The sequence below is a fragment of the Strongylocentrotus purpuratus genome, unplaced genomic scaffold, assembly GCF_000002235.5.
Source record: "Strongylocentrotus purpuratus isolate Spur 01 unplaced genomic scaffold, Spur_5.0 spur5_scaffold_1, whole genome shotgun sequence".
In the NCBI taxonomy this organism is placed as follows: Eukaryota; Metazoa; Echinodermata; class Echinoidea; order Camarodonta; family Strongylocentrotidae; genus Strongylocentrotus; species Strongylocentrotus purpuratus.
Genome location: NW_022145594.1, coordinates 50,602,072 through 50,661,540, shown reverse-complemented (window position 1 = coordinate 50,661,540; position 59,469 = coordinate 50,602,072). Strand labels below are relative to the sequence as shown.

The window sequence follows — 59,469 nt, the reverse complement described above, 5'->3', positions numbered from 1 at the left end:
ATAATAACAAATCGCAACTTTCCATTTTTACATCTCAAACTATAAGCCAGTTCACGGTTGCAGTCTGAGCATGAGCAGATAAAGGTCATTGCAGAACAAATTGTGAAATACACGTAGACGGAATACCGGATACGTGCTCATAAAAAGTTATGTAATCATTATTCATTTAGGCACAAGCAGAGCACTCCATGATACACAGGTGGAAGTTTTATTTGAATAGGGGAAACAAAGGCTAATTATGTAGCATCTCCATCGCTGTAGGAGTGATAATTTCAAAATGTACAAAGTGGGACCTCTCTATGTTTTGAATATCTGTGGATATTCGGGGTCATTGCAGCCATGTGCTAACCGTGAACTGGCCTATTACAAATGCATAACAGCATTATAAGCATTATACGTATACAGTGTATTTACTCATTATCAAAGAAACATAATATAATTATATACAGTTGTAAATTATTACTCATTTATAACAATATGATATGTTTTTCACAGAATCATTAATATTTCCAAAAAAAAGAAACACAAACACCAGAAACACACACGCGCGTGCGCACTCACATGGACTAGCATTAGCTCAGCGATCGCTACCTACAAGGTGCCTGCAATGTGTGTGTGGTGTGGGAGGGGGTGTTAACACAGAACACAGAAAGGGTAATACAAATGTTTGTAATTATGCAAGCCTTTTCTATGACCTATGTATTTAACAAAGGATCTTACTCATCAAATCTTTTGAATTGCAGCAATTCTTTTCAAGTAACAACTACAACAAACAAGAACACAATAACAAAATAGAGTAGTCCTCGTCATATATATTTTCCGTAGAATAAACATGTATGTTATTTATTTACAAAGTCATGGGAACTCGTCACTAAGTCACCATTATACATTTTCGGTAGACATTAATTATTCACCAAGTCACAAGATATATTCACCAAGTCAACATAATGTTATATTTTTCAGTAGGGAGTTCTTCATCAAGTGACCGTCATGTACCAAAGAGGCCTAATCATTTTTCATCAAATCACAACAACTTGACAATATTAAACATGTCTTGCCACCGTCATGCAAATTTTCTAGGGATAATTCTTAACCAAGTCACGGAAACACTTCACCAAGTCAGTGTAATGTCATCAGATGCGACACTCCCTGGGAAGGGGGGGGGGGCAGGGTAGCACAGTGTCCCTCCACTTGCTGATGTAGCCCCAAAGTGCCCCTTTTCACATGTATAGGACAAGTGCCCCTTGTAAGAACCGCCCCTCCCCCTTTTCCTTGCACCCCCATCTTTTCATAAGATCCCCTTCCATTTCTCAGGAATGCCCCTTTTCACCCCTGATAAATGCCCCTATTAAAATCTGATAAGTGCCCCTTTTCCTCCGACAAGTGTCCCTTTTCCATTGCAATACGTGTCCCCCTTTCCATTTTCATAAGTGACATTTTTTCATCTGTGGTAAATGCCCCCTTTTCAGGTACGAGAAGTACCCCTTACCACCTCTGATAAATGCCCCTTCACCGCTGATAATTGGCCCTATTTAAATCTGACAGGTATACGTTTTACCTTTACAAGTGACCCTTTTCGATTCAGTGTAATAATTGCCGCCTTCTCCTTCTGATAAGTATTCCTTTTCTTTTTTGATGAGTGCCCCTTTTCACCTTTGATAAACAACCCTTTTATTTTGACACGTGCCTCTTTTACCTCTGATAATTGCACCTTTTCCTTTTTATGAATGCCCACTTTTTACCCCCAATAATTGCCACTATCAAAAAATGGCAGGTACCCCTTTTCCTTTTTAATAAGCTCTTTTCCATTCTCATATTAAGTGCCCCTTTTCATCTCTGGTGAATGTCTCTTTTCAGGTGTGAAAAATTCCCCTTTTCACCTCTGACATTTGTGTCCTTTTTTTAAACTTTGACTTGTGCCCCTTTTCCTTTTTAATAACTGTCCTTTCCCCTTTTGCGGATAAGTGCCTACTTTTCCCTTTTCCATATTAAACATGCACCCTTCATTCAATGCGACTTAGAGCCCCTTTTTCTTTAATTTTCTCAAGATAAGAGCTCGGTCGCTACGCCCGCTAGCATTTATAGATATTATAATTATGTTACTAATACAGTGCGTTCCATTAAAAACAAAACCGAGAATTATCGATGTTATGTCATAATTTAGTCACATTTGTAATTATCAAATGACACATATTTCACGCATGAGTTATTAAAATGAATTTGAAGAGAGGAAACCAAAAAGTCATTTGGCGGATGATATCTGAATTTCTAAGAGAAAATCACATTTTTAGAAAGTTGAGTTCCTGCCATTTCATATGACACCTCAATCAGGAAAAATGAGCAGGAAATGACAAAGTTCTGTTTGTTTTAAGTAGAGTTTGCATTCCCATTATGTTATCAAACGAATTCGTTTTCACTGGCTGCCTGCCGTAGCAACAAGCAGAATTGCCATGCATGGAGTCTTTCGTCTACGGTTGATTGTCAACGAAACGGAGTTAAGTCTTTTGTTAATTCCGTTTGTTGCTACGGCAGGCAGCCAGTGAAAACAAATTCGTTTAACTAAAACTATGGAAATGCAAGCACTGCGATTCTGAGATTTTCACAATAAAACCTTTTAGAATTTACCTCGAATAAGTTTCAACACCCTTCGCCATGTTGAGTCAATGTAAAATTTGAAAGAATGCATCTATCCCGCTTTACAACTTACTACAAACAAATAATATTGAAATATGATTACATTGAAGAAAAAAACAACATTATTTTGGATAAAGATAAAGGATTTCAAACACAATGATATATTGGATAAAGAATATTGTTAATAAGGATTTCGATTCTTATCTTGGTATTGATTACAATAGTCCATGAAGTGAAGAAATTGTATCGTGTTTTTGTAGTAAGTTCGTTCGTTCGTGTCTCCTTAGATCAAGATTACTGTAATCTTGATCTTCGGAGTAGTTGCTACAACCGGCCGTGTCAGACACGTTGCCCCGGGGTGCGAGATAGGACTCTTGTAGCGTGCCCCCATTAAAAACAATTATACAGTTACAGTTAACAATACATTTAATTAATAATATGAAACTATTAAAATTACTCTCATGTTACGGGAAAAAATATTGCATATACATATATTATGAATCAATTGATTTGGTCGATCCAGTTAGATGGCACAAACACGGCACTCCTGGACAGAGATCCTAATAATTACAGAGCTTGGTCTTGTTGCTCTGTTCGCCAGCAGTTTAAGGATATGGAATCCCGCGGCACATTACTCACAAGAGTTCTAACAAGCCAAGCTTATACAGAGCCTATAATAAGTAATGTCGTACATGTACCACCCACCCGATCGATCAAAAACTCATAACTCATAACTGAAAAAAAGTAAAAAGAAGAAAAAACAAAAAACAAACACGAAATGGTAACCATCTAAAATTTCATAGTTGTGATAAATATCTATAAAGATTTATCAAGCACCAAAAATAAATAATATCGTGTTCAAGAAAAGGATATATACACTTTGTATTCTTCTTTCGTGTCCTCAAATGCTCTGCCAGGCCTTGGCACAATGGAGAGCCTTCTCATTTGCTGCCACCAGGTCTTCCAGGCAGCATTGGTCGATTAGGAGTGGACATCTTAATAGGTGTGACATGGATTGCACGGATGTTCCACACTCGCAGTTGGTGTCTGTGTCGTCAGTATATCCCCATTTATTCATGTTGTATTTACATCGCCCCACACCTGTGCGGAGCCTATTGAGGGACTTCCACGTCTTCCAATCACATCTATGGCCTGGGGGCAGCTGTTCCTTGGTCGGGATTGGTAGCTTTTCATGGTGGTGATTTTCAGAACGTTTCTCTTCCCACAAGATCACTCTGGTTGAATGAGGAGGTTGTGACAGTGGCTGGACTGTATGAAGGAAGCTTTTCCCTGACTTCAGGCGGGTAGGGGCCGGTTGATGCGAGTAAAGGGGATGGCGGGTGTCCTCAACTTGTCTGCTGCGTTCAGTCCTACTTGCAACTGTTCTGCGGACATCGGATGGAGCAATGCCGGCCAGGGAGTGCAAGCTGTCCATATTCGTGGGCTTGAGGCAGCCAGTGATGCATCTGCAGCTGTCGTTGAGTGCTGCATCAACTTTCTTTGTATGGGATGATCTTCCCCATACAGGGCAGGCATATTCTGCTGCAGAGTAACACAACGCAAGAGCAGTTGACCTCTGCGTGGAGGAATTGGCACCCCAAGATGAGTTTGCCAGTTTCCGTAGTAGGTTGTAGTAAGTTGTAAAGCGGGATAGATGTATTCTTTCAGATTTTCCATTGACTCAACATTGCGAAACGTGTTGAAACTTATTTGAGGTAAATTCTGAAAGGTATTATTGTGAAAATCTCAGAATCGCAGTCAGGGGGGGGGGGCGGAATTCAGACAAGGATTAAGAGTCGAGAACGGTACTTTGAGTCGTCTAGCTTTCTCTAATAATGTAATGAAATTTCAAAGTCTCCGCGCTTTAGGCGGGAGAGGAGGAAACTGAATTCAGATAAGGATTAAGAGTCGAGAATCGTCTTCTTTCTCTAATAAATTAATGAAACGTCAAAGCTTCCGCGCTTCGCGCGGAAGGGGGACTGAATACAGATAAGGATTAAGAGTCGGGAAAGGTACAACGAATCGTTTTCTTTGTCTAAAAATACGTCAAAGCTTCCGCGCTTCGCGCAATAGGGGCGGACTGAATTCAGACAAGGATTATGAGTCGAGAAAGGTACAACGAATCGTCTTCTTTCAAAGAAACTCCCCCCTCCCTGCACCCACCCCCCCCCCCCCTAGGGCGCGCGCTTTGCGCGCTCTTTAAGTGATTCGCACGCTTCGCGTGATCACTACCGCCCCCCTAAAATCAAATCCTGGCTACGCGCTTCATTCATCCCTTCATCTATCATATTATTTATTTATGTTTCTATCTGAGTTTGAGTTTGAGTTTGAAGCTTTATTATCCAAACATAATACACATTAATATAACAATCAATTGTGAACGTTTAACATTAAGGACTTTTAGATTCGCACGAAAAAAATGGGAATCGCTACGATCGACGTCCTTTTAATGCTCTGCCTTGAATGGACGTCACACGTATCAGTCCACGCAAATCTAAAAGTCCCTATTGAAAGGATAAATGGGACCAGAAAATAGCATTTAATGCTAATCGTGTCTGGTACCACTAACACACATTAGTATCACAGCAATGAATAAGAATGTAATGTATAAGTATGAATAACTATTGAAAACATACTAGGCTAAAATATGTCCTGTGATTAAATACAAAGCTTTGGTATTTTACACTAAATAAAAAGATAAAGAAATATACATGTAACATAATATTTACAAAAAGGCAAGAACCTCGGTTGAAAGTTCAAAACGATTATTCTATTAACATTTGTGATATTAGAGTTTTACGAAAGCAAGACACTGACATCTCCCAGTCATTCACCATCCGTAGTCTGTAGCCTGCAGGCACGCACAGAGTTTGATATCAAACTTTACTAAAATTCCTAAACACAAGCCTTTAGCAGAGCCTAATTAGGCTAATTATGTCAGTCTCTGACAGTGTCATATATTACAGACCCTATGTAGTATGATGTCAACCTAGCCTCAATAAGGAGCTTCAACCACACAGCTCCTTGGTCTCATCGTGCAGACACTGTTATGCACAGCTACTGAAAAGAGTTTGTCCTAGCAAACTAACACATCGATGTGGCCCATCAAAAAAATACTAGCATACACGGGGCAAATTGTACCGGTATCATCAATTAGGGAATCTTTATCGAAGAAATGGTTATCAAATTTTCCCAAATTAGTTGAAGGGATTTTTGTTTCGGGGAACATTTATTTTGTGACGCAAGGTAGGAGTTCAAATTTGTCGTGTATTAATAAAACTTTAATTCTGAGTTTAACAAGTAATCAAGAACGGCTAAAAAGAAAGCAAAATGTGTGTGTGTTTGTATTTAATTTGACTTTTATAAGAGCTTGCCCAAAGCTTAGGCACAATACCATTTCTGAAACTACACACTGATTATTTTCCAAAATGAGCATTGCTAGTGGAAATCTTCCACAATGTTCACAAAAATTAATACGCATACTAAGTACATAACCATTTTCGTAATGTAATAAAATTGCATGTATATGCGTAAATCGTTATTAAGACAGTGCCTCGTTATAAATTATGTCATTCATCGTTAACCTGCATACGTAAAGGTGGGACAAACATTTTGCACCCCGTACAAACTAGGGGTTCGGGGGGGGGGGGGGGGGTTCGCGCGACCCCCCCCCCCACACTTTTGTTTTCTTCTCAAGTGTTCACTCACTATGCTCGCTGATGATTTTCAGGCCTTTCAGTAAGCAAACGTACGCACATTATACACACAGATAATATTCAGAAGTCAGCATGACCTGGTGTAATCCTTGAGCACAATAATGAACATTATTTCAAAATACGTGATATCGCACATTTGCAATATGGAATGTTCATTGTTGTTGTTTTTTCTCTTAATTTTATATCATCAAAGGTTTGGAGTACATTAATCTCGGTAACCTTATTTATTCTCGGAGAGAGAAAAATCTCATCTTTACAAAAAAAACATCCTTTTAAACAGAGAGGGGGTCAACTGAGTCATCTATTTCTCGAGAGTGAGAGAACATGTTTGAGGGTAGACCAACATTCATAGATGTGATGCGACACTACTGGAACAACTGTTAAATATGAAGAGCGCCACCTGCAGGTTTGTTTTTCATTGACGACTCTTCAAATGTTCTGCAACCAACTTACCCCCACTTTGCCTCGTTTTAAAATTATTATTACTAATTTAAAATCGTAAAAATGCGGAATTTGAACCCGTTGACACCCCTCTCTCTCCCTCTCTCTATCTCTCTCTCTCTCCCTCTACTCTCTCTTTTATTTCATACTGATGCTTTCACAATCTTGCTAATTGCCAAAGCCTTAAATGTATAATTCGAAATGTGATATGTGAAGGATACCAATCATGGGAGCAACTGAATCAGATTTAATTGTGCAAAATCTTGTTTGCTTCTTTATTGATATATCGATCATTACCATGGCAACCTTTTGACCATGTTTTTTATGCGAAAATCATTTTTATGCACTACCCTACCTTTTACTAAATTGGTCCAAAGACAAAACAAAATCTGCATTTTACCTACAAAGTATAATTTGTTTAATTCATTGTAGAATCTATTTGATTATATTATTCCCATATTTTGGGTCGTGGTCGAGTGGTTACGTCGCCGAACTGTTGATCACAAGTTGGGGGTTCGAGTCCCGCCGCGGCACTAATGTCCTTTGGCAAGACATTGATCTACATTTGCCACACTCAAGCCAGGGGATGTAAATGGGTACCTGGCAGGAATTAATTCCTTGAAATGCTAGAGCGCTGTAATGGCAGCCCAGCCAAAACCGCGGTAATAATCTCCAAGTTTGGAAGCGCTTAGAGACTTAATTGTGATTCGCGCTATATAAAAACTGAGTATTATTTTTATTGGTTTCTGTTATTGTCTCTGTTTCTGTTATTAAAGAAAATACACTACCCATCTGGCTGTGCAATTTCTACCACAACATTTAATTCATTCGAATTTCAAACAAATATATTTATATTCATATATTTATATTCATAATGTATAAGCTCAACATATAATTTTAATGCAAATATGGTTATAATATTCAGATTTCTGTATATGTACCAAGTAATCTGCCACAATGTACAACGATGGCGACACGACACATGCTCCGGCGACGGTTGCTCCAGGCTTTATTTCATCAGGGATGTGGGGTTGGGGTTAGATTTGGTTTGGGGGCTGGGTCTGTGCTTGGTGTTGGTGCTATGTGCGGTGTAGGTAAATTCCTGACCGGGGTTGGGATCGGGAGTTTGATCAAGTACTTAATTGCCACACGGAGTAATTGAAGCCGGAGCAGGCGTCATAGAAGCACAATAATTATACGTTCTATGTACAAAACGAACTGAAATGTTACTACCATAATGTTATTACGCAAAATGTATTACGTGTAATTTTACTTTTTACTGATGTATACTTTGTTTTTTAAACTGCAATTCAGCTCTCGAGCCGCGAATATTTTTTTAATGAATTAAAGCATTTTAAATAGGCAATGAAAATTCAATTTATGACACTTATGTACAGCTTGTTGGGTATTATTATACGTTCAAAGTTTATATTTTGTACATCTGTTTGATCATTACTTTAATATTCATTATTCACTCATGTTTTTCGTTATTGTTCCATATATTCATTTACTTCTATCTACTCAAACTGGCGGTAGGTACACAAATAAAAACGAGCGTTGCAACTTGTTTAATTGAAAAAGTTCGATTCGTCTGCTTCGAATTTTTTTTTTAAGCAATAAAATGAAATGTGAAATTCGAACATTAAATGATTGACCATAATTAATATTTTTTGGAGAGATTAAAGTTTAAAAATATATAAACTTTGCTCCGGCTGTAATAAGTTTATATTGTTATAATTGCTACCAATAATTGAGGTTCTTTATCATGTAACTTTCCAAAAGAGAAATCAAAATCTAATCTTTGAAAAAATTCACGCCCTGCATGCCATTCTTGTCATATTAAAAAAAAACATAGTTGAAATTATGTATGCGGTGTTTGGATATAAGTTTTAGCATTGCAATAAACACAATATGGTTCGGATAATGATAATGAAGGTTATGTCTATTACTGTTCTCAACCATTCAGGTAATTGATTAATAATTCGATAATTCAAATGATTTGATTTCTCATACAGAACATAATACAAGAATAATTATATCACCAAAACTATGCAATGAAACGACAAATATAATGGAAAAAGCACGAGAAAAGAGGAAGTAATTTGAAGTAGAGCTTGTTGAAGTGTTAGTTCCTTAGATGCTGTTTTACAATATAATATGAACAAAGTATGCTTAGAAATACATGTAACATTAAATGTTATAAACAAATCAACTGGATTTTTTTCCTGCTTACAACGCCTTACGTCCACCGCGGGACGCTTCATCAGGCCGACTATACCGACGGGTCTTTGAAAGGTTATCAGAGAAGGGCAGTTCTTTCCTGACGTTCGTCGACCGGAGCACCATGTTCACGGGTCAAGAGTCACTCACGGGTCAAGAGTCATATAGCATCAGAGACCGGTCGGCCCGATGAAGCATCCAGGAGTGAACCTGGAACGTCGCAAGCTAGGTTTGTTGTAAACTTGGCTTGATGAAGGTTCTTTAGTGATTCCTTATAAACTGAGTGCTCTCTGGGGATTATCCATTATGATCTTTAGGAGGAAAAGGAGCATTATTTTCTCCGGGAATGGATCAATAAGAACGAGTTGAGAAATCAGATCTTCTTCTTCCAAGATGGTGGATTCCTCGTCGGGCTTTCCTCCAAAGATACCAGAGGGGCTATCTCAGACATATCTTCAGGTACGTCTTGCATTTCATGTATGGGCGATTGGTCAGCAGGTTGAATGCTACTTACATTGGTCATATCATCACCAGCATGAACTTTTTCAGATGACACGTCTTCAGAAGTCACTTCAGATGCATCCAAGTTCTTGGTACTCCTCTCCGGTGAGTTGTCAGGATGTTGACTCCTACTTCTATCTGTCAAGTCCTCCTGGGTTTTGGAATCCATCTCTCCTGTATGCCCATCTCGAGGAGTGTGGTCATTGCTTGCTGTAGCTTCCTGAAGTACCTGGGTGTCGGTCTGTCCTTTGATCTGGTCCTCTTCTAGAGAGGCCTCATCTCTAGCAGAGAGCTGCTCATCATTGACGTCTTCTTTATCATATTCACTATCGATCTGTCCTTCTACTACACCTAACCGGCAGTAAGAAAGAAAACAGACAATTGGTTTATTTATCAAAACACATCGAATTGAATTTTTATGATTGTGTAGAACTTATGGCGGTGAATTTTAAATTTCTTTTATTTTAATGTTCACCAGGTTGTAGATGAGAACTTGAAGTTAGTAGTAAGCATCTGTTTGGCTTTTTATTCGTGAGGAAAATGCTAACTGAAAGTTGTACCTAAGCTCTTTTTAAGTATCTCCTCTCTGCATTACGTCACCTTAGTATTTATATCAACAGTGTAAAAATGTGGAAATCGAATCTGCTTCAGAAATACCGTCAATCTGACTTCAAACACATGGGCCGTATTGTATACCGAATAGAACAGCATGTTGCTGAAGTGTTGAATGGGGTCCTCGATTACGAAACTACAATTGTTCTTAATGAAAATATACGTTACCTTCGCTGAGATACAGGTCTGCAAGGTTGACCAACTTGGCACCTTGCAGTGCCTTCCTGAGCTCAATCCGTTCATCTTCCCTGGACACACCTTCTCTCCATTGTTTCAGCATATGACGAGTTCCATCACTGGTAACACGGTTGAACCTCATATTGGTCATGAGTGCTCTCTGTATATCACCATGTAGGATTCCCAGCTGACCACCAAGGCTGTCGATCTTGGCTTCATCGTAAAGGTCGTCAGCTATCTGCTGTAATATGCCTGCAAACTCATCATCTGGGGGCTCCTCTCTAGAATGGTCCCGAGAATGGTAACAAAGACAAACATGGGGGCGGTCAAAGAACGTAGGTATGACGAATCAACTTTAAAATTAATACAAAATAATATTTACTTAGGTAAAGGAAAAAAATAAGTTCTTCCCGTAATGAGACTATAGAGGATTATGTTATATTATAACTCTAATCAAGAGTATCATCTTCTATTTGTTTCATTACAGAACGTTTTCATTGTTAAAGTCAACCTATAGCAGTTTAATGACACAGATATACAGCGATCCCATCAAGAGACCATGCTCGACATGCTCGACATGCTCGAATTAACAAATTTTATTTAAATTCATTAAACGATTTCACTTTCAACTCAAATCATTGTAGACTGGAATGCAGCTAAGATTGTCATTTCTTTGTTTAAAGGGAAAGTCCACCCCCAAAATAAGTTTGTTTCGATAGAGGCAGAATAATAAGAAAATCAGGTGAGTGAAAGTTTGAGCAAATTCTGAATGAAAAAAAGAAAGTTATGAATTATTGAAGTTGTGATCAATCAAATACAAATTGGCAACTCTGTGACTTATTATACGAGCTCTCCTTCATTTGCTTTGTGCATAATATTCCATAAAATCATGTTTTCTTCGTTATTGATGATGGAATATATATTTGTTCCTTGCAGGGGGAGTATAGAAACATATTTGCAATTATTATATTTAGGGTGCATGTACGGTTGAAATTTTTCTTGAGGGAAAATGAAAATTTTAGAATTTTTTAGTACTGAGCAAATGGAAGTTGAGCTCGCATGATACGTCATAGAGTTGCCAATTTGTGTTTGATTGATCACAACTTCAAAAATCCTAACTTCCTTATTTTTAATCGGAATTTGCTCAAACTTTCACTGACTTGTTTCTCTCATTTTTCTACTCCTATTGAAACTAACTTAATTTCAGGGTGGACTTTCCCTTTAATATCGAGTTTCAATCTTTTATTCACTTCTGCTTTAACATAATCACAGGTGGTCACGACATTTCTAAATATGATTTTGGATTTATAGAACGTAAGTGTTGCCGCACTTTTAGCACTGTTATTGACCGTCTAGCACCACTCATTTTACACACCAAAATACATTCCGTAGTAGAGTTGTCACTATAAGAGAAATAATGCGTTTATTGTCAATTTGCCATGTAAAGAGTAAAGATATTTCATCTCACCCTGCTTGTAATGTATCACTCCTTTCCAGTCCTCCGGTTGAATTATCCTCAGATGATGATGTGCCTGTCATGAAGGAATGAAGTCAGTGTGAATGAGGAGGAAGAAATTGAATTTAAGTTACAAATTTGGAATGTTCTCTATCGTTCACTGTATCGGTATTCTAAGTAATTTCAAACTTTAAAAAGATATCAAAAATGGGGTAGAGAGCTATAAAGACCATATTGGATTTGATAAGCTTCACATTAAAAATGTTTAAAAAAGAATCAACAAATTGGATTGGATTAATATATTGTATACATTTAAAAAAAAAAAAATTAAATGAAATTGAGATTGGAAAATAAAGTCTTACCACTCTGAGCTTGTTTTCCAGAACCCACCCAGCGAATGAAACTCCATTGATGTGTCTCTGCTTTCTTCTTCTGCTCTGCTGATCGTATCTCACTTTCTAGTTGAATTTTGGTTCTCAGCTTCCAGGTCTCACGCTTAAGTCGGTCAACCTGACGTCTTGCCTTCTCTTCTGTCCCCTGTAAATTTTCAGCCATTGTTTCGATACGCAGATCCTTTGATTGTAGTTTCTTTTCAAATTCCATCTCCCTCTGCTTATACGTCTCCATTATCTGTCTTGCTCTTTTCTCGTTTTCCATCATTGCCCTTTCACTATGTTCACGTCTTTCTTGTTCAACCTTCATGGTATCTTGTAGCCTTCCCTTTTCACTGACTATGCTTGCGCGACTTGCACGGGAATCGTTGAGTTCCTGCTCTAAGTCTGTAATTCTACCTCGGAGTAACTTCTTTGCTTCTTCTTCTTCTCTTATGTCTTCTCCGTGCCTCTTCTGTGCTTCTGTGACATCCTTTCTCCATTGGTTCCGTAACCGCTCAAAGCTGGGTAAAGAATACAGCTGTATTAAGTCAGCAGATATCCCTTCGTCACCTTTCTTCAGGCATTCATGGAGGAGATCAAGCCTCAGCAACCGTTTCTCATCTGAGAGATTGCCACCAATGGGAGGTAGGTCATAGATGTCAGTGATCCCGAGCTTTTTTAGTTTATCTTTTGCCTCCTCGATGTCTTCCCTTTGCCATGTAGGTACCATGGCACATATAGGGACGTGACCTATCCACACACACAAAAAACAGTTTAATCGAAAGTAGTCATTTAATCGTCTCATGACCTCTATGTACCACACATTAGTCACCTAATCCCTCTTTTTTTTAGAGGGGGGGGGGTATATTTTTTACACCAGAGTAAGGATCGAATCTGTTCATTTTTCATTCACATCTGTGCTTTCAAATATTGCCATTAAACGTGCTGTATGTGCATAAAGTATACCACCATTTTCTAGGGTTGTAGATAGAACTGGCAAGTGTGAGAAGGATATATGGAGAGCGAGAGGGGGGGGGGGGGGGGGGGGGGGGGGGGGGGGAGAAAAGTAATAAAGAAAAAAGACTGCAGTAGAACCTGAAAAGGGAGTAAACATAGCCGTAGTCAGGAGATAATTATACATTTACAACTATGAAAATGAAAATTTGTAATCACATGGACCTATTATATAATAATACAGACCTACACAATAAGAGGAAAGTATCAGCATGCATGCACAAGGAAAGAAAAGGTATTTAATTTACAAATTGAACTGACGAAGGGCGTGTTAGAGTTCACGATATCATCATGATCGAAATTGAATGCATAATGGATAATATAGAAAACTAAGATAAGTACTTGATTTTAGGGTCATATTGCATGAATTATGGTTGTTTCCTCGATTTTTTTGTCATCCTAGTCATAACTGTTTAAAAACAATTCTATAGCAGGTGTCATCATTGTTAGATACACGTACCTACCCATTTAATTTCTTTGCAATTAACATCAATCCTCAAATATGTAAACACAACTTACCAACCTGCATATTCAAAAGTTTCATGCGCGAAGGTAATCTGGCTTGTAATGTTATTCATTTATCCATCTCTTCATTTGTCCATTCTTTTAATCAATACGGTGGTTTGTATTAGGTGTATCAACAGTGCGGTTGTTTATTAATTCACAATTGTTTAAGAAACACCTTCATACGTCTTCAGTTTATCGTCCCACCTAGCGTAAAGGATGATGGGCAAACTCACCTGTCAACTTCTTTATTGCCTCGATCCATCGTTGGTAATAGTCGAAAAGAGACGGGCTGATAAAGATGAGAAAATGTTCAAATGCACAATCGTTATTATGCACACAATTTGATTCTCAACCCGTATCTACCGAAGGCCACGTCAAAGAAAAGAAATTGTTACCGATTTTCCTTGCCACATTGCCCCGAAAATGTGTTTATTTCGGTCTGCGGTATCAGAACGATGTCATGCGCCCTCAAGCGCCGTAATTTATGACCGTGAATCCTTCATAATGTCGATATTCAGGGGCGTAGACAACGGGGGGGGGGGGGGGGGGGGGGGGGGGGGGGGGGGGGGGGGATGGATGCATCCCCCCACCTCACAAGGTGGGGGGGGGGGGGATGGCATGTACAATCATCCCCCCAGGTTTTGGGGAATGATATTTGCTTACTTAATAAGTCATAATGATGATAATAATAGTAATAATAATAATGATAACAATTATAATATTAATAATAATAATAATTATGATGATGATAATAATAATCCTCATCATTATTGTAATTGTGTTTATTGTTAGCCGCATTCACACGGTGAAAGCCAATTCTAAAACAGAATAGAAAATGAATGTGATACAACAGTATACATAATAATTCGTGACAGACAAACATATATAATTATGTATAATCATGAATTGTTCAACTTCATGCTCCCACTATATGACTATTGTTACACTAATACTGATATCAGGACTGACTGGTATACATTAGTTTGTTGTTCAGCTTGCAGCAGCTACATCTTTTCTGTATTGTTAACTATTTATTTATTTTTGTTTTATTTAAGATGCACTTTGTTTTGTATTTATTTAAAGTATGTTGATTGATGCATGAAGACATAATTTTGAAATGTTTAAAGAAGTTTGTTTCATGTAAAGCGCAGTGTGAATTTACCCTGTCTTGAAATGCGAGATAAAAGGAACCTATTAGTATTAGCATTATTATTTGTATTAGTATTATTTTTTATTTGTATTACTATTATTATTATTATTATTATTATTATTATTATTATTATTATTATTATTATTATTATTATTATTATTATTATTATTATTATTATTATTACTATTACTATTATAAGACTGAGATCAAATAGAAGTAAATAATGCCCTAATTTGAAACGATGCAATGCCGTTATGGTTCCGATTTCTTCACAAACTTACAAAGCAGTATTGTTACTCCATGGATCATAGTGATACTGTTTATGTTTTTTGTATCTGTATGTTAATGAGCCGCCAGCCAATATCCATCTATGGATACTATGCCTGTTTCTTTGAGGTAAAAAAGCATAGTATGTACGTATTCATTATGCTTTATAAATGAACAGACATATTGTTCAAAGTTTAATCGTTATTTGTTTGTTGTTTATGTGTTCTATTCACAAATGGCCACAGAGGCTGTTTTCATTCATAACCACATACCCCTATCAAGACAACAAAGACCATACCTGCGTGTACACAGTTGACATTGGTTTTTTTTCTGAAGAGGTGTAACAGCAACATTCACAGAGATAAATAAATACGTAGTGTGGTTCAATATGCAATACTATGTGTCAGTCCATTCTGTATTCGTATGCCACGGTGTGTAGATCTTGTCGATGTATGTCTGTCCATTCAAGGCGTAGTATGTGTGTGTGTATGTGTGTGTGTGCGTGTGTGTGTGTGTGTGTGTGTGTGTGTGTGTGAGTATGTGTGTGTGTGCGTGCACGCTTGTGTGTGTTATTTTACCTCATTAAGTATGCATCAGATTGCACGATTTCAAGTTCAAAATTGCAAAAGCTCCCTACCGTGGGAGGGGGGACACCCCCCTCCCCCCGCTCGGTCGCTTCGCTCCCTCACTAGCGTTGGCAGCCCAGTCATCCCCCCCCCCCAGGTGTACGAACCTGTCTACGCCACTGTCGATATTAAAGATGTAAAGATATCGAACATATTCGGGCACCTTGCTGTCAAATTCGGGTAACAGAAGTAAGGAGAAACATTATAAAATCATGTTTGCATACACAAAAGTGATAAACAGTGGTGAATATCTAAGTATTATTCCGCTAGGGGCAAACCATGACATTTCCCCCCCCCCCCCCGCCCAAACGTATCCGCATTACTATACAAGCGAATGGGCTCAATCTCCAACAAAAAAAAATCTTTTACCCATATAAATATTCCAAAGACATCATCTAGCCATAAGCGTACCAGCATTACTATGCGATTACAAAAATGGTAGTCTATATCAGTCAAATATGTATTGCCCATGTGAATATGTAGAGCGAGAAGATTAATACTCACGTTAGTAACAGCACGATACGTCCGACCTTCCCGGCAAGGTCTCGTACAATTTCTTCGTTTAAAACTGGTAAGATGGTAAGAGAGAACGTATTTGATACATTGTGCATGATGAACCTTTTGGATATTATTAACATGATATTTAGCTTACATGCAGAAGTAGAGAAAGAGCAAAATAGAAAAGCTTGGGTAGTTCTATAAATTGCATGCATTATGCCAGAATAACACAAATGAATGAATTGTTTTTGCAATAACATTTAATGAAACCACACAAAAATATATTTTGTGAAAATATAAACGGTGAACTTAATGCGTTTCATAAAGAGAATCTTACATGGGTTCGAAAGAAGGGGTTGCCAAAATAATGATGAATCCATGCATCTATGTTGTCCTATGTAAGTATAATGTCATGTGGGAATTTTGTAAGAACTGCAGTGCGGATAATAATGGTACAATTCCAAAACCCTTAATAAAACACCCATAACAACATCAAATAGGATCATCGCGTAGTTTTTTTTCAAACCGCCATAATTGAATTAACTTGAATTTATTTCTTCTACAAAACATACAAATACAAATTGGGCAGTTGGTTTACATTGTCCCATTTTTGGCACATGGGAATTATTGTTTTTTAGAGACAATCAAAAACAAAATAAGAAATTACCCAACATATTTAGATTTTTTTGACATTCTTTACAATGCTAGTCTATTAAAGACGAGGGGTAATTTGTCAATGCAATTCATTATTTTACCAAAAACCTACCTTAGAGTTAATGAAATAGCTTTTATTCCAACGATACATGTTCATAGTGGAGGCGTAGTATCATTTCGGATTTACAACAAACACAAACAAAACAACAAAGCTCTTTTTTCAATATACAAACCTGGGAAGAGAGCTTCTCTTGTGATGACGTATATAGAATCGGTCAGATATTCCTGATCAGTAGATGTTTGATGTTCATCAGCAAGCTTGCGATGCTCTACGTCTCCATAAAGAGCACTTCTCATGACAGGGACTATGCTGTACGCATGCTCGGGTATACCTATCGTACCAATAACAAGCTTATCAGGAAACACCACTCGTTCATCATCACAAGGTACAGCCTTGCCTGGTTTGTACGACAAGATTTCATGTCGTAACTCATCAAGCTTCCCTTTCCTAATCTCCGAGCTGGAAGTAGCCATCTTTGTACAGATTTCGCCCTGAATACGCGCACAAACACGTTACACGCTCAATAGTATACAGATTTGTCGTATGGCTAGACATAGTTACATAGTAGGTCTAGTTATTACTGGGTGTAGGAAGTTCTTTATAAGGCAAGTATCATGTACAACAGGATGTACACACGGATGTACAAACGGATGAGGGATTTTAATGGATGATCAACCGACCTTTGGCTTGTGGTATGAAAATTATTATTTGAATCACATACACTAATCTGCCCACTGCCTTCATGCCCACGCGCAAATGTTACAATAGTTCTCTCCATGTTAATGGTGGAAGCACAATATTCCACGCTAGTTTCTATCCATCATTACAATGTTTGAGCCTATCATCATCATATTAAACCCTATGATATATATATGGCTATTTTTTAGGTTTCAATCATTCTTATGCATCATAGTCGACCAAATTAACCATCAACATCGAGGAGAGGGGACTATGATGTTTCATATATTACTGTATGGTGTCTTATGTACGGTTTGGTCTCTATACCTGAGACTATATTATTCTTGCCATATTGAGGAATTGAATCGAATTTACTAAATATTGATATTTAAAACAAAATATATATTACAATCTCTACCTTTCAAATAGAGTTAGGTTAAAGGTCATTAATGTTTTTCATTTCACTCTAAAGACATGCATGTTCCTAAGTTTTTGCTTTGAAAAGAAAACCCAACATAATACTAGGCACACTTCTTATATTAGCGAGTGGCTATACCTTTCATTGGCAGCATATTGTAATGTCAACTCAAAATGACTGTTTAAATTTATCGCTTTCAGACAAGCTTCCCGAATACGGTATCTATGTTGCAAAATTTGTCTGATGTTAAGCTTTTCGATTTTGTACATGTATATATTTCTTGTTAAATCTTGTTGTGTATAAAGAACTTGCGATTTGTTATTGTTGAAAGAAATGCATTGGTCCTCATGGACAGTAACAACAGCAACAAGACATGGATAGAGCACCCCTGTAGTACTAGCGGTTTACAATTTGCCAAGAAGTTCTAGTTTTACAGCCCTGTCGTTTTTTGTTGCAGGAACTTGCTGAAGTATATAGCGACCAACGCTTACATATTAGGATAAATGTCAATTTTTTGCAGTGAATCATCATTTGCCTTTTTATGTGGAGGCGGAAACCATTTTAAGCAATGACAAACAAAGACAAACCATTGTCACGTTACATGAAATTGGGAAAACCCAGAGCAAAAGCGAGGGTAGAAAAAAGATTGAACCAACTCGCGCGTGCAGAAGGTCATTAGCCCGTTCAAAGTGCACTAACGGTGTGGATTTGCCAATTTGATGAGTAGGCTACATACATATTGCATTTTATGTAAACAACCACTGTACCATGCACACGTTATTTATGTGTTGTGTATACATCTTAGTCCAGAATCTGGCCTATTTGATTTTGATCTCCTCCAAAACCAAAGCAATACGATCTCCACTTGCTGCCACTCGAAGATGTCATGATCCTGAAATTACGACGCCTGGCGAAGGCTGAGCTGGTGAGCGTAATGAGTTTGTTAATGATAGCGCCATCTTCGGCGGCTTAACTCAATTGTCATCATCATCATCAACTTCAGGTGGCGCTGTAAAGCGCTGCTGTCGTCTTCACGAGAGCACGCCATGCAAATCTTTCACCTGCCATTTGTGTTGCACCTTTCATTCCTTGTCCAGACACTTTCTTGATATCATCAGTCCAAGATATTGGTGGACGAGGTAGTTAAGTTTTCTTTCCATGATTTCCCTTCTGATGGTCAAGTCTGTTCCAATCTTTTTCAGGACCCACATATTTGTCTTTTTATCTTTCCATGACACCTGCAACAGCCTCATGTAGCACCACGTTTTAAAGGCATTAACTCTCTTTCTGTCATTCTTTGTCATGGCCCAGGACTCACTTCCGTAAGTCGCACTAGAGAAAGAAAATGCTCAATTGTAGGGAATATAAATATCCGATAAATATAAGGAACCGGCCAGATTCTGGACATTTTATTTTTATTCTAAAAGTTATTTTATTGTTCATCCAATGCACACAAAATAATAACAGAATGATATATAAACATAGTTTGTCATAATATTACAAGATATTGGAGTTACATTACTTTAACATAAATTGTATTATAATAACAAATCACAACTTTCCATTTTTACATCTCAAACTATAAGCCAGTTAACGGTTGCAGTCTGAGCATGAGCAGATAAAGGTCATTGCAGAACAAATTGTGAAATACACGTAGACGGAATACCGGATACGTGCTCATGAAAGTTATGTAATCATTATTCATGTATGCACAAGCAGAGCACTCCATGATACACAGGTGGAAGTATTCTTTGAAAAGGGGAAACAAAGGATAAGTATATAGCATCTCCATCGCTGTAGGAGTGATAATTTCAAAATGTACAAAGTGGGACCTCTTCATGTTTTGAAGATCTGTGGATATTCGGGGTCAGGGGTCATTGCAGCCATGTGCTAACCGTGAACTGGTCTATTACAAATGCATAACAGCATTATAATCATTATACGTATACAGTGTATTTACTCATTATCACAGAAACATAACATAATTATATACAGTTGTAAATTATTACTCATTTATAACGATATGATATGTTTTGCACAGAATCATTAATAATTCCAAAAAAATAGAAACACAAACACCAGAAACACACACGCACACGCGCGTGCGCACGCACACAGACACACATGTACTAGCATCAGCTCAGCGATCGCTACCTACAAGGTGCCTGCAAGGTGTGTGTTGTGTGGTAGGGGATGTTAACACAGAACACAGAAAGGGTAATATAAATATTTGTAATTCTGTAAGCCTTTTCTATGACCTATGTATTTAACAAATAATCTTACTCAGCAAATCTTTTGAATTGCAGCAACAACTACAACAAACAGGAACACAAAAAAACGAGAATAAGTCCTCGTCATATATATATTCGTCGAATAAACATGTATGTTAATATTCACGAAGTCATGAGAACTCGTCACTAATACCCCATTCACAGTGGCCTCAAACACCGCGACAGCAGCGGGACTGTCCCGCTGCTGTCGCGGTGTTGTCTTCAGTGTGAAGGCTCGGACCCGTTATAAACTATCGCGGGATAACACCGCCTCGCGATAACGCCGCGACAAACTATCGCTAGGTTCGCCTAGCTACAGCAGCGGGACAGTCCCGCTGCTGTCGCGGTGTTTACTCAGTGTGAAGGCTCTCCGCTATAACACCGCGACAAACACGTGTGATTTGTTTACTTACCTATCACTGACCTCTTTTCTCCAGCAATAGGGAACATAAAGTGAAATAGAAATAAAGTAACCAGTGGATTCAAATTGATTTTATTATTATGTAGATATTATAATTATCCAAATAAAAATATTTCACACTTCAAAAAATTAAAATATTCTGACTGGAAGCAATAAAAATGCTAGTTTTTTAAAAAGAGTGTGTAAAGTACAGCTAGCGCGCGCAATTTCAAGCAATCGAAAACCCCGCGCTGAAGTATTTCCGGTCATATCGGGGTCACTCGCGGGTCATGAGCCATGCATACACGTGTTTGTTACGGAGGTAATAAAAATCACCCGCTGCAGCGTGAATGGGTACATGATATTTATCCCGCTGCTGCAGCGGGATAACTTTTCTACTGTGAATGCATTTGTAGCGGTGTTATGGCGGTGTCGCCGCTCCGCTACAACGCCGCTACAAATTTCAAAACCACTGTCAATGGGGTATAATACATTTTCGGTAGACATTAATTATTCACAAGTCACAAGATATATTCACCAAGTCAACATAATGTTACATTTACATTAGGGAGTTCTTCATCAAGTGACTGTCATGTACCAAAGAGGCCTAATCATTTTTCATCAAATCACAACAACTTGACAATATTAAACATGTCATGCAAATTTTCGAGGGATAATTCTTAACCAAGTCACGGAAACACTTCACCAAGTCATTGTAATGTCATCAGAGGCGGCGCTCCCTGGGAAGGGGGGGGGGGGGGGCAGGGTAGCACAGTGTCCCTCTACTTTTTGAGGTAGCCCCAAAGTGCCCCTTTTCACATGTAAATGATAAGTGCCCCTTCCCCTTTTCATTGTGATAAGTGCACCCCCATCTTTTCATAAGATCCCATTCCATTTCTCACAAATGCCCCTTTTCACACCTGATAAATGTCCCCTTTCCATTCTCATAAGTGACCCTTTTCATCTCTGGTAAGTCCCCCTTTTCAGGTACGAGAAGTACCCCCTTACCACCTCTGATAAATGCCTCTTCACCGCTGATATTTGCCCCTATTCAAATCTAACAGGTACACGTTTTACCTTTACAAGTGCCCCTTTTCTTTTGTAATAATTGCCGCCTTCTTCTTCTGATAAGTACTCCTTTTCTTTTTTGATGAGTGCCCCTGTTCACCTTTGATAAACAACCCTTTTATTTTGACACGTGCCTCTTTTCCTTCTGGTAAGTGCACCTTTTCCTTCTTATAAAATGCCCCCTTTTCACCCCCAACAATTGCCACTATCAGAAAATGACAGGTACCCCTTTTTCTTTATAACCGAATAAACTTTTTTTCCATTCTCATAAGTGTCCCTTTTCATCTCTGGCGAATGTCTCTTTTCAGGTGGGAGAAATTCCTCTTTTCTGTGCTCCTTTTCCTTTTTAATAACTGTCCTTTCCCTTTTGCGGATAAGTGCCTTCTTTTCCTTTTTCCACATTAAACATGCACCCTTCATTCCAGGGGCGTACGCAGGGCAGGGGGGGGGGGGGGTTGGGGGGGGGGTTAAAATCCCCTCCCCCTTTGGTATTTTTATGTGTGTAAACCCCCCTAAAAAAACCTAAACCCCCCCCCCCCTTTGGATTTTTTTTTTTTTTTTTTTTTTAAATTATAAAAAAAAAAAAATATGCCCACAGCAAACCTAAAAAAGGTAACCTTACCCCCCCCCCCCCCAACGAAGAAAAATGTCAAATTTTCAAATTTCGAGACCAAAAAAAAAAGAAGAAAGTGTCCGCTTACCCCCTTTTCTTTAATTTTCTCTAAAGATAAAATGCTCGCTAGCATTTATAGATATTTTAATTATTTTACTTACACAATGTTTTTCAGTCTTCCTTCATTAGATTGTGCTTAAAACTCATCAAAGTTTGTGTCCTCTTTATGAGATGTATTTTTTTCGCATTGCGACCTCACATATCTTAAAAATCATTATTCAGACCATCACACCCAACTGCAAAGCATTTTGCTTAAAGACCTTGACCGGAGCAGAGCATTATATAGACAAATTATATACCTACGGACTCGTGAATATTTACTGAATATGAAAATGCAAACTTCTCGAGATTCCACGGCCTCTGAAAGAAGTATTTAGCATCCGAACCCCAGGATTCACGGATTTGAGAGGGGCACCCCGGAGATTTAGTTTCGGCTGCGCTAGCCGGTGGCCGTTTCTACCCGTTTCTGATGACGACATAACGTGTAGGTTATTTGGCCACTCGGTATAGCAGCTGGTTCTTCGCATGGTGGTCGGTATGTGAAGTTTTCTTCTCTCTTTTTTGTTGTTGTAAATATCAATGTCGAAGCTGTATTTGGACATTTTACGATTAGAATGTTGACATTTTATATCTGTATTAATTTCACGCTACGTAATATGGAATATCAACCCCAAATTTCCACTAAATTAGATTGAAACGAATCATTTGCCCGCGCTGCTGGCTGCCTGCCTCGGTCTGCGATTGCACAACTTTCAGCAATCTATCGCTGAGCCTCGCGAGAGCACTCGGGCCGCGGCCGGCCCGGCCTGACTTGCCGCGCCGTGTCATGCTGGTGGTCGTGGAATATTTCTCGAACAAAACTAAGTTTCGCTCGCTTTTATCGCACAGATAGCCTTTCCTTTTGCATGGTTTACCAGCATTAAATCTAAGAATTATTATTAATTATTATGACATTCATATTTTTTTTTTGCAATTTTCTAAATGATTAATATTCATTGTGGAATGAAAAAATAGTTTTGGCGAAGGGATGAGATGCTTGGAAATGCCGAGACCATGATTGCTAACTATTTAAATGAACTCTCCTTCACCTTTACCGCATATATTATATCCCCAATGTTATTACAGGTACAAAGGTGTACGACAAGCTTCGAGAGGAATGGCTGAGGACCAGACTGGTGAACGACATTGGGATGATGTCCCCACATGCCCAAACCAGCAAGGTTGAATCATTCCACAACATCCTCCTTCACTTTTGCCCCAAGTTGCTTGTATACTCATATCAAGGGATGAAGTGCAGGTAAATTAGGCAATTAATTCATCAACATTATGCTCCCCTAATATAAATTTAACAAGAACGTCACAGAGGGCAGTGTTGTTTCTTCTTCTTCTTCTTTTGAATTTGATTTTATTGGTTTTATGTTTTAAAGTTATTATTTTCTTTTTGTTATAGCCAGGTTTTTTTCTATTTCATATTTTGTTGGTTTAAAAAAAAATATATATATTTATTATTTGTAACACATGCTTTTTACACTAACTCTTGCCTTCACTTATTGGAGAGTAGGTAACGAGTTTATGATGATAGACATTACATTACCAAAAAGATAAAATCAACTGTCACAAGTATGTTATTCATGTGACCTTTATTTTTAACTTCACTCTTTTCAGATTATATTTGGCTGTCCTACATTGGAACGAAAATTGTGATAGAGCCCAGGCTGTTGATGCCGAAGGGAACCCAGTGTACAGGTTGAAGTATCCACGCTCGAAGGAAGGAGGCCACACAGTGGAGAGAGTGCTGACAGCTGGCACATGTGGTAAGTAGCCACATGTCTAGTGAATGATATCAATATTCAATAAAAGAGCTCCATTATATATAGAAATATTTTATTACTTCATGATCAATAGAATTCAAATTAGTAGATTCTTGTGGCCTATATGCCCTTAATTTAATCTGTTGATTAAATTGATAATTATAAACATGTATTGGGTTACTTTCTGCAAATGTGTAATATTGAATAGCAAGCAGAAACAGGCATATATGTCAGTCCCCAAGGCAGTGAACTACCTATTCAGCAAAGAACATGTGCATGTCATTGGTATTTGATTGGTCATCCACCTACAAATAGTGTGTAAAATTAGGTAATTCAATATTTGTGAGAAAAAGAGTTTTCTCTTCTTATGTTCTTATTTTTCTCTTTTCCTTTTTTCCTCTTATCAAAGTGTATTTTTTTTAACACCGTATAGATGAATTTTCAAGGTATAGTTTTGGATTTTATCTTGTAGGTTATGTGAAAGCCCTGATGAGAGTTGTCGTAGAACTGGTGGAAAACAGGGAGCAGCTCAGAGACAACATGGAGGAGCTACAGCCTCAACCAGCACGGAGTGCCTCTCATCATCACCCCGACAATGGAGAAGCCGTGCAAGCTTTTGAACAACATCATCGCTTTGGCGATAGAAACTAGTTCTTTTGGTGATAGAAACTATGATGAATGTGTCAGCTACCTGAACATTAACCACTGATTGTTTTATTTCAGTACAATACATGTTTTTCATAGACCCTAAATTATGTTTATGCCAGTATAATTATGGAGAGTAACATGGAAGTACTCTATGCAAGTGAGTAGTGGATTCCGATTCTATGTGAGTGTAAAGCACTAGAAACTTGTCTGTAAGCTTGTACATACTTACACAAGCCAAAGTCCATGGTACACATCAATAGTCATTGGTTTTAATAGGTAAAATACTTATTAAATTTGTAAAACTTACATTTTTAGTTCAATTAAAAACAATTTCTGAAGCATATGCACTAGATTTTCATAAACACTAAGTAAATCACTGTTGATCATGAATTTGGCACCAAATATAATCTGATTTTTCTCACAGTCCTTCATCTTGGCCAATGCTTTTTGCTTCTTATTTGCAAAAAATAAAAAATAAAAAAATGCATTTTTTTTTTCTGATCTAAACTGTTCTTATTCAAGAACAATTTTGATGTATTGCACCAGATATGACTTTATTTTTTGTTTTTGATTTTTTCCCTTTTCTGCCGAGGTGAATTGTGTTATTCATTTTCAAAGTTAGTAGTTTTAAAGATCATGCCATATTATCACAGAAGAGGAAACATTGTGATGATACTTCATCGCATCCATACTTTTTTTCCTAACAGCGGTTTCCTGTTTGTCCTAAAACCTGGTTATAAAAGATTGAAAAATAATCATCCTTGCAGATATAATAAAAATAGTCATCTATCCTGTAAACTTTACATAAAATAAGGATGAATGTAATGTACATGTTGCATCAAAGTTTTTGTTCCAATGGTGCATCATTTTGAAATATATTGCACAAACAGAGAAGAAAATGATTGGGGGGAAAAACCGTCAATGGGATGTTCTGAGAATATTTTGAGCAAAGGTAAACAAAAATTCATCTAAAGGAACACAAATCTTGTTTGTTTATTTCTATTATAGGTGTCTTGTAGGAAGCTTCATAATTTAAAGGAAGAAGAGGGATAAAGATAGATACCAATAGGGATAGAGTGAGAGATGTGAATGTGATGGATGGAAGAGGAGAAAGAGAGATTGTGAAAGAGTGAGAGATGGGAATGTGATGGATGGAAGAGGAGAAAGAGAGATGTGAATGTGATGGATGGGAATGTGGAGGGTGGAGGAGGAAAAGAGAGGCAGAGGGAGAGAGTGAGAGATGGGAATGTGGAGGAAGAGGAGAAGGAGGGACAGAGTGAGAGATGGGAATGTGGAGGGTGGAAGAGGAGAAGGAGGGACAGAGTGAGAGATAGGAATGTGGAGGGTGGAAGAGGAGAAGGAGGGACAGAGTGAGAGATAGGAATGTGGAGGAGGAGAAAGAGAGGAGGGACAGAGTGAGAGATGGAAATATGGAAGAGGAAACAGAGAGAGGAAGTGGGATAGAGAGATGGGAATGTGGAGGGTGGAAGAGGAGAAAGAGAGAGGAAGAGGGACAGAGTGGGAGATAGGGTTAAGGTTTATCCTTTTTGGGAGGATAGATTTGATGCAAAATAAAGGATTTCCTGGATTTATTACGATGCTTACCATTTATTACACATTTGAAATTTCGTCAGGCGCTGTATTTGACTGACGCCAATCTATTTAGCTCTCACAACTTTCACTAAAATTGGTCTAAAATTCCTGTTTGTGTGTGTACATGGAATTGATGCTATGGATAGACGTGTGTGCGTATGCCCAGCCAGCGTGTGAACATTGAACTTTGTTGTGAAATTACTGTTTCTGCGGATAAACTTGCCCCAAATATGTTGGATAATTTTGGGATTATTGTGGTGCTTTCTGTCATCGCATCACTACCTCACTTCATAGCCGAGAGTAGGCCGGCGCTCTTGGCTGGGGTGACGATGGAGTTTCAGCTGGTACAGAATTCAATTGACACTGAACGCTATTCAGACCAGTACCGCTACACAAAAGATGAACTTTTGTCGTTACGTAACACTTCCCATTCACGGCTCCCTGACAACGTATTTGCAAGAATAAAAGAACTGGGTATCGATAAACGCCGTGGTTGTCGCGCCGGTTCTCACAAGTGGAGAAAGATTGCTGTCGTCGAAGGAAGGAGGAGAAGAACGCCCAAACCACCTGGAGTTCGGGCACCCCAACTCATCCCAATTAAAACTATTACAACTGTGAGTACTGATCGCCAATCACAAGGGAACTTGCCTACTATTTACATGTGCAATCCTCGTTCACTAAACAATAAACTTGATGAATTTTCCGTTGTTGTTCATGAATTGTGTTGTGACGTCTGTGTGGTGACTGAAACGTGGTTTAGAGCAGATCAACCTGAAAGTGACTTTGCAGTGGATGATTATTTAGTTTTTGCCAAATCTAGAGATTCCAGAAGGGGTGGTGGTGTCGCGATTTATGCCAAACCAGAGTCGATGCCCAAAACAGTGAACTTTCTTCCCCCACATCCGCACCACGAAGTAATTTGGTTACAACTTCGACCTAAACGTTTACCGAGAGACATTTCTTGTCTCTATGTTGCTGCTGTGTATTCCCCTCCTGACAATGGAGATGCTGGGGTTGTTATCCTCGGGGATTTTAATAGAGCTGATACTTCCGAGTTGACCAGTACATGTAACCTGAGACAAGTTGTTAGGAAAGCAACACTCGGTACTGCAATCTTGGATCTCATTTTAACTGACATCCATCAGTGGTATTCTGAACCTGAGATCCTCTCACCTCTTGGCCTAGGGGGTGATCACAATGCAGTTCTCTGGAAACCAAAACTCAACAAAACCAACAGTAAAAACAAGGCAGTCAGGAAATTTGTTCGTCCTGTGAAAGACTCTGCGATTCGTGAGTTTGGTCAATGGATATCTCAACATACTTGGGATGATGTCATGGCAAGCTCTAGTGCCCAAGAGAAGTGTGACAAATTGTATGCTTCACTACAAAACGCAATGGACGAATACCTGCCCATGAAATCGGTGAAGATGCATCCACGTGACAAGCCGTGGGTGACGCCGTATTTGAAATCACTGATTGGTCAACGTCAAAAGGCTTTCAGTAATGACCGGACTGAGGAATGGAAACGCTTAAGAAATAAAGTTCAGAACAAGAAAACTGAGCTGAAGAAAAATTTCTACAAGGACCGTGTTTTGAAACTAAAACGTGAGAATCCTTCTAGCTGGTATAAACACTTGAAAATCATGACTTCATCAAAAACTGCAAGCAACATCATCATACCTGAGTCGCCAGAACTAGACGACTTAGCCATCGCTGACTGTGTGAATGACCATTTCGCAAATGTTAGTCAGGATATTCCGGAACTTGATCTTCAGAGCTTGCCAGCCTACTTGCCAACTCCGAAACCTCAGCTTACAGTTCAACCCCACGAAGTTTACAAGGAACTGAATCGAATAAAGCCGGGAAAGTCCAGTGGACCTGACGGCATCCCTGCGCGCATTGTCAAGGAGTTTGCTGTGGAGCTCGCATCACCTCTCTGCGAAGTTCTAAACTCATCATATCACTCTGGGTCTGTTCCATCACAATGGAAAGGGGCAATTATTGCTCCTATTCCTAAGGAAAAGGCTGCATCATCCATCGACAAACAAAGACCCATCTCATTAACCGATCACTTCGCTAAGATAGCTGAGGTCTTCATTTATCGCAAACTTCTGGCTGATGTACGCCATCAACTGGATCCAAAGCAGTTCGGTGCAAGAGCTGGTCGGTCTACCACACATTGTCTGGTAGAAGTTTACAACTTCCTATGCAAAAGAGCCGAACTACCCAGTAACGTAACCTCTATAGTGTCAACAGACTTTAGCCGTGCATTTGACAGGGTTGATCATACAATCCTGATCCGCAAACTCATCACCTTAGAAGTGCATCCATGGGTCATTGTGTGGATATGCAGTTTCCTTACTGATAGACAGAATCAAGTTCGATATCATGGAGAACTATCTTCTACGAGATCAATGACAGCGGGAGTCCCCCAGGGAACGCGCCTCGGACCCCTTCTGTTCCTTGTCCTCATCGACGATGCCTTGCGCGAGTCAGAAGTCGAGCGCTGGAAATATGTTGATGACATGTCGCTCGCTTCTGCTGAGCCTTCTAATCAACACGGTCAGTTCATGCAGAACGTTTTGGTCAATTTGGAGGAGTGGTGCAATCAAAACAATGTTCGACTTAATCCCAAGAAGTGCAATATCATGAGGGTCACATTCAGCAAAACACCACTTCCTGACCGCGACTTCAGCCTGTGTAACGACGTGCTACAGGAGGTCTCAGCTGTCAAACTGCTTGGAGTAATTCTTCAACGGGACCTTAAGTGGAACGATCACGTATCTGTCACCATTTCTCGCGCCTCATCGCGTCTCTACATGTTAAGACGCTTGAAAGAGTTCCATCTCCCTGCGGCTGACCTTGTGACAGTTTACGTTGGTTTTGTCAGACCACTTCTTGAATATGCGTGTCCTGTTTGGCACTCCAGTTTGACTTGTGCCCAATCAGCAGCATTAGAGCGCATCCAGAAGCGAGCCCTACGATTGATTTTTCCTGGTACCTCCTACAATACGTCACTTGATTTGGCTAGAATCGTGGATCTAGAGACACGTAGAAAGACTTTGTGCATTAACTTTGCAACGAAAGCATCTAGGTCTGAAGTTGGTAGTGACTGGTTCACCGAAAACAATCCAACAAGAAATCTGAGAAAAAATAAACGTTATCGTGAGCCTAGGTGTCGTACAAATCGATACCAAAACAGCCCTATTCCATTCATGACAAAATTATTGAACTCTAATTGAACTGTGTATAAACTCTAATAGAAGGGGCAAATAGACTTTAGTATGACTGATTTTAAATGATATTTGCATGTTTTTAATTACTCACTTTGAAATTAAAATAATGTTTTTTAAAACATATAGTTTGGGATTATTACTATTGCCTATTTCCAATGCATGAAACCTTCGGGCGTAGACGAGGAGGAGTGGTCTATTGCTAGTGAGGAGGATGTCTGTTGTTGTTTTCTTTGTTCATCCCCTCACTTCAATAGATAACCTACCGTGCCTGCGCCTGCCAACATGGTTATGTTTTAGGATCTTGTTTATTACATCCCAGCCTTTTTAAATAGATTTAATTCACCTTAGCTAAACTGGATCATGTTTTTTTTTTTACTCTTTACTAATTAACTGGATAAATCACTCGAGCATTATAATACATGTACCATATTTAAAGCATGACCTATAGTATTTATTCATTCACAAAAAATGTGATTTCATAGAAAATTGAACGATTAATGCTAAACATAGATTTATATTTTTGTAATTTTCCACACGCAACACTACTATTTTCAGAGTTGAAATGTTCTAAACCAGTTAATTGCCATGTACAGTATTACGCATGTATTTCTTGTTAAGTATGTAATGTTTTAATCATGTAAAAGTTATCATTTTCTTATACTCCCTCCCCCTTTCTTTCTCTCCTCCGCCATACCTGTCCTTTTGTATTCATTATTTCACTGTGAATTGTGCTGTATATTGTATGCATGGGTGTTGATCCGTTGCGTCGTGCTATTCATCAGGGGGGTATATGATCTTACTGTCTCGTGCCCCACTGGTGACTGGGGTGGCGCAGCGGTTCGACGCCGGTGCCAAGAGTTGCATTATTATCTATAGTAGTTTATTATTAGTAAGTGCAATTTTACCTTGTAATAATTAATTTTGTAATCCATTGCGCAATTTAGTTTTTAGCTACGAAGCATGGAATTAATGAACATTTATTGTTTACATGTTTGATTTGATTTGAATAAACCATTTATCTATCTATCTATCTATCTCTTACTCTCATTATTCCTCTGTCTATCTTTGTTGTGTCCATGCTGTTATTTCTCTTTCTCTCAATTTCGTTTTCTCTTTCAATTTCATTTTCTCTTTCTCTCCCCTTTTCTGACTCGGCAGGTTGACTGTATATGAAATGCTCAAATTATTAAAACAAATTACATTGCAGGGTGTATAACAAAAGAGAAGGAACAAGGCATGTTGTGTTTTTTTTTTTTTTTTTTTTGCTTGTTTATATAGATTTCAACATTCTTCCTCATAAGAAATCGTTGCTTGATCACAGTTTTGCAAAAGTTCGAATATCAGCTCTTGGATATTAGAATCAAATGTCGAGATCAAAGTTCATAGCAACCATACCATCATGAGAAGTTCAAACAATAGTATTTGTGATGAATATGAAGATGAAAGCCGATGATCACAAATAACGTACAGAAGATGGCTGACAATCACATAGAAGATGACAGTCATTCAAAGTTCGCAAGACAATAGTTGATGTTACATCCTCATCTCAACCGACGCAGGATGGTCCCTTTGTACTGACCACGTCCATCAGGATACGCTTCAGGATACGCTGGCAGTTGCACCCTGATGTCCTTCCCGAGCCAGCCCCAACACCATCTCACGACTTTCCTGTAGGCCACATACCTGTATTTTCTGTAAAATAAAAAGCAATAAAAAATTTCATTATTTTTCTTAGGATAGATGATTTGATGTCAAAATATTAATTCTTTATTAATTAATTCAGGAAAATAAAAATGATTAAAAAAAACTAAAATGACCAAGGGTTAGTCATTGTTTGTCGGGCGGTGGGGGGCAACATTCAAAATCGCATATAAAGTTTGTGTTTCATAACTACAGATTATTGGGGGGGGGGGGGGGGGGGTAACATGCTAAAACTCACAAATCGGTGGTCATTCTTGCCTATTTGTATACATTTCCTGAAAAAGTGCCCCGAAGCACCTGCAGATAAGGCAGCTAGTACACCAGTGGTCACCAGGCAAGAATTTTGGTCAAAACTAGTAATTCATCTTGCGGTGACTCAATTCGTTTTGAAAAGTTTCACCCAATAAACTTTCAAAATCAATCCATTTATATTTTTGCCCTTGCCAAAATGATGAAAAGGAGAAACATAACTTACTCATTGTTCCTGTCCCCAAATGCTTTGGCTGCTCGGCGCCACCTATCTGTGTACTCCATCCATCCGATGTACAATGTTGTCGCATTTAGGATGGCCGGCTCAAACTCCTCAGAATCCACCAGACAACTTGAACCCTGTCGATCAGCCTCTGCCTTGACCTCTGCAATTTCCTGACAACAGACACAATCACCTTCATTGAAAGATGGAGGCACACGACATCTTCCACATGTACACCTTGAAATACAGAAAGATTCAAACAAAAATCGACACACCTACTATAATTTTATAAATATTTTATTACAGCTTCCTGATAAATATAAAAATGACATCGTTCTCGTAGTCGTAGTATGGTAAGAGTGCCCAAGGCAGTGCCTATGTCTGCGCACCCACGTAAATGCGCGATATTTATAGAACAAAACATCAAACTGACACCAATTTTCAATCTTAACCTCAACAATTCATTTAGATACCAAAATTTGTGAAAATAATTGGGAAGATTAAAAATGAGTTTTAGCAAGTTTCATTTGCCACCCTGAAAATTTCAATCATTGTCAAAAAAGAAAAGTCTGAACAGGGGGTTGTCCCTGGTATGAAACTTCACTGTGCTTGATTGAATTGCGTGCAAAATAGTGAGTGCGCAGACATGGGCACTTTTCAGTTTTGCTACACAAGATGACGAGCCCGTCTGAAATTCGTTAAAAAAAATTGTTCTTGTGAATAATTTGTTTTTTTGTTTCAGTAATCATTAGAATATGAAGAACGGAATAACAATGATGATTCTAAAAATAATATCTTACTGTGTAATGAAATCGAGGTCGAATTTTAGGTGCGCAGACATAGATCTAGAGAATCATTCTAACAAGTTAACTTTAGAATTAGACATGCCATTTATGACTGAGTCTAGAGATCTACGGTATTTGATTTCAATTTTTTGGGGGAATAAATATTTAGAATGCACAACAATTTCAATAAGCTTATAAGTCTTAATTACCAATCCTCGACATTTTCATGAAGCCGATTTGCGTTGTTGGCCCTTCCAGCATCGCCAACATTTTGCCCAGGTTCACCACGAGGTAAAGGCTCATACTCCCACTCGACGATACGCCCGTGTTCTCCGGCGTCTGCATCACTTGCATCGCTGTCAGTATCACTGCTGCTGCCACTGTCCGGACTGTCACTACTACCACTGACACTGTCATTTTCACCGCTTTCCCCGCAACTGCCATCCTCCTCACACTCAAATTCCATAACTAAATCATCTTGTGCATCTGCCCTGACGACTGGGGTAGCCATTCTCTTTAGAAAGACTTCTCAAAACTTCTCAAACTTCAATCGATAAAAGGCAGAAAGGATTCACGGTACGCAAAATCAATGTAGATCTCGAACATCGCGCGGCGAAGAATTATAGCAAACAATTCGAGTCTACACGGAATGACGTCACCCAAGTCCGTGCGGCGCGGGGGCTCTTGACCGAGGCGAATTTGGGAGGGGGCGGCAGTTGTACTGTAATTTTCATTTTTCTCAGTAATGAAAGGGTATTTAATTTTTTCTTTCTTGTATTTGTATTTTGTGTTTCATTAGCCGTCTGTGGATGTATGGTTATGTACGCTCCGGTCAAGGTCTTTAAAGCTCGGGTGACATCCGAGTAAAAGTTAATTCCTTTTGATATACATAGCTGCATACATCTCATATTTTTGTATTCAAACAGCAAAATATATTTCATAGATTTTTAGATAATTTTTTTAATAATTTTCTCAGACCTGCTAAGCTGCACCCTAAATAAATGCTCAAGATCTCATTCATCTTGTGACATCATATATATATATATATCGATCATTAGTGAGCTAACAAGAGACATTTGTATGTTACTTCCACCATTTCAGCACATGCTCACCAAAAAATTGCATTCTTTCATACAACAACTGCACATTACCTTTCTTTTCCTTGTGACGCTACAGCACGTCCACGGTCTGACAAATTAAGCAACTCCTATGTTGGTATTGTAAGCTCTACTGTATACAGGTGGTAAGTTCTGGTCGATCAAAAATGCATGTAAAATATCATTCACATTCATGAAGAATCTGTATAACCTACATCCAGCTATTCAAAGATTAAAGATATTCATTATACTCAAAACACTTTCTTACCACTAAGGCGGAATCGCAGTACCATTTTTACCATTTTTCCAAAAGGAGCTAAATCCATTAATGTTACTTCTGAGAAATTGTTTACCAGATTTTGTACTAGCGTCTATGGAAAAGTGATACATGGATAAGAAGGTGTATTTTGTCATAATTGCTCCCCAAATTTAGGTAAATAATTGTATTGAAAGACGGGTACTTAAGTGAACAATGTTCTGATATCAAAAACTCAGTTTTCATCAAAAATGGATTTAGTTCCTTTCTGAATTAAGCTCCTCATAAGGATGAGATAACTCTGAATTAGCCAATTTATGAACAGACTTTCATTATTTGCACCGGCGTTGCAAGCGAACGACGTATCAATACACAAAAGGGGGTAAATGGTCGACTCTTCCGGGAAAATTTTGTGAGTCACCTTAAGCGTGACGACCAATCGGTTTTACTATCAAAGAACAGCCACTGAATGTAAACTCCACAGCATTTTGTTAAGAGCATTTATATTACCTATATAGTCCTTGCTATACATGGAATACCAATCGATGTAATTCATCTCTTTTATGAGAGTGAAACATTTTTATTATGTTTAAGCATGTCCATAAGTCAATATAATTTGATGTATACAAATTATTTGCGAATTATCTGAAAGTTCTGCCTCTAACTCTCCATCTGTATTATATATCCATTTTATCTGTTTATCTATCTATCTTTTTATCTATCTAACTATATATATATATATATATCTAAGAATATTTTTTTCTCGTTTCCCCCCCCCCCCCCCGCCCTCCCCCTCCCCCTCTCTCCCTCTCTTTCTTCCTCTATATTCTCTTCTCTCTCGCGTTCCTTTTCCGTTCTTCTTTTCCTTTTCTTCCACGCCTTTCTAGGCGTTTTCTCTGTTTTGTCGTTCTAGTACTTCTCCCTCCCTTTTCATTTGCAATACCCAGTCTTGACATTGCTTCGTCATCTTTTATAACACGCTTATCCTTGTTGTTTTACGTCTGCTCTTAGCAACTCTTGTACCCCTTTGTCAGGTTTCAAAGAACGCTGGATTTAATAAATGTGTCTTTACTGGACAAAAGATTTAAGCCGAAAATGAATGTTTTGTTTTTCCAACGAATATTTCATTATTTCTTCCTAACTTAACTATTTATGTATCCATCCATTTATCTGTTTATATATCTATACATCGAATCTATCTATCTATCTATCTGTATATCCCTCTTTCTATCTTTCCATCCATCTATCTATATATCTGTGTATCCAACTATTTATCTATCTGTCCCTCTCTTTCAGTTCATCCCTTTATCTATCATATTATTTATTTATCTTTATATCTACATTTCTATCTGAGTTTGAGTTTGAGTTTGAAGCTTTATTATCCAAACAAAAAGCACATTAATATAACAATCAATTATGAACGTTTAACATTGAAAGGATAAATAGGACCAGAAAATAGCATGTAATGCTGATCGTGTCTGGTACCACTTACACACAATAGTATCACAGCAATGAATGAAAATGGAATGTATAAGTATGAATAACTATTGAATACAATAAGCTACAAGCTATTCTACATCTAGGTTAAAATATGTCCTATGATTAAATACAAAGCTTTGGTATTTTACACTAAATAAAAAGATAAAGAATTATATACATGTATCATAATATTTACAAAAAGGCAATAACCTCGGTTCAAAGTTCAAAACGATTATTCTATTAACTATGGTAATGGTAATGGTAATGGTTTTATTAAAAATTCATTTGCAGCCAGATGGTTGAATTGCAGAACTTTGTACATTGTAAAAACATAAATATTTATACAAACATAAAACGTATTGAGACATATCACGCAGTGATTGAATTTTAAATAAATCAGTGTACACATATATATATACAAATTAATACAATTCATAAAATTCGCTTAACATTCTATTCCACAATCATCATAGGGCTGGAGGGAAATATAGAAGAGAGGTAGGGAGGATAATAGTGCAGACAGCACAGGAGATCCAGGAAAAGTGTGATATAGAGACAGACAGAGAGGGAGAGAAAGAGACAAAGGGAGAGAGGGAGAGAGAAAGAGAGACAAGGCGAGAGATAGAGATATATATATATATATATATATATATATAATAAATGATGCTGAGGATGAGAGTGTATACATTTGTGATATTAGAGTTTTACGAAAGCAAGACACTGACATCTCCCAGTCATTCACCATCCGTAGTCTGCAGCCTGCAGGCACGCACAGAGTTTGATTTCAAACTTTACTTAAATTCCTAAACTCAAGCCTTTAGCAGAGCCAAATTCGGCTAATTCTGTCAGTCTCTGACAGTGTCATACATTACAGACCCTATGTAGTATGATGTCAGCCTAGCCTCAATAAGGAGCTTCAACCACACAGCTCCTTGGTCTCATCGTGCAGACACTGTTACGTACAGCGACTGTAAAGAGTTTGTCCTAGCAAACTAACACATGGATGTGGCCCATTAAAACAAATACTAGCATACACGAGGCGAATTGTACCGGTATCATCAATTAGGGAATCTTTATCGAAGAAATGGTTATCAAATTTTCCCAAATTAGTTGAGTTTTGTTTTTGTTTCGGGGAACATTTATTTTGTGACGCAAGGTAGGAGTTCAAATTTGTCGTGTATTAATAAAACTTGAATACTGTGTATTAATGTGTTGTTATTCGTATAACAATTTGTTGCTATTTGCTTTTGTTTAAATGTTCACTCACTATGCTTGCTCGCAAATGATTTTCAGACCGTTCAGTACGCAAACGTATGCACATATATAGTTTTAAAATACGTGAAATCGCAAATTTGCAATATGGATTGTTCATTATTATTTTTTCTCTATATTGTATCATCAAAGACTTGGAGTAAATGCATCTCGGAACCTTATTTATTCTCGCAAAGAGCAACATCTCATCTATTACTAGAGAGGGGGTCATCTGAGTCATCGGCCTTTTTCTCGAGAGTCGAGAAAACATGTTTGAGGGCAGGCCAACATTTATGTGACACTTCGCGACTCTTGCTGGAAAAAACTGTTCAATAGGAAGAGCGCCACCTGTATTTTTTTTTCTTCTATTGACGACTCTTCAAATGTTCTGCAACCAACTTACCCCCACTTTGCCCTGTTTTTAACTGTGATTATTAATATAAATTCGTGAAAATTCGTAATATGAACTCGTTGAACACCATCTATCCCTCTCTCTCTCTATCTCCTCATGGGAACAAGCATGCGATCGCTAATCTTTTCTCAGTCTCACTATTACCTTTTGTACCCTTTCTTCCTCTGCCTCTCCTCTCCTCTCGCTCTCTCCCTCTCTCTCTCTTTCTCTCTCTCTCTATCTCTCTTATATTTCATACGGATGCTTTCACAATCTTGCAAAATGCCAAAGCCTTAAATGTATAATTTGAAATATGATACGTGAATGATACCAATCATGGGATCAACTGAATCAGATTTAATTGTGCAAAATCTTGTTTGCTTCTTTATTGATATATCGATCATTACCATGGCAACCTTTTGACCATGTTTTTTATGCGAAAATCATTTTTATGTACTACCCTACCTTTTACTAAATTGGTCCAAAGACAAAACAAAATCTGCATTTTACCTACAAAGTATAATTTGTTTAATTCATTGTAGCATTTATTTGATTATATAATTCTCAGATTTCGGGTCGTGGTCGAGTGGTTACGTCGCCGGACTGTTGATCACAAGTTGGGGTTCGAGTCCCGCCGCGGCACTAATGTCCTTTGGCAAGACATTGATCTACATTTGCCACACTCAACCCAGGTATTGTAAATGGGTACCTTGAAATGCTAAAGCGCTGTAATGGCAGCACAGCTAAAACCGCGGTAATAATCTCCAAGTTTGAAAGCGCTTAGAGACTTAATTGTAATTTGCGCTATATAAAAACTGAGTATTTTTTGTTTTATTGGTTTCTGTTATTGTCTCTGTTTCTGTTATTAAAGAAAATACACTATCCATCTGACTATGCAATTTCTACCACAACATTTAATTCATTCGAATTTCAAACAAATATATTTATATTCATATATTAGAGGGCGCTATTTGGAACATGGAGGACTGATTTTTAACGCTCTTAAAATCTGACGGAAAATCTCACTTAATCCGCCTCTACAAAAAGGAATATTGAACAAATTTTCAGTTTGCAAGTAAGTTTGATACATTCTACGGATAAATTCGTTATAACATTTCGTTTCGTACCTCCAAAACCTACAAAAATGCCAAGATCTAAGACTGTTACCGATGCGGCTAGCAAAACGGACACACCCGACATTCCAGCTGCCACGCAAGCATACGCTACGGCTGAATCAGTCACGGAATTCAGACAGCATTTCGACGAATTTTCTGCAAAGATACTGAAAAAAATTGGATACTGTTGCCACTAATGTCTTAACCATAGGAGAGGAGATAAAGGTCGTCAAAAGTTCGATATCAGAACTACAAGTTGCAGCTGCAGACTCCGCATCCCGAGTTGAAGCATTGGAAAATGATACTATTCCCGCCCTGATTAAGAAACAGAAGGAATGCGACCAGAGTATTCGCGACGCGATGACAGCCATGGAAATTCATGAGAGGAAAAGAAATTTGCTATTCTACGGTATTGAAAAGAAAAATGATGAAAATATACAAGAAGTTATTCGAAAAGCAATTACATCTCTCGATGTCTCAGAAAGTACGGCACAAAATATGATATTCAACAATGTTCACCGATTGCCACGTAAGCCAAACGAGAACATCAAAACTCCCGACCCGATCATCGTGCGATTTGTCTGCATGTCCGACCGCAATGAAGTCCTCGCCGCCTTCGAACGAATACAGCGACGTCCAAAGCCGGCCAAGACTCCAGACGATACGCCTAGAATAACGATACGTACCGACTTGCCAGCCGAACTAAAGAAAGCTCGCTATCAGCTGGAAAGAGAAGCCTATAATCTACGAAAAACACAAAATATGTCAACTAGAATTCGACTGGTTGGTGTAAAACTAGTACTGGAGCACAGGCCAAAATCACAGACACTAGCAACTTGGACTTCATTTCGTGAGTAGAACGATTGTTTCAAAATAATGCGTCTATACATGGAATTTCGTTTTACGACACGTCACCGTTTTTCTTTTTGTAATTTTTTTTTTTAAATACTATTTTATGTAACTATATGCCATTTATATTCTTTATTTTACACTCTTTCAATCGAAATATCTTGATTTGAAGCACGCCTTATTACAGTACCATCTACATGTGCATAGCCCGTTCCCATGTCAACCATTTAACAAAATGATTTAATTCATTTATTCATAGAATGCGATTCCAAATTCTTTAAATTAATACTTCGGCACTCAGTAATCCAAGAATGTAAACAGTTTAGTCGATTATGTAACATGTTCTATTATGCAATCGTCAAGCATGTCAACAACTTGGCGGTTTGGGGGTGGGGGGTTTTCCTTCATTTTTGGACTGTGAAACCTATCTGTATAGAGAATACAAAATACTGAACTTGCTATCTTGGAGTGAGTGTATGTGTGTCTGTATGAGTGTTTGATTCGTTATTGTATGATTGGATACAGAGCAAATACTAATTGTTGTGGGTGCACCGTCAAAACAAACTCTTCCGTTTGCTGTATAAACTGTGACTGTTTTCACGATGAATCATGTCATGTTATTCAAAATGTTTCTGATTGGATGTGCAAAGATTGTATAATATGCATATTTCCTTTTAGTCTGATTAGCGACGAAGATTTCAAATCTAATATGTTTACTGCCGATTCTACAATTTCGTTACAAAATTTCAATACCATCAGACTTGAGTTGTTAAAAGATAATTTGAATGCACTTGATGACATTGACCCTGATTTACATTGCGATATTTTTAAGAACAGTGAATGCAATTATTACATACCTCAGGAATTTGTTTCTAAATATGTCACAAGAGAAGAATATTTCTTTAGTACTATACATTTTAACGCAAGAAGTTTGTCCAAAAATTTCAATGATATTTCAGATTTTTTATCAGCAATTAACTATCCTTTTTCCATTATTGCTTTCACGGAAACATGGCTTCAAGAACATACACCACATTGTTTCGATTTCTCTGGGTATAATTTTGTTTACTCCAACAGAATACAAAAGAAGGGTGGGGTGTTGCTATGTTAGTAAGAGATTGCTTCGAGTTCAAGACCATGACTTAAAAATGTGCAATGATAACATCGAATCCATTTTTATTGAGATAAATATATCTGAAAGAAAAAATATTATAGTTGGAACCATATATCGTCCACCTGCTTCCAATATTCCCTGCTTCCTTGAAGAAATCGAGGCACTTCTCATTAAGATTAGTAAAGAAAATAAAAGCATATATTTAATGGGTGATTTTAATATAAACTTACATAATTCACAAAATATTCATGTTTCTGACTTCTTGAGTATTCTCCACTCTAATAGTTTATATCCTTTGATAGACAAACCCACCAGAATAACATCGAAATCAATGTCATTGATCGACAACATATTCACAAACGTTATCAATGATATTCATTCTGGAGTTCTATATTGTGATATTACAGACCATTTTCCAATTTTTCAAATTAACTACAAATTAAAGGTTTCTATTCCTATCTTAAATGTTCGTACACGGCATTTTACGGAGGCAAGCATTGCACAATTTTGCATTGGTCTACATTTATATGATTGGACGTGTGTTTATAGATCCACAAATGTCGAACAGGCATATAATATATTTATAGATATCTATTCTGAATTGTATGATAAACACTTTACCCTCAAGGAGAAAAGTAGGAAGAAAAAATCAATTCGAAAACCGTGGATAAATAATTTTCTTTTCTCTTGTATCAATCGGAGAAATGAGTTATATAAGCAATTGAAGTTGAAATTTTCTTCAGATTTGAGTAGGAAGTATAAATCTTATCGAAATAAAGTTACTTTTCTTCTAAGACAAGCACGAACAAAATACTATGGTGATATGCTTAAATACAACTCTAATAACCTTAAGAAAACCTGGGGCATTATCAATGGTATTTTAAATAGAAAAGCTAAAGTCCTGCCGAATCATTTCAAAGTCAACGGTGTGATAGTAGACAATGAGTGCGAAATATCCGAACTGTTCAATAGAATGTTTAATGACGTTGGAACCAAAACAGCTGCCCAGATTCCTCGCTCTTATAAACACCATTTGGATTACATGAACGCATCAAATCCAAATTCGTTATTTTTGTGCCCTACATCTGAAAACGAAATTATAAATATTTTTAGGAATTTAAAGAATACAAATAGCACTGGAGTTGATGATGTTAGTCAAAATATAGCAAAGAAATCTATTCACGCTATAGCCCGTCCGTTGATGCACATTATGAATTTATCAATTTCGACTGGAAAATTTCCAAACCGGCTTAAAACTGCAAAAATTGTTCCTGTACCAAAAACAGGGGATCCTTATGATATATGCAACCATCGTCCAATTTCTTTACTTCCTTGTTTTTCAAAGTTACTAGAAAAATTAGTTTACGTTCGTCTATATAAATTTCTTGAACATAACAATATTTTATACATGCATCAATATGGCTTTCGGCCAAACCATTCAACTGATCATGCTCTTATTGATTTTAATGATACAGTATGTAACGCATTGCACTCAAATAAGTTTGTTATCGGTATATTTTTAGACCTGTCGAAAGCTTTTGATGTAATGGATCACGACATATTACTTTCTAAGTTATCTAGATATGGTATTCGTGGTATACCCTATTTATGGTTTAAAGATTATTTAACAAACAGAAATCAATGTACAATGTATAAAACTCATATTTCTAAAAAACTTTTGATCAAAACAGGTATTCCTCAAGGATCAATTCTAGGTCCTCTATTGTTCCTATTATATGTTAATGATTTATATTGTGTTTCAAAATTGTTTCACTTTATTCAATACGCAGATGATACTTGTTTGATTGCCTCAAATTATAATCAGAATGACTTAATATGTCAAACAAATACAGAACTTATCAAGGTTGTTGAATGGTTAAGAACAAACAAGCTATGTCTCAATGTTAAAAAAACTAAATGTATATATTTTTGTTTGAACAATTCACGGAGTATCGCTTTACCCAAAGTACAATTGGACGGAGAGTTGATTGATTTCGTCGACTGTCATAATTTCCTTGGTATACATGTTGATTGTTATCTAAAATGGGATTTTCATGTCAGACATGTCTGTAATAAAATAAGCAAAACCATTGGAATTTTATATAAATTGAAATATACAGTACCCCCACATATATTAATTCTATTATACAATGCTCTTATCTTGCCGTATCTCATGTATGGTAATATTGTATGGGGTTCAGCGTGTAAAACCAGATTAGTAAGTATTTTTAAGAAACAGAAACAAGCTATTCGAATTTGTACTCTTTCGCATTATCTTGCCCATTCTAGTCCTATTTTTCATTTGTTAAATCTTTTAAACATTTTTGACATATATAAATATCTTGTTGGTATTTTCATGTATCGATATATAAACAATACTCTTCCACTTTCGTTTCATGATATGTTTCAGCTAAATTCAGATATTCATTCACATTTTACCCGCAATTCAATGAAATTTCGACTGCCAAAACCTCAAAATTCGTTAGATATAAGATCCATTCGGTATACTGGTCCCAAAATTTTAAACGAAATTGAAAATTGTATTTCCGATGCAACCACACTCAATGTATTCAAACGTAAACTTAACCAGCATTTCGTTAACAGTTACAATACTTGATGTACTCCAACAATGATTTTCAAAAGATTGTTTACGTTACATTTTGGTTAGTAGTTAGTTAGTTTGTGAGTGAGGGTGTGTGTGTGTGTGTGTGTGTGTGTTTGTGTGTCGGCGCATTTTTGTGTGTGACTATTGTGTTTTGTGGCTGGGTGAATTATTTTGCAATTATAAATGTATTATTTAACTTTGTTCAGGTGCCTTCTATTGTACAAGCCCCGTGCTTTTTTTGAAGGTATCCTTTCATCTATTGTTATTATTGTTATGCATCGTCAAATATTGTCAATATCTGTTATAAATTTTATGGATGATGAATAAATAAATTGAATTGAAAATTGAATTGAATATATTGTATAAGCTCAACATATAATTTTAATGCAAATATGGTTATAATATTCAGATTTCTGTATATGTACCAAGTAATCTGCCACAATGTACAACGATGGCGACACGACACATGCTCCGGCGGCGGTTGCTCCAGGCTTTATTTCATCGGGGATGTGGGGTTGAAGTTGCATTTGGGTTGGGGGCTGGGTCTGTGCTTTATGTTGGTGTTAGGTGCGGTGTAGGTAATTTCCTGACCGGGGTTGGGATCGGGAGTTTGATCAATGTACTGAATTGCCACACGGAGTAATTGTAGCTGGAGCAGGTGTCATAGAAGCACAATTATACGTTCTATGTACAAAACGAATTGAAATTTTACTACCATAATGTTATTACACAAATGTATTACGTGTAATTTTACATTTTTGTAAAAGCAAAACAAACAAAAACTGCAATTCAGCTCTCGGGCTGCAAATGCTTTTTAATGAATTAAAGAATTTTAAATAAGTAATGACAATATAATTTATGACAATTTTGTACAGTCTGTTGGTGGGTATTATTCAAAGTTTATATTTCGTAAATCTGTTAGTTCATTACTTTAATTTTCATTATTCACTCATTTTTTGTTATTGTTTCATGTATTCAGTTACTTACTTATCTATTTCAAACTGGCGGTAGGTACGAAATTAGAAACGAGCGTTGCAACTTTTTTAATTGAAAAGTTCGATTCTTCTGCTTCGAAATATTCATGAAATGTGAAATTCGAACATTAAATGATTGACCATAACTAATATTTTTCGGAGAGATTAAAGTTTTAAAATATATAAAATTTGCTCCGGCTGTAATACGTGACTATTGTTATAATTACTGACTAAAGTTCTATATCATGTTACTTGCCAAAAGAGAAATAAAAAAGTCACGTCCTGCATGCCATTCTTGTCATATTTAAAAAGAAACATATTTGAAATTATGTATGCGGTGTTTGGATACAAGTTTTAACATTGCAATAAACAAAATATGGTTCGGTTAATGACGATGACTATTATGTCTGTTACTGTTCTTAACCATTCAGGTAATTGATTAATAATTCAATTATTCAAATGATTTTATTTTTCATGCAAAACATAATACAAGAATAATTATATCACAAAAACTATGCAATGAAACGACAAATATAATGAAAAAAGCACGAGAAAAGAGGAAGTAATTTGAAGTAGAGCTTGTTGAAGTGTTAGTTCCTCAGATGCTGTTTTACAATATAATATGAACAAAATATGCTTAGAAATACATGTAACATTAAATGTTATAAACAAATCAACTGGATTTTTCCCGCTTACGACGCCATACGTCCACTGCGGGACGCTTCATCAGGCCGATCTATATACCGATGGGTCTTTGAAAGGTTTATCAGAGAAGGGCCGTTCTTTCCTGACGTTCCCTGAACGGAACACCGTTCACGGGTCAATAATCATACGGCCTTAGAGACCGATCGGCCCGATGAAACGTCCAGGAGTGAACCTGGAACGTCGCAAGCTTAGATTTTTGTTAGTACACTTGGCTTGATCAAGATTCTCTGGTGATTTATAAACTGAGTACTCTCTGGGGAACATCCATCATTATCTTTAGGAGGAAAAGGAGCATTATTTTCTCCGGGAATGGATCAATACGAACGAGTTGAGAAATCAGATCTTCTTCTTCCAAGATGGTGGATTTCTCGTCGGGTTTTCCACCAGAAGATACCAGAGGGGCTATCTCAGACATACATGTATCTTCAGGTAGGACTTGCATTTCATGTATGGACGATTGGTCAGCAGGTTGAATGCTACTTACATTGGTCATATCATCACCAGCATGAACTTCTTCAGAGGACACGTCTTCAGAAGTCACTTCAGATGCATCCAAGTTCTGTCTACTGCTCTCTGGTGATTTGTCGGGATGTTGACTCCTACTTCCATCTGTAAAGTCCTCCAGGGTTTTGGAAGCCATGTCTCCCGTTTGCCCATCTCGAAGAGTGTGGTCATTACTTGCTGTAGCTTCCTGAAGTACCTGGGTGTCGGTCTGTCCTTTGGTCTGGTCCTCTTCTAGAAAGGCCCCATCTCTAGCAGAGCGCTGCTCATCATTGACGCCTTCTTTATCATATTCAGTATCGATCTGTTCTTCTACTACACCTAACCGGCAGTAAGATAGAAAACAGATGATTGGTTTATTTCTCAAAACACATTGAATTGAATTATTATGATTGTGTAGAACTTATCGCAGTGAATTTCAAATTTCTTTTATTTTCTTGTTCACCAGGTAGTAGATGAGAACTTCTAGTTGGTAGTAAGCATTTGTTTGGCTTTTTATTCGTGAGGAAAATGCTAACAGAAAGTAGTACCTAAGTATCGTTTTAGGTACCTTTTCTCTGCATTACGTCACCATAGTATTTATATCAACAGTGTAAAAAATGTGGAAAACGAATTTGCTTCAGAAAATACCATCAATCTGACTCTAAACACATGGGCCGTATTGTATATAGAATAGAACAGCATGTTGCTGAAGTGTTGAATGGGGTCCTCTTTTCGAAACTACAATTGTTCTTAAAGAAAATATACGTTACCTCCGCTGAGATAAAGGTCTGCAAGGTTGACTAACTTGGCAGCTTGCAGTGCCTTCGTTAGCTCAATCCGTTCATCTTCCCTGGACACACCTCTTCTCCATTGTTTTAGCATATGACGAGTTCCATCACTGGTAACACGGCCGAACCTCATATTGGTCATGAGCGCTCTCTGTATATCACCATGTAGGATTCCCAGCTGACCACCAAGGTTGTCGATCTTGGCTTCATCGTAAAGATCATCAGCTATCTTCGTTAAGATATCTGCAAACTCATCATCTGGGGGCTCCTCTCTAGAATGGAAAAAAAGATATTCATGGGGGCGGTCGGAGAACGTAGGTATGACGAATCAACTTTAACATTAATACAAATATTTTATACTTAGGTGAAGAAAAAAACCGTCAAAATAAGTTCTTCACGTAATGAGATTATAGAGGATTATGTTATATTACAACTCTAATCAAGAGTATCATCTTCTATTTGTTTCATTACAGAACGTTTTTATTATTAAAGTCAAACTTTAGCAGTTGACTGACACAAATAGACAGCGATCCCATTGAGAGACCATGCTCGACATGCTCGAATTATTAAATTTTATTTTAATTCATTAAAAGTTTTCACTTTCAACTCAAATCACTGTAGACTGGAGATTTTTTTTAAGATTTTCATTTCTTTGTTAATGAGTTTAAATCTTTTATTCACTTCTTCTTTAACATAATCACAGGTAGTCACAACAATTCTAAACATGATTTTTGATTCACAGAACTTAAGTGTTGCCGTACTTTAAGCGCTGTTATTGACAGTCTAGCACCACTTTTTTTTTTACTGCACCAAAGTACATTCCGTAGAGGTGTTGTCACTATAAGAGAAACAATGCGTTTATTGTCAATTTGCCATGTAAAGAGTAAAGATATTTCATCTCACCCTGCTTGCAATGTATCACTCCCCAGTCCTCCGGTCGAATTATTCTCAAATGATGAGGTGCCTGTCATGAAGGAATGAAGTCAGTTTGAATGAGAAGGGTTAAAAAAAAGAATTTAAGATACAAATTTGGAATGTTCTCTATTGTTCGCTGTATCGGTATTCTAAGTAATTCCAAAGTTTCAAAAATGGGGTAGGGAGCATTAAAGACCATATTGGATTTGATAAGCTTCACACTATACATCTTTTAAAAAGTAGCAACAAATTGGATTGGACTTATATAGTATAATGTTTATTTTTTAAACTTTTAAAGGAAATTGAGATTGGAAAATAAAGTCTCACCACTCTGAGCTTGTGTTCCAGAAGCCACCCAGGGAATGAAACTCCATTGGTACGTCTCTGCTTTCTTCTTCTGCTCTGCTGATCGTATCTCACTTTCTAGTTGAATTTTGGTTCTCAGCTTCAAGGTCTCACGCTTAAGTCGCTCAACCTGACGTCTTGCCTTCTCTTCTGTCCCCTGTAAATTTTCAGCCATTGTTTCGATACGCAAATCCTTTGATTGTAGTTTCTTTTCAAATTCCATCTCCCTCTGCTTGTACGTCGCCATTATCTGTTTTGCTCTTTTCTCGTTTTCCATCATTGCCCTTTCACTATGTTCACACCTTTCTTGTTCAACCTTCATGGTATCTTGTAGTCTTGCAATCTTACTGACTATGCTTGCGCGACTTGCACGGGACTCGTTGCGTTCTTGCTTTAAGTCTGTAATTCTAACTCGGAGTAAATTCTTTGCTTCTTCCGCTTCTCTCATGTCTTCTCCGTGCCTCACCTGTGCTCCTGTGACACCCTTTCTCCCTTGGTTCCATAACCGTTCAAAGCTGGGAAAAGGATAAAGCTGTATTAGGTCAGCAGATATCCCTTCGTCGCCCTTCTTCAGGCATCCATGAAGGAGGTCAGCCCACTGCAACCGTTCCTCATCTGGGAGATAGGCATCAATGGGAGGAACGTCATAGATGTCAGTGATCCCGAGCTTTTCTAGTTTATATTTTGCCTTCTCGATGTCTTCACTTTGCCCTGTAGTTTCCATGGCACATATAGGGACGTGACCTTTTCAAAAGAAAACAAATCAGTTCAATCGAAGAAGTCGTTTAATCGTCTCATGACCTCTATATACCACACATTGTCACCGTACCCCTTTTTAGGGGGTGTATTTTTACACCAGAGTAAGGATCGAATCTGTAAATATTCCTTCACATCTGTGCATGCTGTATGCGTATAGAATACACCACCATTTTCTTGGGTTGTAAATTGATTGGCTTGTGAAAGAAGGATCTTTGGGGGGAGAGAGAGGAAGAGAGGGAGAGAGAAGAGTGATAAAGGGAGGAGACTACAGAAGAACCTGAAAAGGGAGTAAACATAGCCGTAGTCAGGACATAATTATACATTTACAACTATGAAAATGAAAATTTGTAATAACATGGGCCTATTATATAATAACACAGGCCTACAATAAAAAAGGAAAGTAGCAGCATGCATGCACAAGGAAGGAAAAGGTATTTTATTTACAAATTGAACTGATGAAGGGCGAGTTAGAGATTACGATATCACCGTGATTGATGAGGTGCAATTAAGGGCTTGAATGCATAATGGATAATATAGAAAACTAAGATAAGTACTTGATTAGGGTCATATTGCATGATTTATGGTTGTTTCCTCGATTTTGTATGTCCTAGTCATAACTGTTGAAAAACCATTCTATAGCAGGTGTCATTATCGTTAGATACACGTACCTACCCATGTAATAGCATGGCAAATAACATGAATCTTTATATGTAAATAAAAATTACCAACCTTTACATTAAAAAGTTTCATGTGTTAAAATAATCTGGCTCGTAATGCTTTTCATTTAGATATCTCCATTCGTCCATTCTTTTAATCAATACGGTGTTTTATATCACTGCATTGTGTGTATCGACAGTGCAATTGTTTATTAATTCAAAATTGTTTATAGATACTCGTCCTACCTATAGCGTAATGATGGGCAAACTCACCTGTAATGTTTTTCATTGTCTTGATCCATTGTTGGTAGTAGTTGAAAGTAGATGGTCTAATAAAAATGATAAAATGCACAGATTCAAAATCGTCATTATCACGTGGTGATTATTAAAGAGGTAATGATAATAAAATGCACACAATTTAATTCTCAAATTGCATCTACCCCCCACCTCCCACTCAGTGTTATTTAGGGTACGCATATGCACGTTCCCTCCTTTTGAAAACACCCCTAAGTCCGGTATGTAAAGTCAATACGGGCCGGATTTTTGTGTACTACGAGCCGGAATTTAGTGCGTGAAAAGTACCCCTTTACCGGACATTTTGGTAACACACATGGTATCCCTCCGTTTACGGATTGGGGGGGGGGGGCATCTAACGAAGGCCACCTCAAAGAAAAGAAATTGTTGCCGATTTTCCTTGCCACATTACCCAGAACGATGTATCAGAACGATGTCACGCGCTCACAAGCGCCGTAATTTATGACCGTGAACCCTTCATAATGTCGATATTAAAGATGTAAAAATATCAAACATATTCGGGCACCTCGCTGTCAAATTCGGGTAACAGAAGTAAAGAGAAACATTATAAAATCATGTTTGAATGAACGAAAGTGATGAACAGTGGCGTTTTAAAGTATTATTCCGCTAGAGGCAAACCATGACATTGCCCCCCCCCCCACACCCGCTGCCCAAACGTATCCGCATTTACTATACAAGCGAATGGGCAGTATATATATTGATTTCAGTCAAATATGTATTGCTCATGACTGTGAATATGAAGAGCGAGAAGATTAATACTCACGTTAGTAACAGCACCATACATCCAACCTTCCCAGCAAGGTGTCGTACATATTCTTCGTCTGAAATATTTGATACATTGTGCATGATGAACCTTTTGGATACTGTGAACATGATATTTAGCCTACATCAGTAGTAGATTTGATAATCGCGCCGAAAATTTCGCAACGACTCAGCCAACCGCTGAATGAGTGGCGGGGGGGGGGGGGGGGGGGGGGGGGGTAGGGGTATTTTTTTGTTTGGGGGGGTGCAGTTTTTGAGGTAAAATTTCGCAACGACTCAGCCGGCCGCTAAAAAAAAAGAGGGGGGCGGGGGTCATCACATTTTTTTTTTGGTCCCGAAAATTGAAAAAATTAGGCCGACTGATATTTCGTTCAGTGTGGGGGGGGGGGGGGGGAGGGGGGGGGGGGTAAGGTCAGGTTTTTTCTTCACCCTTTGACAAACAAATGAGGGGGTGTTATCCTCCGATACCCACACATAAAACAAATGGAGGGGGGGTTAACCCCCCCCCCCCCCCGTTTGCGTACGCGCCTGGACTACATGCAGAATTAGAGAAAGAACACAATAGACACGCTTGTGTAGTTCTATACATTGAATGCAATATGCCAGAATAACACAAATGAGTGAATTGTTTGTGCAATTACATTGAATGAAACCACACAAAATAATACTTTGTGAAAATATAAACAGTGAACTGAATGCGTTTCATAAAGAGAATCTTACATGAGTTTGAAAGTCGTGGAATCATCTAACCAAGAATTGTTTCAGATAGTTGACATGTTAAATTAATCAATTGCTCACACATAATCATTTGTTTTCATTCGATTCTTTTTCTTTCAAAGAAATATGATATATTGCGCTCCATGTAATTGATTTGTGCCATGTAATAAGAATTTTAAGAGTTACTTTTTACTGTTAAAACAATGATTATTTAAAAATGAAGTTGAGTTCTGGTCATGCGATTGCATTGTGAAAGAAACGGTGTGTAAACGACCAGAGAAGGTTGATCATCTAGCATATAAGAATTTGGGGGGGGGGGGGGGATTGCAAGGTTCCGGAATCATCAAAATGATAAGAAATTTGGCCAAGTCTTGGTAAAGTTACAAACACTGTACACAGAAAGATGTATATGGGACTACACAAACACGTGGCGTTAAAATCATATACCCCCGAGTTTTACGATGTTACATGACATTTTTTTAATATGAAGGCATTTGAAGAGCCATGCTTTTCAGGGAACATGTCTTATCTGATGTTCTTCCACACTTGCATAATAAGAATGATTACGCTCACAAATTATTTTTCACCTCTTCCCAGAACTCAACCTTCTCTTTAAGAGAACGCAAGTATTCACATATTTCTCCCTTTCAGACGATAAAGGTGGGATGATGTTAGTCGTTAATGGGTTATTCAGGCGTATGCCATGGTTCATACCCTCAATATACAAAAATGAAAATTTTAAAGACGTCTGATATTTAGCAAATATAATTATACAATTCAAGAGACTGAGTATAGCTAGAACATTGATGAATAACGTACGATTGCGATATAGTGTATTATCTACCAACATCTCTCTCTCTCTCTCTGGGGGAGTTTTTCTCTTTTCAGAGACAGTACTGTATTATTTTTTTTTAACAATATTTTGACAGACTATAATATTTCATGTTCAAGCATTTATTAATTTTTGTTTAATTCAACAGATACAGCGTTTTTTAAAGAAGCGAAAAAATAAAACATGAAATGACTAAGCATTTTATCATTATTATTATTATTGTTTTAAACGAATAAAGAAATGTATGACAGAGTTGTTTTGTTTAGCAATTGATATTAGTTAAGAATTGTATTTTGATTATTATGAATGTGATGTCAAGTCAGTAAGATGTAAATTGCATGATTTCGATTACATGTACTGCCTCTGGTATTGAGAAAATAAAACACCTTTAATATAAATATTTAAAAAAAACATGAAGTTAATTTCACTCCTAAATAGGATCATCGCGCGGTTTTGTCAAACCGCCATACTTGAATTGAATTTAGTTTATTTCCTTCTGCAAAACATACACATCAATCAATTGTTAACTACAAATTGGGCAGTTGGGTTTACATTCTCTCATTTTGGGCATGTGGGAATTATTGTTTTCTAGAGACAATAAAGAACAAAATAAGAAATATAAATAAATTATTTGTTTTACCCAACATATTTTGATTTTTTAGACATTCTTTACAAAGCTAGTTTATTTGGGACAAAGAGCATTATGTTGGTTAAGTAATATCGAAAACTTGCAATTCAATATTTTTCCAAAATCAAACCATAGTAGAGGCCTTTAGTTTCATTTGAATTACAACAAACACAAACAAAACAACATAGCCTTATTTTCAATATACAAACCAAAGTGATGTTCTTTTGTGATGACGTATATAGAATCTGTAAGATAGGCCCCCGGATCCTCAGTAGATGTTTGATGTTCATCATCAAGCTTGCGTTGCTCTACGTCTCCATAAAGAGCGCTTCTCAGGGCAGGGACAATTCTATCCGCATATATGTGAAGACCTATCGTTCCAATAACAAGCGTATCAGGAAACACCACTCGGTCATCACCACAAGGTACAGCCTTGCCTGGTTTGTACGACAAGATTTCATGTCGTAATTCATCTAGCTTCCCGTCCCTAATCACCGAGCTGGAAGTAGCCATCTTTGTACAGATTTTGCCCTGAATACGCGAACAAACACGTTACACGCTCAATAGTATACCGATTTGTCGTATTTGTTCTATACTAAGCATGTTACATAGTAGGTCTAGTTATTACTGGGTGTATGGACTCCTAAAGGCATGTATCATGTACACAGGAGTAACGGATGAGCGATTTTAATGAATGATCAACCGACCTTTGACTTGTGGTATAAAATATGAAATTATTATTTGATTCACATACAGTAATCTGCCCACTGCCTTCATGCCCACGCGCAAATGTTACAATAGTTCTCTCCATGTTAATGGTGGAAGCACAATATTACACGCTAGTTTCTATCCATCATTACAATGTTTGAGCCTACCATCATCATAAAACCCTATGATATAGATATGGATATTCTTGAGGTTTCAATCATTCTTTTGCATCATAGTCGACCAAATTAACCATCAACATCGAGGAGAGGGAACTATGATGTTTCATATATTACTGTGTGGTGTTTTATGTATGGTTTGGTCTCTATTCCTGAGACTATATTTTTCTTGCCATATTGAGGAATTTACTAAATATTTATATTTAAAACAAAATATATATTACAATCTATACCTTTCAAATAGAGTTGGGGTAAAGGTAATTAATGTTTTTCTTTTCACTCAAAAGACATGCATTTCCCTAAGTTGTTGCTTTAAAAAGAAAACCCAACATAATATTATTATTAGGTACACTTCTTATATTAGCGAGTGGCTATACCTTTCATTGGCAGCATATTGTGATGTCAACTCAAAATGGCTGTTTAAAATTTATCGCTTTCAGACAAGCTTCCCGAATACGGTATCTATGTTGCAAAATTTGTCTGATGTTAAGCTTTTCGATTTTGTACATGTATATATTTCTTGTTAAATCTTGTTGTGTATGAAGAACTTGCGATTTGTTATTGTTGAAAGAAATGCATTGGTCCTCATGGACAGTAACAACAGCAACAAGACATGCATAGAGCACCCCTGTAGTACTAGCGGTTAAAACAATTTGCCAAAAAGTTCTAGTTTTACAGCCCTGTCGTTTTTTGTTGCAGGAACTTGCTGAAGTATATAGCGACCAACGCTTATATATTAGGATAAATGTCAAAATTTGCAGTGAATCATCATTTGCCTTTTTATGTGGAGGCGGAAACCATTATAAGTAATGGCAAACAAAGACAAACCATTGTCACGTTACATGAAAAAAGGGAAAACCCAGAGCAAAAGCGAGGGTAGAAAAAAGATTGAACCAACTCGCGCGTGCAGAAGGTCATTAGCCCGTTCAAAGTGCACTAACGGTGTGGATTTGACAATTTGATGAGTATGCTACATACAGATTGCATTTTATGTAAACAACCACTGTACCATGCACACGTTATTTATGTGTTGTGTATACATCTTAGTCCAGAATCTGGCCTATTTGATTTTGATCTCCACCAAACCAAAGCAATGCCATCTCCACTTGCTGCCTCCGAATATGTCATGATCCTGAAATTACGACGCCCGGCGAAGGCTGAGCTGGTGAGCGTTAATGGTCGTTAATGATAGCGCCATCTTCGGCGGCTTGAATCAATTGTCATCATCATCATCAATTTCAGGTGGCGCTGTAAAGCGCTGCTGTGGTCTTCACGAGAGCACGCCATTCAACGCTTTCACCTGCCATTTGTGTTGCAACTTTCATTCCTTGTCCAGACACTTTCTTGATATCATCAGTCCAAGATATTGATGGACGACCCCATTTTCCTAAGACTGCTCCTTGCAGCATTTGCTTCTCAACACCTTCATATCTCCTAACAGTGTGCCCAACGTAGTAAGGTTTTCATCCCCTTCTGATGGTCTAGTCTGTTCCAATCTTTTCCAGGACCCATAAATTTGTCTTTTTATCTTTACATGACACCTGCAACAGCCTCCTGTAGCACCACATTTCAAAGGCATCAACTCTCTTTCTGTCATTCTTTGTCATGGCCCAGGACTCACTTCCGTATAGTCGCAATAGAAAAAGAAAATGCACAATTGTAGGGAATATACATATCCGTTAAATATAAGGAACCAGCCAGATTCTGGACATTTTATTTTGTATTTTAAAAGTTATTTTATTCTTCATCTAATGCACACAAAACAAATAACAGAATGATATATATATACATAGTTTGTCATAATATTACAAGATATTTGAGTTACATTACTTTAACATAATTTAAATATATAATAACAAATCGCAACTTTCCATTTTTACATCTCAAACTATAAGCCAGTTCATAGTTGCAGTCTAAGCATGAGCAGATAAAGGTCATTGCAGAGCGAATTGTGAAATACACAGAGACGAAATACTGGATACGTGCTCATGAAAGTTATGTAATCATTATTCATTTATGCACAAGCAGAGCACTCCATGATATACAGGTGGAAGTATTCTTTGAAAAGGGAAAAACAAAGGCTAAGTATGTAGCATCTCCATCGCTGTAGGAGTGATAATTTCAAAATGTACAAAGTGGAACCTCTTTATGTTTTGAAGATCTGTGGATATTCGGGGTCATTGCAGCCATGTGCTAACCGTGAACTGGTCTATTACAAATGTATAACAGCATTATACGTATACAGTACAGAGTATTTACTAATTACACAGAAACATAACATAATTATATACAGTTGTAAATTATTACTCATTTATAACAATATGATATGTTTCGCACAGAATCATTAATATTTCCAAAAAAAAAGAGAAACACAAACACCATAAACACACACAAACACACACACACACACGCACTCGCGCACACACATGTACTATAGCATCAGTTCAGTGATCGCTACCTACAATGTGCCTGCAAGGTGTGTGTCTGTGTGTGTGTGGTGTGGGAGGGGGTGTTAACACAGAACACAGAAAGGGTAATACAAATGTTTGTAATTATGCAGCCTTTTCTATGACCTATGTATTTAACAAAGAATCTTACTCATCAAATCTTTTGAATTGCAACAATTCTTTAAACAAGTAACAACTACAACAAACAAGAACACAATAAAAACGAGAATAAGTCCTCGTCATGTGTTTTTTTTTCCGTCGAATAAACATGTATGTTAGTATTCAGGAAGTCATGAGAACTCGTCACTAAGTCGCCATAATGTTACATTTTCGGTACACATTAATTATTCACAAAGTCACAAGATATATTCACCAAGTCAACATAATGATACATTTCCATTAGGGAGTTCTTCATCAAGTGACCGTCATGTACCAAAGTGGCCTAATCATTTTTCATCAAATCACAACAACTTGACAATATTAAACATGTCTTGCCACCGTCATGCAAATTTTCTAGGGAAAAGTCTTAACCAAGTCAGGGAAACACTTTTAATACCAAGTCATGTTAAAGTCATCAGAGGTGGCGCTCCTGGGAAGGGGGGGGGGGCAGGGTAGCACAGTTTCTGAGATAGCCCCAGAGTGCCTCTTTTTACGTGTATAGGCCAAGTGCCCCTTGCTTCTTTTCCTTGTGATAAGTGCACCTCCATCTGTTCATAAGATCCTCTTCCATTTCTCACAAATGCCCCTTTTCACATCTGATAAATGCTCATATTAAAATATGATAAATGCCCCTTTTCCACAGCAATACATGTCCCCTTTCCACTCTCATAAGTGGCCTTTTTTTAATCTCTGGTAAGTGCCCCTTTTCAGGTACGAAAAGTATCCCTACCACCTCTGATAAGTGCCCCTTCACCGCTAATAATTGCCCCTATTCAAATCTGACAGGTACACGTTTACCTTTAAAAGTGCCCCTTTTCCTTTGTAATAATTGCCGCCTTCTCCTTCTGATAAGTACTCTTTTTCTTTTTTGATGAGTGCCCCTATTCACCTTAGATAATCAACCCTTTTATTTTGACACGTGCCTCTTTTCCTTCTGATAAGTGCACCTTTTCCTTCTTATAAATGCCCCCTTTTTCAACCGCAACAATTGCCACTATCAAAAAATGACAGGTACCCCTTTGCCTTTATATCCGAATAAGCTTTTTTCCATTTTTATAAGTGCCCCTTTTCATCTCTGGTGAATGCCTCTTTTCAGGTGCGAGAAATTCCCCCTCTCTGTGCCCTTTTTCCTTTCTAATAACTGTCCTTTTCCCTTTTGCGGATAAGTGCCTTATTTTCTTTTTTCCATATTAAACATGCCCCCTTCATTCAATGCGACTTAGAACCCCCTTTTCTTTCATTTTCTCTAGAGCACGTTCGCAACGCTCGCTAGCATTTATAGATATTGTAATTAAGTTACTTATACAATGATTTTTCAGCATTCCTTCATTAGATTGTGCGTAAAATTCATCAAAGTTGTTGTCCTCTTTATCAGATGTAATTTTTCGCATTGCGACCTCACACATCTTTAAAATCATTATTCAGACCATCACACCCAACTGCAAAGTATTTTGCTTAAAGATCGGGTGACATCCGAGTAAAAGTTGATTCCTGTTGATATACATAGCTGCATACATCTTATATTTTGTTATTCAAACAGCAAAATATATTTCATAGATTTTTAGATAATTGTTTTAATAATTTTATCAGACCTGCTAAGCTCCACCCTAAATAAATGCGCAAGATCTCATTCATCTTGTGACATCATATATATATATATATATATATATATATATATATCAATCATTAGTGAGTATGTAGTGGTATGTAGCTTCCCCCATTTCAGCACATGCTCACCAAATCGCATTCTGTCATACAACACCTGCATATTACCTTTCTTTTCCTTGTGACGCTACAGCGCGTCCTAGGTCTGACAAAGCAACTCCTATGTTGGTATTGTAAGGTCTATTGTATACAGGTGGTAAGTTCTGGTCGATCAAAAATGCATGTACAATATCATTCACATTCATGAACAATCTGGATAACATACATTCAGCTTTGACAGGCTTGAATGTGTTGCTCTGCTGTGGAGTCCACGGAGCTGGAAAACGGCCAAGATTTCGTAAAAATCATATTGAAAATTAAACAACATTCATAGCACAATAGCACAATTGCGGTCGTTTACATTCATTTTTCCTTCTTCATTTATTCAACCCATTTTCGTGTAAAACATGGGGGCTTCAATTTTCACTCATAGAGAGATATTCCACAAACTCTTTTGATTAAAAATTTTCAACTTACTTTAATGAACTCACCTTGCTGCTACAGATACATTTTGAGATAAGTAGATTGTATTGTCAATGCTACCATTTTTCCCCGTTCATAAATTCACGATGGACGTAGTGGTAATGTACATATATATGGATGAGATGACTCTGAATTACCCAATGAACTGACTTTCATTATTTGCACCGGTGTTGCAAGCGAACGACGTATCAATACAAACAAAAAGGGAAATGATCGAATCTTCCGGGAAAACTTTGTGAGTCACTTTAAGCGTGACGGCCAATCGGTTTTACTAATAAAGAACGGCCATTGAATGTAAACTCCACAGCATTTTGTTAAGAGCATCTTTCTTTTGAAAATGTCATAAACACTTTGCAGACTAGAGGTTATGAGAGCGAGTTTCCTTTCACCATTTATATTACCTATATAATCCTTGCTATATATGTAATACCAATCGATGTAATTCATCTGTTTTATAAGAGTGAAGATTTTGTATAATGTTTTTTTTATAATAACATGTCAATAAGTCAATATAATTTGATGTAAACAAATTATTTGCGAATTATCTTAAAGTTCCGCCTCCAACTTTTCATCCGTATTTGTATACATCTATTTATCTATCTCTATCTAACTATAATTAAATCTAAGAATAAATGTTCTCGTTTTCTTTTTCTTTCCATCTCTCTCTCTCTCTCTCTCTGTCGTGCTCTCTCTCTCTCTCTCTCTCTCTCTCTCTCTCTCTTTCTCTTGCTCTCTATTCTCTTCTCTCTCGCGTTCCCTTTTCCGTTCCTCTTTTCCTTTTCTTCCACGCCTTTCTAGGCGTTTTCTTTGTTTTGCCGTTCTAGTACTTCTCCCTCCCTTTTCATTTGCAATACCCAGTCTTTATATTGCTTGGTCATCTTTTATAGCACGCTTATCCTTGTTGTTTCCGTGTGCTCTTAGCAACTCTTGCACCCTTTTTTCAGGTTTCGAAGAACGCTGGTTTTCATAAATTTCTCTTTACCGGACAAAAGATTTAAGCAGAATATTAATGTTTTGTCTTGTTAACTATTTATGTATCCATCCATTTATCTATTTATGTATCTATACATCAAATCTATCTATCTATCCATCTGTTTATCCCTCTTTCTATCTTTCCATCCATTTATCTTAATATCTTTGTATCCAACTATTTATCTATCTATCTCTCTCTTTCAGTTCATCCCTTTATCTATCGTATTATTTATTTATCTTTCTATCTACATTTCTATCTGAGTTTGAGTTTGAGTTTGACGCTTTATAATCCAAACAAAAAGTACATTAATATAACAATTAATTGTGAACATTTAACATTACGGACTTTTAGATTCGCACGAAACAATGGGAATCGCTACGATTGACGTCCTTTTAATGCTCTGCCTTGAATAGACGTCACACGTATCAGTCCACGCAAATCTAAAAGTCCCTATTGAAAGGATAAATGGGGCCAGAAAAAAGCATTTAATGCTAATCGTGTCCGGCACCACTAACACACATTAGTATCATAGCAATGAATGAGAATGTAATGTATAAGTATGAATAACTATTGAATACATACTTAAGATACAAGCCATTCTACATCTAGGCTAAAATATGTCTTGTGATTAAATACAAAGCCTTGGTATTTTACACTAAATAAAAAGATAAAGAATTATGTACATGTAACATAATATTTACAAAAAGGCAAGAACCTCGGTTCAAAGTTAAACACGATTATTCTATTAACATTTGTGATATTAGAGTTCTACGAAAGCAAGACACTGACATCTCCCAGTCATTTACCATCCGTAGTCTGCAGCCTGCAGGCACGTACAGAGTTTGATTTCAAACTTTACTAAAATTCCTAAACTCAAGCCTTTAGCAGAGCCTAATTCGGCTAATTATGTCAGTCTCTGACGGTGTCATATATTACAGACCCTATGTAGTATGATGTCAGCCTAGTCTCAATAAGGAGCTTCAACCACAAAACTCCTTGGTCTCATCGTGCAGACACTGTTACGCACAGCGACTGAAAAGAGTTTGTCCCAACAAACTAACACATGGATGTGGCCCATTAAAAAAAAGTAGCATACACGAGGCAAACTGTACCGGTATCATC

The 59,469-nt window shown here is 37.5% G+C and overlaps 3 protein-coding genes across 3 annotated transcripts; 1 reads left to right on the top strand and 2 right to left on the bottom strand.

Moving 5' to 3' along the window:
* Window positions 1–8,935: 8,935 nt before the first annotated feature.
* Window positions 8,936–17,464, bottom strand: LOC105447147. The gene is made up of 7 exons (XM_030978914.1): window positions 17,081–17,464; window positions 16,200–16,263; window positions 13,886–13,941; window positions 12,120–12,881; window positions 11,770–11,833; window positions 10,293–10,582; window positions 8,936–9,863 (listed from the first exon to the last, which is right to left on the bottom strand). Exons 1-7 carry the CDS (start codon window positions 17,379–17,381, stop codon window positions 9,385–9,387), a joined length of 2,016 nt encoding a protein of 671 aa, XP_030834774.1. The 5' UTR covers window positions 17,382–17,464; the 3' UTR covers window positions 8,936–9,384.
* A 5,435-nt stretch (window positions 17,465–22,899) lies between these two features.
* On the top strand, window positions 22,900–25,853 carry LOC753552. The gene is made up of 4 exons (XM_030978436.1): window positions 22,900–22,950; window positions 23,541–23,712; window positions 24,081–24,229; window positions 24,699–25,853. Exons 1-4 carry the CDS (start codon window positions 22,941–22,943, stop codon window positions 24,875–24,877), a joined length of 510 nt encoding a protein of 169 aa, XP_030834296.1. The 5' UTR covers window positions 22,900–22,940; the 3' UTR covers window positions 24,878–25,853.
* Window positions 25,854–31,244: 5,391 nt separating this feature from the next.
* On the bottom strand, window positions 31,245–33,470 carry LOC115921430. The gene is made up of 3 exons (XM_030978913.1): window positions 32,871–33,470; window positions 31,880–32,113; window positions 31,245–31,395 (listed from the first exon to the last, which is right to left on the bottom strand). Exons 1-3 carry the CDS (start codon window positions 33,170–33,172, stop codon window positions 31,245–31,247), a joined length of 687 nt encoding a protein of 228 aa, XP_030834773.1. The 5' UTR covers window positions 33,173–33,470.
* Between the last annotated feature and the right edge of the window lie 25,999 nt (window positions 33,471–59,469).

Bases quoted from the DNA above. Each gene is read 5' to 3' on its own strand.
- LOC753552 (XM_030978436.1), top strand. The intron at 23,713-24,080 runs GTAAATTAGGCA...CACTCTTTTCAG, and splicing joins TATCAAGGGATGAAGTGCAG to ATTATATTTGGCTGTCCTAC. The intron at 24,230-24,698 runs GTAAGTAGCCAC...TTTATCTTGTAG, and splicing joins GCTGACAGCTGGCACATGTG to GTTATGTGAAAGCCCTGATG.
- LOC105447147 (XM_030978914.1), bottom strand. From the start codon at position 17,381: ATGGCTACTTCCAGCTCGGAGATTAGGAAAGGGAAGCTTGATGAGTTA. The intron at 16,264-17,080 runs GTTTGTATATTG...CCATCTTACCAG, and splicing joins AAGAGAAGCTCTCTTCCCAG to TTTTAAACGAAGAAATTGTA. The intron at 10,583-11,769 runs GTGAGATGAAAT...GGACCATTCTAG, and splicing joins AGTGATACATTACAAGCAGG to AGAGGAGCCCCCAGATGATG.
- LOC115921430 (XM_030978913.1), bottom strand. From the start codon at position 33,172: ATGGCTACCCCAGTCGTCAGGGCAGATGCACAAGATGATTTAGTTATG. The intron at 32,114-32,870 runs GTAATTAAGACT...CTGTATTTCAAG, and splicing joins CATGAAAATGTCGAGGATTG to GTGTACATGTGGAAGATGTC. The intron at 31,396-31,879 runs GTAAGTTATGTT...TTTATTTTACAG, and splicing joins TTTGGGGACAGGAACAATGA to AAAATACAGGTATGTGGCCT.